At 43.3% G+C, this 72,089-nt stretch overlaps 1 protein-coding gene across 12 annotated transcripts; it reads right to left on the bottom strand.

Annotated features, from left to right (window-relative positions):
• Positions 1 to 13,412: 13,412 nt before the first annotated feature.
• Positions 13,413 to 64,412, bottom strand: FCGR2B (Fc fragment of IgG receptor IIb). Of its 12 annotated transcripts, XR_004351231.1 has the most exons (11): positions 64,206 to 64,397; positions 34,838 to 34,940; positions 30,200 to 30,410; positions 25,702 to 25,722; positions 23,656 to 23,910; positions 19,128 to 19,382; positions 18,398 to 18,520; positions 16,134 to 16,190; positions 14,730 to 14,867; positions 14,140 to 14,177; positions 13,925 to 14,024 (listed from the first exon to the last, which is right to left on the bottom strand). XR_004351231.1 is itself a non-coding variant. In XM_032641953.1 (10 exons), exons 1-10 carry the CDS (start codon positions 64,271 to 64,273, stop codon positions 13,935 to 13,937), a joined length of 1,221 nt encoding a protein of 406 aa, XP_032497844.1. In that variant the 5' UTR covers positions 64,274 to 64,396; the 3' UTR covers positions 13,413 to 13,934. The 12 variants fall into 12 exon arrangements, 3 of the variants coding, with proteins under 3 accessions (XP_032497844.1, XP_032497865.1, XP_032497886.1); XR_004351230.1 differs by having other exon boundaries at positions 13,413 to 14,024; positions 14,140 to 14,867; positions 64,206 to 64,398; XR_004351232.1 differs by having other exon boundaries at positions 13,413 to 14,024; positions 14,140 to 14,864.
• Positions 64,413 to 72,089: the final 7,677 nt, after the last annotated feature.

The raw sequence follows: 72,089 nt of genomic DNA, 5'->3' as shown, positions 1-72,089 counted from the left end.
ATCTCCAGACACGCCAGATATGAATTGACATACCCCTCTTTGGATGCGTGTATCACCTACAATTAGAGGGTTTTTAAAAAAAATCATTTATTTATTTATTTTTGGCTGCTTTGGGTCTTCATTTCTGCACACAGGCTTTCTGTAGTTGCGGTGAGCAGGGGCTACTCTTCGTTGCAGCAGGCAGGCTTCTCATTGCAGTGGCTTCTCTTGCTGTGGAGCACGGGCTCTAGGCGTGCGAGCTTCAGTAGTTGTGGCACGTGAGCTCAGTAGTTGTGGCTCGTGGGCTCTAGAGCACAGGCTCAGTAGTTGTGGTACATGGGTTTAGTTGCTCCATGGCACGTGGGATCTTCCTGGACAAGGAATCGAACCCGTGTCTCCTGCATTGGGAGGTGGATTCTTAACCACTGCACAACCAGGGAAGTCCACAATTAGAGTTTTAGAACACACATTCAGAAAGCATGTACAAAAGTCCTCTGAGCTCCCTGATGCACGAGACCTCTCACGCTATTGTTTGTCTTCCAGGAAGCAGTTCCCTGTTCCCAAATAAAGCCAATTCCTTACCTCTAGGAGACGAGAAGTATGAGGAAACTCACCCTGCTGCCAGATGGACCTCATTTTCATAAAGAAAACTCACATATTCCTGGAAGATAGTGCTCAGAACTATTCCTTTAACCTGATTGCTGGCAGCAAATAAATGAATTAAGAGTATTTCAGAGGATAGTGCCCTGGGCTCTTTCTCCTTGAGAAAGTGAAACTGCTTGAGGTTCTTGGACCACAGAGGATTAAACAATATATTTGTGTGCATTTTTTCTTACTATCTTTGTTATTTATTTATTTTTGGCTGTGTTGTGTCCTTGTTGCTGCGCGTGGGCTTTCTCTAGTTGTGGCGAGCGGGGGCTACTCTTTGTTGCGGTGCACAGGCTTCTCATTGAAGTGGCTTCTCTTGTTGCAGAACATGGGTTCTAGGCACACAGGCTTCAGTAGTTGTGGCTCACCGGCTCTAGAGCGCAGGCTCAGTAGTTGTGGCGCACGGGCTTAGTTGCTCTACCCCATGTGGGGTCTTCCCGGACCAGGGCTTGAACCCGGGTCCTCTGAACTGGCAGGCGGATTCTTAACAACTGCACCACCAGGGAAGTCCCTTACTCTCTTTGTGACAGCTCTGCAGATTGATTCAGCAAAACAGAGTTATTCTGAGCCAGCAAGAGGTACATCACTGAAGCAAGCAGGCTCTTGCTGGTGCCCAAAATGATGGTCTATCTGCCTTCTCTTTGCTGCTTTATTGGGGCCTGTCAGCACAGAGCACAGCCTTCAGCTTTCAGCCCCACATGGACTTATTAATGTAATTTGTTAATTAATTGAAATAAGTCTCTCAATGTCTTCGTTGAAGGAGACTATCTAGCAGAACCATAGGCTTCTTTCTCCCGACGCATGACTGAGAAAGTGCAAGTGTCAATATCTGTCTCTTCTTTGACAGAGCAATTTTATAAGTATTGATTCTGTGCAGCAATACAGAGATGTCAATTACATTATTGCCCAAGTAACAAATTATGAAATAAGATAACCAAATAGAATTATGCATTTCAGATCTTCTGATATTCTTATCAAAGTCTTCAGTTTAACAATATATCAAATTGGATTCTTTGAGCCAGCTTTATTAGGCAGAAGGATAATGCTCCCTCTTTTGATCCAGGAGAGAGGGGACATCTCTTTCTGAGACTTCTTTGATTAGTTACGAAGATGCATTTTTCAGATTAGAACCTGCAGTTGTAATTGTTTAGCACTATAAGCAAATATAAGGTCTATAAAATTCTATTTTGCAGTAGAAGTGATGTAGAGATGGACAGGGTTTTACTTCACAATAATAACATAAGGCACATAGAACATCGAGCTTCCAAATATAATTTATAATGATACATGCCAATTGTAGAAAGTGCAGAAAACACAGAAAAAGGAAATAAAGGGAAAATCACACATAATTCCTCCACCTAGAGACTTTTCCTATGGAGAGTTTGGTTGGGAGTTTTTCTCCACAACAAGTTCAGGAGGAAAATATAGCCTATGATTAACTCTATATATTGATAGAAAATATAAGTTTAAGTATGCATATAAAAAATATAACGCTTCAGACATCTTCTGGGAATGTGGGTAAAAGGCACTTTTCCCTATTCTTCCTACTAAGCACAAATAAAAGTCCTGGACATTACATATTCTTAAAAATTACAGATTCTTAAAAATTGGGGAGAAGAAAGTAGAACAGCTAGAGACTTTAGGACCTGAAGAATGACACAGTGGTATGTTCCCTGGGTTTTCTCTTTGCTTTATATCTCAAATTTGGAGTTGAAAACCAGAGACGCAGAAATACCAATGGCACAGCCAAAAAGAGAAGCCCCAGCAGAAGTATGTTCTCTATAGCCAAATGACTAGAAAAGGACCAGCTCAGCATTATCAAAAACATTCAGACAATGAATGCTCCACTCCAGCAATATCACAGGGGAAAATGTGGCCCCACCTTACCCACAAAAGCATCAGATAAAGTAAACTTCAGAGCAAAGGATATTACCAGAGACAGAGAGGGACAATAAACAATGATAAAAGGATCAATCCACCAAAAAGACCCTACATTAATATGTAACAAATAGTACAGCTGTAAAATATGTGAAGCAAAAGTGATAGAATGGGAGGAGGACTTGACAAATCTACAATTACAGTTGGAGGTTTCAACGTCTCTCTTTCAACAATCGATAAACCAACTAGACAGAAAATCAACAAGGATATGGAAGAACTTAACAACACCATCAACCCACAGGATCTAATATTTGTAGAACACTTCACCCGGTAACAGTGGAACACTCATTTCTTTTCAAGTGTCCATGGAATATACACCAAGCTGGATCACATCCTGGGCAAAAACAAACAAAAAAACAACTCAACAAATTTGAAGAATTGAAATCATAAAGAGCATGGTTTCCAGACACAATGAAGTCAAACAGAAAAAGAACAGAAAAACCTCTAAACACTTGGAAAGTAAACAACATACTTCCAAATAATACATGGGTCAAAGAGGAAGTCTCAAAGGAAATTAAAAAATACACTGAACTGAATGAAAATGAAAATACAACATATCAAAATTTGTAAGACACAGTTAAAGTACTGCTGAGAGGGAAATTTAGAGCATGAACCACTACATCAAAAAAATAGAAAAATCTAAAAAAAAAAAAGAAAAATCTCAAATCAATCATCTAAACTCCCACCTCAAAACCTAGAGAGAGAAGAGCAAAATAAGTCCAAAGTAAACAGAAGAAATGAAATAATGAGAAGAGCAGAAAACAATGAACATAGAGAAAAGATAGAGAAAATCAGTGAAACAAAAAAATACAGAAAGTTGATGTTTATTGAAAAGATTAAAAAGAAATGGACAAACGTCTAGCAAGACTGACCAAATAAAAGGAAAGAAGACACAAATTACAATATCTGGGTGAAACAGGGGCTATCACTACAGAACTTGCATATATCAGAAGGAAAATTTTTAAATACTACAAATAATTTTATAAACATAAATTTGACAACTTAGATAAAATGGAACAATTCCTTGCAATGTACAAGCTACCACAATTCACCCAAAATGAAATAGATAATTGAATAGCTCTATAATTATAAAGGAAGTTGAATTCATAACTTTAAAATTCCCCCAAAAGAAATCTCCAGGCCCAGATGGTTTCACTGGAGAATTCTGCCAAACATTTAAAGAAGAATTAACACCAATTTTTTACAGTCCCTTCCAGAATATAGAAGATGAGGGAACACATCCCAATTCAGTTTAAGAAGTTACCTGATACCAAAGCCAGACAAAGAATACACACTATTTCTAAGTGCCCATGGAACATGTACCAAGATAGACCATATCCTTGGCCCAAAACAAATACAGGTTTAACACACATATAAAAAGAAAATTACAGACTAATAACTCTCATGAATATAAATACAAAAATTCTTAACAAAATATTAGCAAATAGATTTAGCAACATATAAAAAAGAATTACACACCATGACAAAGTGGGATTTATTCCTGGGGTGTAAGGATGCTTAAATATTTAAAAAAATTTTCAGTGTAATTCACTATATTAACAGGCCAAAGAAGAAAAATCAGATGATTATCAATTTTTAAAATTCTATTTATTTATTTTCTTTATTCTTTTGGCTGCATCGGGTCTTAGTTGCTGCACGTGGGGTCTTCGTTGAGGCGTGCCAGATCTTTTGTTGTGGTGCAGGCTTCTCTCTAGTTGTGGCATGCAGGCTCCAGGGCACATGGGCTCTGTAGTTTGCAGCACACAGGCTCTCTCACTGAAGCGTGCAAGCTCAGTAGTTGTGGTGCACGGGCTTAGTTGCCCCTTGGCATGTGGGATCTTAGTTCCCCGAACAGGGATTGAACCCATGTCCCCTTCATTGGAAGGTGATTCTTTACCACTGGACCACCAGGAAGTCCCAGATCATCAATTAATGCAAAAAAAAGCACTTGACGAAATCAACACCCATTGAGATAAAAGGTCTCAGGAAAAGAAAAAGAGGAATAGAAAAGAACTTACTCATCTTGACAAAGAGCATCTATAAAAGGCTTACAGCTAACATCATACTTAACAGTGAAACACTGCTTGATTTCCCGCTAAGATAGGAAACAAGTCAAAGATGTCTGCTCTCACCACTCTTACTCAGCATAATGCTAAAAGTTCTAGCCAGTTTAATAAAGTAAGAAAATAAAATAAAAAGGCTTTCAGATTGGGAAGAGAGAAATAAAAATATCCCTACTTGTACATGATGATTGTCTATGTAGAAAATCTGAAGAATTCATAAAAAACTCCTAGAACTAATAAGTGAATATATAGCAAGTTTGCAAAACATAGGTAAAGAGTAAAAATTTAATTGTATTTCTATATATTTAGCAATGAACATGTGGACTCTGGAATTTTAAATGCAATACCATTTATAATCACTGAAAAGAAATAACAGGTGTAAATCTAACAAAACATGTACAGGATTTGTATGATGAAAACTACATACTACTGATGAAAAAAATTTTAATATAAATAAATGGAGAGACATACCATCTTTTATGGATAAGAAAATTTAACATAGTAAAGAGGCCATTCCTCCCCAAACCAATATATTGGTTTAACACAATTCCTGTCAAAATCCTAACAAGATAATTTTGTAGTTATAGACAATATTATTCTAAAATGTACATGGAAAGACAAAGGGACAAAAATAGTTCAAAATAATGTTGAAAAAGAATAAAGTGAGAGAAATAAATCTACAGTAATCAAGACTTGATTGGCAGAGGAACAGACATATAAACTAATGGAACAGAACATAGACCCACACAAATATGCCCAACAGACTTTTGACAAAGGTGCAAAAGTAATTCAATGGGGAAAGCCTTTTTAAATAGACGGTTGCTTGAGTAGTTGGTAATTCATAGCAAAAAAAAAAAGAGCCTCAATTTAAGTCTCACACCTCATAAAAAAATGAACTCAAAATGGATGATGGACTTAAATATAAAATGTAAAACAATAAAATTTTACCAAATACAGGACAAATGTCTTTGGGATCTAATACTAAGCAAAGAGTTCTTAGACTTGATACCAAAAGCACGCACAATTAAAAGACAGAGATTTTCATTGGATATGTGGAAATAATAAATTGAAGAGTTTATTTGACTAATAGTTAAGTCTTAAGTAATCTCGTTGATATAAATACTTGTATAATTTAAATACTCTGATGAAATTGTGCTTTTCAACAAAAATAAAAAAGAAATTAAGGAATATTTAATTCCAGTGGACACAGGAATACAATAAACAAGAGACTAGTGGAACAAATATCATAGATGGCTTTATACATATTCTTTGGTATTAAAAAATGTAAAATTAGAAATAAGAAAGGAGATATTATTCAAGAGTAAAAATCATTACAAATATGGAAGAGATTTCAATGTACAAAATAAAAAGCAAACAAAAGACTTGATCAAACAATCAAAAGTTAATTCTGTGAAAAGACCAATGAAATAGACCTTTGACAAGTCTGATTAAGATAAACAGAGGTATAAAGCTGTCTCTTTAGTATTCAACCATTTAACAATAATATTTTATTTAATATCTATGAAGCAATGTTGGGGTGACCACAAATCTTGGTCATGCTGTTATAGAAAATTGAGTCATAGGGAACTGACTTTATTTCCCTAATGAGGGGAATGGTATTGAGAAGCAAAATAATTTTCCTGGAATTTCCCAGAAAAGTTCAGGAATTGGAGGAATTAGGTACAACACAAGATGTGGATCAGGAATGATTTTGAAAATAGGGGATAGCTGGAAAATCTATAAAAGGAGAAGCTAGACACTTAGGGCCTCTCTCCTATCCAGGGGGAGTAGGTGTTTCCAGGTGACTAACTTTCCTTTACCTTAGTTTAATTCTCAGGAGAAATTGAACCAGCCAGCAAGTGCAGGTGAACTTAGGTGAGTTGAGTAAATATGAGGTTGGGCATCAACGGCATCTGTTATATCACCCACACACCCTTTCTCAGGACACATGGCAAACTTGCTCCAACCAAGTAAATCAAGAAATGGGAATACATAAAATTCAGGAAAAAGGGGTTTAATACAAAAAACAGAGGAAGGGAAGTCCCAGGACAACAGCTGTGCAGGGGGTTTAGAGATCAAACAATCCAAATTAGTGTCAAAGAAAGAGATTTCCAGGAGAAACTTCTTGCTGATGGAAGAAGAAAAAGAAGAAGAAAGAAAAAGAAGATGAAAAACTATTTGGTGCATTTGCCCACATGAGAAATAGCATTAATCTGCTTCAAAAACTTTTTGAAAAATTTGGAAAAAGCTAACAATAGGCACATAGAAAACTAAGCACGTGACAAAAATGAAGCAGTAATTACCTCTAGATGGAAAAAAAAGATTATTCAGGAGAAGAAACGTAATCAGAAAATACTATTTGTCTCGGGAATGAACAGCAGCCATAAAATGGGGATAAAACTATATTGGAGCACTGGGTAAGGAAAGTGGGAACTGAGTAACCATGGTATAATAAGAGCAGTATTCATATTCTATAGTAGGAAATCAAATGAATAATATCTAACATTTAAAATCAAGAAATCGTAGCATATTGTATCATTTGGAAATACGGAGATAAATTAACAGACTACATATCTGAACTTGTTGAAAATGATTGCCTCTGGGGAACAGGACTGAGGAGATGTGAGGGAAGGGACAAGAATCAGTTATTTCTTGTTATATGCCTTGTATTCTGTTATATAATTCAAATTATGCGTGTAGTACTTTAACAGAAAAATTTTAATTTATTTAAAAATGAAAGAAAGCATTGTCTCCACATACACATTTAAAACATTCACATGCAGAAAAATCATACAGACCACATCACTGTGCAATAAAAGTGGAAAATAACAACAAAAAAGATAGTGCTCATTCCCCTTGGAAAGAAAACAAACAAACAGAATGAAACACTCATTTAATAAACCTTGAGTTAAGAAGGAAACAAAACAAAAGTTATAGATTATTTGGAGACAAATAGCAATGACAGAAATACATATCAAAATCTAACAGATGTGGCCCAGCAATCAGAGAAAAAAAGAAATAAAAGGAATCCAAATCGGAAAAGAAGTAAAGCTGTCACTGTTTGCAGATAACATGATACTCTACATAGAGAATCCTAAAGATGCTACCAGAAAATTACTAGAGCTTATCAATGAATTTGGTAAAGTAGCAGGATACAAAATTAATACACAGAAATCTCTGGCATTCCTATACACTAATGATGAAAAATCTGAAAGTGAAATTAAGAAAACACTCCCATTTACCATTGCAACAAAAAAGAATAAAATATCTAGGAATAAACCTACCTAAGGAGACAAAAGACCTGTGTGCAGAAAATTATAAGACACTGATGAAAGAAATTAAAGATGATACCAATAGATGGAGAGATATACCATGTTCCTGAATTGGAAGAATCAACATTGTGAAAATGACTGTACTACCCAAAGCAATCTACAGATTCAATGCAATCCCTATCAAACTACCACTGGCATTTTTCACAGAACTAGAACAAAAAATTTCACAATTTGTATGGAAACACAAAAGACCTCGAATAGCCAAATCAATCTTGAGAACGAAAAATGGAGCTGGAGGAATCAGGCTCCCTGACTTCAGACTGTACTACAAAGCTACAGTAATCAAGAAACTATGGTACTGGCACAAAAACAGAAATATAGATCAGTGGAACAGGATAGAAAGCCCAGAAATAAACCCACGCACATATGGTCACCTTATCTTTGATAAAGGAGGCAGGAATGTACAGTGGAGAAAAGACAGCCTCTTCAATAAGTGGTGCTGGGAAAACTGGGCAGGTGCATGTAAAAATATGAGATTAGATCATTCCCTAACACCATACACAAAAATAAGCTCAAAATGGATTAAAGACCTAAATGTAAGGCCAGAAACTATCAAACTCTTAGAGGAAAACATAGGCAGAACACTCTATGACATAAATCACAGCAAGATCCTTTTTGACCCACCTCCTAGAAAAATGGAAATAAAAACAAAAATAAACCAGTGGGACCTAATGAAACTTCAAAGCTTTTGCACAGCAAAGGAAACCATAAACAAGATAAAAAGGCAACCCTCAGAATGGGAGAAAATATTTGCAAATGAAGCAACTGACAAAGGATTAATCTCCAAAATTTACAAGCAGCTCATGCAGCTCAATAACAAAAAAACAAACAACCCAGTCCAAAAATGGGCAGAAGACCTAAACAGACATTTCTCCAAAGAAGATATACAGGCTGCCAACAAACACATGAAAGAATGCTCAACATCATTAATCATTAGAGAAATGCAAATCAAAACTACAATGAGATATCATCTCACACCGGTCAGAATAGCCATCATCAAAAAATCTAGAAACAATAAATGTTGGAAAGGGTGTGGAGAAAAGGGAACACTCTTGCACTGCTGGTGGGAATGTAAATTGATAAGCCACTATGGAGAACAGTATGGAGGTTCCTTAAAAAACTACAAATAGAACTACCATATCACCCAGCCATCCCACTACTGGGCATATACCCTGAGAAAACCATAATTCAAAAAGAGTCATGTACGAAAATGTTCATTGCAGCTCTATTTACAATAGCCAGAAGATGGAAGCAACCTAAGTGTCCGTCATCGGATGAATGGATAAAGAAGATGTGGCACATATATACAATGGAATATTACTCAGCCATAAAAAGAAATGAAATTGAGTTATTTGTAGTGAGGTGGATGGACCTAGAGTCTGTCATACAGAGTAAGGTAAGTCAAAAAGAGAAAAACAAATACTGTATGCTAACACATATATGTGGAATCTAAGGGAAAAAAAAAAAGTCATGAAGAACCTAGGGGTAAGACAGGAATAAAGACACAGACCTACTAGAGAATGGACTTGAGGATATGGGGAGGGGGAAGGTTAAGCTGTGACAAAGTGAGAGTGGCATGGGCATATATACAGTACCAAACGTAAAATAGCTAGTGGGAAGTAGCCACATAGCACAGGGAGTTCAGCTTGGTGCTTTGTGACCACCTAGAGGTGTGGGATAGGGAGGGTGGGAGGGAGGGAGACGCAAGAGGGAAGAGATATGGGAACATATGTATGTGTATAAATGATTTACTTTGTTATGAAGCAGAAACTAACACACCATTGTAAAGCAATTATACTGCAGTAAAGATGTTAAAAAAAAAAATCTAACAGATGTGGCCAAAATAGGATTATTGGGAAAAGTTATAGCCTTTTGTGAATTTGTTTAAAAATAGAAGTCTAGAAATAAATGAATAATACAGTAAATCCAAATAAAGTAGAAGAGGGACTTCCCTGGTGGCCCAGTGGTAAAGAATCCTCCTTCCAATTCAGGGGATGCCGGTTCAATCCCTGGTCGAGGAACTAAGATCCCACATACTGTGGGGCAACTAAGCCCGTGCGCCACAACTACTGAGCTCACACACCTCAGCAAAAGAGCCTGCATGGCACAAAGTACAGAGCCCACACGCCCTGGAACCTGCACACCACAACTAGAGAGAGAAAACCTGCACACCACAACTAGAGAGAAGCCCGCACACTGCAACGAAGAGCCCACACACCACAAGGAAAGATCTTGCATGCCATGTATATCTAAGACTGGATGCAGCCAAAAAAATTAAAATAAAATAGATAAAGAAAATAAATAAATATTTTAAAAATAAAGAAAGAAAGTAGAAGAAAGAAATACTACATTAGAAAACAAACAAAAAGGGGACTTCCCTGGTGGTCCAGTGGTTAAGAATCCACCTTCCACTGCAGGGGGCGCCTTCCACTGCAGGGGACTCCACCTTCCCCTGGTTGGGAAAGTAAGATCCTGCATGCCACACAGTGTGGCCAAAAAAAAAAAAAAAAGAAAACAAACAAAAGGTAAAGACTTGATCATTAAGTCCAAAGCTGTGACAAGACCAAAAAAAGACAAACATTTGGCAAGCCTGATTAAGGTAAACAGATATAATGGTCAAGGTGGTTGACTCTTCAAAAAAGTATTCCACCTCAAAATGATTAAGCTAAAGTCGGTTATTCCCCCTCTAGTGATTGATTTAGAAATGGACATGTGACCCATTCCTGACCAATATGATGTGATGGGAAGATTGCTGGAGAAAGGTTTTCTCACCCTTAAGAAAGAGACACATAGAAGAGAGAGTTAGTCCCTTCTTCCTATAGATCTTTGGGAGTGATGCCTGGAACTGCTATAATCATCATGCTGCTGGTCCAAGGGCAATGCCCGAAGGATTGTAGAAAAGCGGATCCAGAGTCCTGATGCACTGGAGACAGCCTGTCTCTGAACTTTTTGTTGTGTGAGATAATACATTTCCTTATTGTTTAAGCCAAGTTGAATCAGATTTCCTGTTATTTCCAGCGGAAATCATCTGACAAAAAAGCAAGCAAGCCCAAAAGTTAGGTACGAGAGGGGGGATGTAGGTACAGACACAAATTATTACCAAAAAATAGAAGAAAATACAGTGTACAGCTGCATACCAATAAAATGGATGATTTTCTAGGAAAGTAACATTTTTCAAAATTGACTCCAAAAGAGATAGAAAAGTTTGATCAGACAAATAATGACAGGGAAAAAAGTTTGTCAAAGGTCTATCCTAAAAAAGGTATCAAGCCCGTAGGATATTATAGGAGAATTCTATCAAATCTAAATTAACTGGTATAAAAGGAAGTTGAAGGATCTTAGAAACTGTAAGAAACAGGGCCAGTTCAGGGCTGTAGGAAGTTAGTCCCATCTGGGCAGTGCTATTGGGATGAATGAACTTCACTTGTTTTCAGTCATAGTGTCACTCTGCTCAAGATTTAAATTCCAGGGAAACAGCTCCTGATTGACCCAGTTTGGGGCGCATGTTCTCCTCTAAAATCAGGCATGAAGTCAGCCCACCTACCCACTTGGACTGAGGGGAGGTAGAGCTATTTAGTCAAAGGGAAATCAGGCTCTGTTACTGGAATCAGGGGAAATCCATGCTGGATAGGAACACTGTCCGTTATAATTGGATTGGCAAAAATTAAAAACACTCAACATTGACAAGGGGGTCAGGAAATGGGTACCCTAATATGTCCTCCTTTGGGAGGACATGTGAACTGCTTTCTTAAAGATAATGAGAGTATCCTTTGAGCCAATGATTCTACTGCTAGGAATTTATCCTGCAGAAATACACGTGTAGTCAAAATAATCATCCAAGAATGTTGGTCATTGAAATATTGTGTATAACAATGAAAAAGTGCTAATATTTAAAATGTTGGTTAAATAAAATATGGCATAGAAATTGTTCTATAGAATACTATATAAACCTTAAAAAATACTTTCATGGAAGAGCTCCATAATAAACTATTAACCAAAATAACCCAAATGCATAAGCATATGTAAAGTGTGATCCCATTTATGGTCTTAAAAAAACTATAAATATGTATTAGATGCGTACCAAAAAAAAAAACAAATATACTCCAAATGTTCGACAGTGGTTAGCCACTGAAGGGAGAACAGAATGGGGATGGGGGGGCAAGGACAAAATGGAACTCTCAATTTTCCTCTTTATATTTCTGTATTATTTGAGTTTCCATGCTCACAATGAGTATGAATTTTTGTCTATGTGTAAAAATCTAATGTGATCCATATGCTTATACATATTGCTATAGACAGGAATGTGGATTGACATCTTTTAAACCTTAGCATTAGATGCAAGCTTTTATATACAGAATGGATAAACAACAAGGTCCTACTGTATAGCACGGAGACCGATATTCAATATCCTATGATAAACCATAATGGAAAAAAATATTTAAAAAGGAATGTATGTATATGTATAACGGAATCACTTTGCTGTACAGCAGAAATTAACACAATATTGTAAATCAACTATACTTCAATAAAAAAGTATTAAAACCAAAAAAAACACTTAGCATTGATTCTTTCTGATTTGTGAATTTATAGGTAATCTTAGTTATCTCTTTTGCTTATCTCTATTTTAATTTTATTTTAAAAATTAGCAGAGTAAAATAATTTACTTATAAATAAGTTGCTACCATGTAATGTATAAATAAAGGGACATACATGGTTACTATAAAAATGGGCATGAGTATGTGAACAAGAAAATCGCAAAAGAAGAACTATGAATGGCTAATACTCTTAAACGCTCTAATTCTAAAGCATGTATCCTCTCTCAGCCTAGAGAATGCAGAAAGGAGCAATGGGGATCCACAGAGAGGTCACAAGAATGAAGGCATAAAGTAAGCCCCTCAATAACCCAGTAATTGCAATTACTATTCCTTATTATTATAACGATGTGTGAGTATGAAATACAATATGTGAGTATTATAGAAAGCTATGGAAACTACCCAACAAAGGAAGCTGCTAAATCCTGATTGCAAGAATGTTGCACAGTGAAGCTCTTAGAGTCCCAGGAAAAGGAGCCCTCTCCAAGGGCACCAACCAAACTCCCAACGAAGCTGTCAGTCACGTTTCTAACCTACTGGGAACTTCTCTGAGAAGTTCACATCCTTCTGTTAACTATAATAGGAGAACAGCAGGGCAGAGTCAGCAGTCTCCACTGAGGACTCATCTGAAATTTGGCTTCCTGAGAACTGGTGTTTATTTGCCATGGGAGGAAGGGGAAGGAGACATGAAAACAAGAACACAAATTCATTGGAAGACGGATATTCAGTTTTTAGAAGAGGGGTACTCGTCCTACACTCCAAATCTTTTCTCTCCCTCACTTCCTACCCATTACTACCTTCCCAAGATTCTTACCATTGAAAAGAAACAGACCCTGAATCAGTCTACACTCCAACCGGTACAGTGTTTAAAAGGTAATGTTGTTAGTGTAGTATTTTATTATAAAAGTAATATATGATCTGTAGAGAAAAATTAACAGAGAAAATGAAAAGCACCAATAATTCCACCACCCTGAAACAATCACTTTTAATATATTGGCATATGTTAGTCTATCTCAACATTTTTGAAATCATACACACTTATCTAATTTTTCTCATGTAACCTGTAACATAAGCATTTCCCATGTTTCTACAATCTCTTAATAAAGGTAATTTTCACTGGCTTTGTGGATGTATAACAGAAGAGTCCTGATGGCGAGAAGTGCTGAAGCACAGAAGAAATCAGCATTCAGTTATCTGAGACCATATCGTCTGTGGCTTTCAAAACAGGGAGCTTTAGGATTCACATAGATAACTCTGGAAGAGTCATTCTCCTTTAGAACTGCAGCATCCTCTTCTCCTCCTTCAGAGGAATTCAGGACAGAAGACACCAGATCTTGGCCTCTCTGATTCTCTTCCCCAAGTCCCAGGCAAGACAATGAAAACTAAATGTGGTTCTGGTAACCCGACGACTCTGTTTCTTCCTCTGCAACTTCCGGATACGAGAGAAGTGAATAGGTGACTGTATTCTCAGCCTAGAGAAAGCAGAAAGGAGCAATGGGGATCCACAGAGAGGTCACAAGAATGAAGGCAACAGAAGAAGCGGCAGGGGAGAAGGAGAAGGAGAAGCACATGGCTGGGATGGCTCACCTCCATTCTGGCAGCCTCTTCAGCATCAGTGAGATTGGCTGTGGGCAAAAAGAACAGAGATCAGCGGGGGCACTGCCTACCCACGCTGCTGCTTGAGGCCCAGACCAGGCTTGAGGCGAGGACCACTGATCCCCAACTCAGGCCTGCAGGCCAAAAGCTTCATCCCCCACCCACCCTTGGTATCCCAGACATGGCCTCCCGCACGGGCCACACTAGCAGAGGGAGGCGCTCATTTGTGCTGCACTCATTTCAGAGGATCACTGAGTTTTCCTCAAAGCAACCAGGCAGCTTCGGGGATCTGAGATATACTGGGGAGGAGATGGGGGTGTTGGTATTAGAGTGAAGTAATCCAGATGTTTGCCAGCCACAGATGGCGGCCTTTCCACATTGGCCAGATGTAGTATATCTTTGTTGGAACTTTGAAGAATCTGACACTCCCTGATCTCATAAAGAAAGAAAGCATGAGAGTGAGAGTGAGCAAGGGAGGCTGGAGGAAAAGAAAGAAGGAAGCAAGCAACCCAGCCAGTACTCTCCCTGGTAAAGATCTAAAACACATCCAAATGTCCTCATGTTTTTGCCAATAAACTCACTTTGCCAGTGCGAAAAGCAGCCTCAGTAACTGCAAAGCAGCATTCCTCAGGAAGTGGGGAAGGAGTCTGAGACAATGCATCTAGTGTCTTCATTCATCTCCAGGACACAATGAGTCCCTGTGTGCCATGCTCCAGCTTCTGGAACAAACCACGTCCTGAATTCTCCTTCTAATGCATCCCTCAACCATCCCGGCAACTTAGCCGTGCCTTTTGGGAAACCATCAGCCCCAATGCCTTCCTGTGAAATAAATGCCTTGTGAAATATATTTATGCCAGTGTAGGTAGAAGCAAACATCAAAATGGCTAATCCACTTGTGTTTGCACTTTTTTCTACAGCACTTTGGCCCTGGTGAAGACTCTGGTCCATATCCCCACTTGGCCTGGCCACAGGACATAGGGGCCTTGCTCAAAGCGCAGCCGGACAGCTGTGCCATTTTGCTCAAGCTCTCAAACCTGTTGGCTCTGCTCTGAGTCATACTCCGGCCATCTGAGGTGGAGTCCTCGAGGGCTTCTTTTTCCTGTCCGTTTCTGCTGTCTGGGAGTCCCCAGAGAAAGCTTCAGTTTCCTTCGTGCTCTGGCTTTAACTGCAGTCAGGAAGTCGCCTGGAATATTACTGCTCCTTTAACACATTCCCACTTGGGCCAGGGCTTGGATGGTCACTGACTCTCAGAATGTCAGGCCTGGAAGGGCTTAGAGATCACCCAGGCCAACCCACTCATCTCCTCGATGAGGTGACTAAACCCCAGGAGGGGGAATGACACTCAAGATTCCTTTATGATAGTGACAGAGCTAGGGCCAGGCCTGCGTTTTAATAAGCCTACACGAGTGGGCATTAGAACCAAGATTTGCCCACAGAGTGAAGCCCACTAATGCACGTGGTACCCCAGAACTTTCTCAGGCCGAAATCTCCTCTTAATGTTCCACTAAGAGCTGAGCCCTGTTACCCTTACCCAATCATTCCACAGAGACAGACTCTGCAGCAAATCTAGGTTTTATTCCTTAGGGCTCTTTCTCCTTTCCTCTAGAATTTTATCCCCTTAATTCTATTTGCCTTAGTCTTACAGCGTCTAACCCCAGTCCTCTGCCAGCTCTTCCAAAGCTCCACAGAAAGACCTAAGTATCTCTGATGTCCTGCTCTGGAAAAGTCCCCAGCAGTTCTGACCCCAGAAACTCGGACAAGGCCCTCGCCTCTCTATCTAGGACAGGTGTTCATCTTCTCCTTGTCTCCAGTGAGGTCCTCTTTAGGCCCAGGAGTTAGTCTCAGAACTGACCAAGAGATTTGAGCCCCTGCCCTCTGCCCACTGCCCCCTCCCTCTCCTGTGCTCCCAGCAGAACTCACACAAGCAGCTTCTTGATGCACAAGGCAGGGTGTCATTGAGCCCCCAGAGGGGGAGCTGCACTCACCTGGTTCCTCAGGGAGGGTCTCTCCCATTTCCCTGTGCTCAAGTGTTCCTGGGAGAGCTAGGAGGGGCACATAGGAGGTTAGTAGGATTATGGGGTAGGACCTGAATCTTCAGGACCAAGGATGACCAGAGGCAAGATTGGGTTAGAAGCAACACACACCCTTCTTCCACACAGACACCTCCTCTCCTCCCCACTCCCCAGGGATTGCTCTAGCCTGTACAAGGGCTGGTCTAGAGAGATGTAAGTTGGCTAGGTTAACAGTAGGGACTCCTGGGACTGTCAGAAAGGCTATTCTATTGCATCTTTCTTAAGCTTGCTCTGCCTTTTAAAGAACACCTCTTTCTCCCTCTCGGTGTCTCTCCCTGAGTCTCTACATTTACTTATCATCAGTAACTGAGGTCTTGGCTATGAACCAACTGCAAAGTGCTTTGTGAGGTATCAGTATTATTTTCTCTTTGTCAATGGCTCTGAGTCTTTTCTCCCTTTTACTTTCTCTGTATCTGGATATCTTTAGCGCTTTCTCTCACCAGCAAGCTAGCTTTTCAGTGTTATGAATCGTGACCATTTGCTTATTAGATTTGTAGGACACCTTCCCTTCTCTCTCGGCTCTTTTACGTTAGTACTAAGGGGGAAGGAGGCTGCTTTCCGAGAGTTGAAGTTCTTCAGCTGATCAGTCAGTGAACAAATGTTTATTGACCAGCTTGCTGCGTGGCAAGCATGTGCTAGGTGCTGGCGGGGGGTGGACGGGGGAGAGCGCAGAACAAGGAGACGTGGTTACTGCCCTCCTGTGCTCTTGCCAACCCCTTTGGAATACAGCTTAGTTCTTCAAAGGTAGCCTACGTGGATTCCATGACCTGGAATCCATCCTTCTGCCCTGCTTTTCATCTCTCCTTTTTTTCTGCCTCGTAATTTATGGCTTCAATGGCATCAAACTGCCTACAGCAACCTCCTTACTCTTCCACGATCCCCATCCTAGCCACAATGCTTCTCATTTCCGTGTCTTGGCCCCCACACCTGGAATGCTCTTCTAATCCTCTTTGCCTGGTTAACTGCTACCCTCAAACATCACCTCCTCCATAACGATAACAACTCATACTATGTGATGTTTGCTGTCTGCTAGCTGCCGACTCATTCACCCTCATAACCCTGTGAGGTGGGTTCTATTCGTGGCCTCATTTTTCAGATGAAGAAACTGAGGCACAGAGAAGTTGAATGTGATGAGAAAAACAACTTTTATTTTCCTGAAAAAACAACTTTGTTTTCCTGAGCTGCTGCCTGGGCGTTTTACAGTATGATAACCCGCTTACAACCGGAATCGGAACATTTGAGATAAGGACTTGAGTTTAGGACTCCCGCCATAAGTTTTCGCTTTGCTTTTCCTGGGGCACCTTTTAAAATAACCACTTAGAGTTAAGCCCGCAAAATAGTGTCCTCTGCCCCAATCACTTTATAAGTAGTAGCTGCTTGCTACACTGCTCTCTCTCTCCTGCTCACCCATGACCAGGGACAGAGGACTGCCACCCCCTTTCCCATTTCTGGGATCTGTAAGTAGCAAGTCTTGTGACTCTACTTCCTTTGCGTGAGTGCACCGAAACTGTACTTTCAATCAAAATGACCCCGGGGTTTTCACTTCCCCAATCTGGGAAGTGAAATCAGTTGCTGAGGGACCTGCCAAGCCCATGTGGGTGGCTTGTGCCTCCTCTTTCAGCAGGTCATGATCTGCATATTCTTAAATTAATACACCAACTCCATCTTTTCTACATATTGCATAACTCACCCAACGTTATCCAGCTGGTGAGCCGAGGAGCTGGGATTTAAACTCAGGTAGTCTGGCCCCACCAGGTGTGTTTCAGTCACGACACAACACTGCATTCCTGTGAAGCCTTCTCTAACTGCCCCGGCCCATGCTGGGTTGCGCCAGCTCTTCTGTCCCCCGTCACAGCCTTTGCATTCTCTAATACTGGTCTTATCCCCTCTAATTATACTGATCTATTTGCATTTCAGTCTTCCCCACAATATTATGAACGCCCTGAGGGCAGAGACTGAACATCTTTATCCTGGCAACATCCACAGAGTCTATCACAGTGCTTGACACATAAGCAAGTTTGTTCAGGCCTGTTAAATGAATGAATGACTAAAATATGGGACTATATTTGAATGCTAAGGATTCTCTAGCCCAAAGATAAGGGTTCTAGCAATGTTTGGGGTTAGGGCCTTGACTAAGTAGGAACTGATAACAAGAGGGACCGAGGGGAGGCACAAACCTGAAATCTTCTTTCGCCTGAGGCAGAACCAGGCTACTATGGCACCAGCAACAGCCATTGCAGCAATGCAAGCGACTACAGCCACCGTTATCGTCACCAACAAGGAGTTGCTCAAGCTGGACCCTGGGAAACACAGGCGTCCTGTCCCTCCTCCAACACAACACTCACTTCTCCCCTCCACCTCACCTGCACAGGATTTCTGGAACTGGGCTTGTGCCTCTCCCATACCCACGTTTCTCTGCTAATCTAATGAAGGCACGCTGTTGAGTGTGTAAGGCAGAGGGAAGGGTTCCTCTTAGCCCTCGGGGATGGCAGGGAGGGTGAACCTGACGCCTCCACCACTGTACCCAGCAGAGCCTTGAACTCTCAAGGACATGCCATGCCTTTGAGAGTGAATGGACATATCATGAGACATGAGAAGAAATTAGGAAAACCTCAGCTCTCAGGAATGTCCAGGCACTTAGAGAACTTCTGCACCAGTGACAGAGCTCTGTTCCACTGCTGGGCTTGGTGTGATGGGGCCTATATTTCAAAGAGGAACAACAGCCTTGTCACCTATCACCTGGAAGCTGAGGACTCCGAACTCTGGCCAGCAATTAGCAAGGTGCCATGCCCCTGCCCTTTGCCGCAGAGCCCAGGTTTGCTCAGATCTCCCTGTAGGTCCATGTGACCTTACCCCTAAATGTCTAACCCCTCTTCTCCCCTCCTTTCACCTGCACAGAGTTCCCACCTTGGACAGTGATGGTCACAGGCTCTGATGTGTACATTGTCTGCCCGATAAATCCCGTGCAGTGGTACTCGCCACTGTGACTGAGGTTTGCTTGTGGGATAGAGAAGTTGGAACGCAGATGGGAAAACGTCTTGGATCTTCCATTCTGGAAGAATATGACCTTATTCAGAGAACTGTTTCTCCAGCTGTGGCACCTCAGCACGATGGGCTCCCCTTCCTGGAACACGAGGCTAGGGGTCTGGAGCAGCAGCCAGTCTGAAAGACACAAAGGGACCCCAGGACCCAGGAGGTCTTGACTCAAATCCGAGACCCAGACCATCCTTACTGGTGGGCCACTGTGTGTGGAGGGAAGAGCTTAAGTTTGGAATCAGACACCTCTGCTCTGTAATTCTAGCTCCATCATGTATGAGCTCTGTGATCTTGGGCAAATAGTTTAACTCTTCTGGGCCTCCGTTTCCTCGTATGTGAAAAGAGTCACAATAATACCATTAGCTATCTACAGTAGTTCCTGGCACATAGTAGGTGCTCAGGATATGCTTGTCTTCCTGTTCCTGTCCTGCCCAACAAGCTTCTTTCTGCAGGAAGGATACAGGAGACTCAGGAGTACAGTCCCTTCCCTGAGGGAGGGAGGGAAGGAAGGACCCAGTCTGACATAGGAGACAACATGTGGGGGGAACACAGCAGAGTCAAGTGTCTTTGGGGAAAGTCACGGACATCTAACAAATATTAGCTTATTTGGTGCATGTTAGTAAATATGGAATTTCACTTCAGCAGGAACTTTGGCAGCAGTGACACGGGTGGGCCATTAGCCTGCTGTGTACTTTTTTCCCCCGATTTTCATCCTTTTACTGAGGAAAAAGATATTTACTTTCTTTGTCGTATAGGGAATAGAGGCTAAGGTGGGTACTTATAATCTGACCTCAGCCCACACACTTCTTTTTCCTAAAGCTATAGGACAGAGCAGAGTTGGAATTGAAACGAAAGGGTAGAAAACAACAGATACGTTGGAAGGGAGCCGGGACATGAGAAAGAAATGACAACAGCCATACGTGTGCTAGTCAACCACGCTTAGCCCCTTCAGCAGATCGGAATGATGCCCAAAAAATCTCTACACTGGCTGCTGAGCCTGCCAAGTGCAGGTGAAAATGCTCAACACTGAGGGAGGGAGTGACAACGAAGAGAAAACTCTGGGCCACGGCTACAGTGGGACAATCCACAGGGAAGGTGGGGAGCACCAGATCTTGCTACTTGGGTCACACAAGCTGGAAAACCCCACCTCTCCCACTGTGGAGGCACCCCTGCGTTCCACCCATTTCCTCCCATACCATCCTGTGTATCCCTCCTCTTGAGGAACTCAGGCCCTGGCTAGACATTCCACTCCAGGATTAGGTGAGCAGTCCTGGTTCCCTAGACTGCCTCTTTTATAAAGGTTGGGTTGGGGTAGGTGGGAATGCGGAGAATTGGGAAGTTTTTTGGGTTTTTTTGCGGTACGCGGGCCCCTCACTGTTGTGGCCTCTCCCGTTGCGGAGCACAGGCTCCGGATGCACAGGCTCAGCGGCCATGGCTCACGGGCCCAGCCACTCCGCAGCATGTGGGATCCTCCCGGACCGGGGCACGAACCTGTGTCCCCTGCATCCGCAGGCGGACTCTCAACCACTGCGCCACCAGGGAAGCCCGTGAAGATATTTTTAAATGAAGTAGAACCCGGAGAAAATATCAAAGCTGCTTCCATGTAGCGCCAGCAACCAATTCTTGCACTTCTCCTTCCTGTCTGGGTAATCCCCTCTACTGAAGGTGCACATCATTGGAACAGCACTTTCGTCTCAGCAAAGTCTCTACTGGTACCAGGTTGTAACCTGGACAGTGGAAGTGTCAGCCTTAGGCTGGTTTGTGCACGAGGGCCACCTTAGTTCTCCTTGAGGACAATCTCTTGGTGCAGATCTTGAGGGCAGGGCCCAGCTTCATGTTCACGGCACTCACGAGGTGTTCCTTAAGTCAAAAGAGGGCCTTTCCATCCATCTCCTGGGAACAAAACTCCCCTGCAATCTCCTGGAAGCCTTGTAGAGAAGCAATAAACTCATACACCTCCTCTGCACTCCAGTGGCTAAGATTACTGGACAGGAACACAGGGTTGATGCCGTGAATGCTGGTGTAGGCACAGCCGTATGGAGGTTCCTGGGTCACATTCCCCATGTCCAGCTCTCACCGATAAAGGCCCAGGGACATTGGAGAGAGTTCTTTACCATGACTGGAATTCTCTGAACCGCAGCTAGAGTCCTCTTGACCCCTGTGGCACTTGCCCTGGATCTCAGCATGGGTGATGGCAGAGGAGCTGCAGCAGGGTCCGTGTTTGGGATGCAGGCAAGGGCTCCACCACTCCTGTGCCTTTCCTGGGACGGCTCCAAGCACCACCTGTTCCTGAGGAGGGCCACTGACCCAAAGGCCCAGGTGGGTGGTCACTTCTGCCTGGACCCATGTACCTTCGAATGCTCTTCCCACTGCCCCCACCAGCTGGACTAAGGCTAAAGAACTGGCCTGAGGCCCTACAGGGAGCCTGAGCCACAGCTAGGGCCTGGCTAGAGGCCTGGGGGAGGCTAAACAGGGGAATAGCTTTCTGGGTGGAGCTTTGGGCTAAGCCTGTTGTTCCTCAGTGCCAAGTTCTCTACCTAAACTGCATCTACATGGCCTCCAGCAGCCTGGGCAGACAGCCCCTCCTGCTGGACTACTGCCACTGCCCTAATAGGCATCAGGATGAGGTGAGAAGCTAGAGGCACATGCTGGGCCAAGGTCTGGTTTACCTGGAACAGGTTTCCCAGCTGTGGTCTTAGATACATCTGGGCCTGGGGGAGGAGGCTGAGGGGGAGGAGGTGGTGTTCCCCAGTAGCACAGATTGGGTCACAGTGGTAACACTGGGAGAGTTCACTCCGGGATTGGCTGGTGAGTTGGGAGGCTGATGCTGTGGCCAGATTGACGGAGGCTGGGTGGTGCTCGGCTGCTGCGCTGTGCTGGTGTTTGGGGGAGCTGGCCTGCTGTGTGGCCGCTAGATAGCAGCCAGGCTATGCAGCCGGGCCTGCTGAGCTGCTGCTGGACACAAACTGCTGGAGATACTGAGGCCCACGGAGCTGCCCCTGCGGGGCCTGCTCTGCCTGCTGTTCATACCATGGCACTGAGCTGTCTGGGAACGAGCGCTACCACCTGAGTCGGGACTCCCACTGGTGCAGTCGGCATTCTGTTGACTCTAGTCTCCATGACAGTGGTTCAGGGTCCCCATGGCTGGTGCTCTGGCTCCAGGCCTTCTAGCTCTTCACCTGGGTCCTTCAGGGTGGTGTCCACCTCATGTGCCAGGGTTCCTTGTCAACACACCTGCCGGTTGGGTGGGAACTTGCGCAGTCTCAGGGGAGGGATCCCTCACCTCCACCCCCTCCTAGAGAGGAGGAGCACTGAAGGTTGAGGCCCTGCCAGGTCTCTGGGGCTTCCCTCCAGGACTGTCTTTTCCTGCTGAGCACTGAGGGTAGAGATTGCAGGCCTGGAGCTGCAGGCCCACCGGGCCTAGATACCTTTGGGGAGAATTTGAGAACTGGGTGAGGGAAGGGGACTAAGTGAAGAATAGCACTGACAATATTCATCAGAATCACACTGCAGCTTTTCTCTATGGAGAACGTATTTCTTGCCAGGACCTTTGGAGGATCATTGATCTGCTCAGCAAACGTTTATTAAGCCCGGTCCCATGCCTGGGGCTGGGTATAGAAAGTGGTTAAGAAACAACTTTCGGGCTTCCCTGGTGGCGCAGTGGTTGAGAGTCCGCCTGCCGAGGCAGGGGACATGGGTTCGTGCCCCGGTCCGGGAAGATCCCACATGCCACGGAGCGGCTGGGCCCGTGAGCCATGGCCGCTGAGCCTGCGCGTCCGGAGCCTGTGCTCTGCAACAGGAGAGGCTGCAACAGTGAGAGGCCCACGTACCGAAAAAAAAAAAAGAAAGAAAGAAAGAAACAACTTTCACCTCAAGTTGCACAGAGGGCACGGGGGCAGGGAAATGCTGATTCTCACCAGGACCTGATGGGGGAGGCAGAGTATCTCCACTGAGCAGATAAGGAAATTGAAGCTCAAAGGTAAATGAAATCATCATGTTTACATGGCTATAATTTCCAGGGCTAGGATTCAGTTGTGGTCTGTCTGTGCATTTGACTCTGCCATAAAAATGGAAGGATTTCTATGAACTAGGGATTTCCTTCTGCTTCTCTCATACCCAGCTGCCTGTCAGTGGCCTTGTCACCTTCTTGCCCAGTCAGCACCGAGACAACAGTGCCCAGCATATTCTGAGAAATCTCTTAGGAACTTCCACCTCACCACACATACTAAGCAATGGGGCGCGTGAAAAGGGAAATCAGTGGACAAAAACCCCTTCAAACAACTCACAGCCATGCTTCCCAGTAAGCAGGCAATTCCCCTTTCCAGAAAAACCTCTGCCATGTAAGCAGGTTTCTTCTATCCTTGTTCTCCCAGACTCTCCCAGGCCTTCCTCCACTGACCGGAAGTCACATACAGATGCACAGGGTCGCTGAGGCTGGTCTGCTCTCTCTGACACCTGTAGTCTCCGCTGTCATTGCTGCTGGCCTTAAAGCTATAGCTGGACTGGTTCTGGCTGTGGATGAAGCTCCCATTATGGAACCACAGGGTGAGGTTGCCTTCACACAGGTTGGTCGCCTGACACATCAGCGTCACGTAATCCTCCTTGAGCACATTGATCCACGCAGGCTGAATGTTCACCACAGCCTTCGGGAGACCTGCTGAGGGGCAGAGAGAGAAGGCAGCATGAGGAAAGGGACCCCAAGGGCCTAAGCAGACCCCAAATCTCAGATGATGGAAAACTGTGGCCATGCTGGAGACATCAAGAGAGGAACCCAACCCAGAACTCTTGTGCAACCAAAGGCAGTTCCTCCAACTCATGCAGCCCAAACAGGGACCCCCAGGAACCCAGGTTCTCTCAAGGAGCTTGCCTCCTCCCCAGGGGAGAGGACAAGAGGTAGGGGAATGGGAGAGGGGGCAAGCAAACACACACGCACACGCGCACACACACACACACACACACACACACACACACACTCTACACATACATCCTTTGGGGAATCACTTTCCTCCGCTGTAAGCTGAGGCATTTGGACACTAGTGGATAAACTCTCTCCACAGCTGGAAGAAGACAAATGGGGACATCTGGTGGAGGTGCCAGGCTGAGAGTCAGACACCACGTTTCTGTTCTGACTTCTTCCATTCTTTCTTTTTTTCTTTGGAATAAAACTTTCTATTCATATAGTTGCTGTGCGATATTATATAAGTTAGAGGCATACAATAAAGTGATTCACAATTTTTAAAGGTTATACTCCATTTATAGTTTTTATAAAATATTGGCTATATCCTGTTGTACAATGTATCCTTACAGTGTATTATTTTTTTAATTTTAGAATTTTATTTATTTTTTATATAGCAGCTTCTTATTAGTTTCTTTTTTCCTTAAGATGTATTTATTTCTAAATAAAAAGAAATAAATACATCTTTTAAAAAAGAATGGAAGAAGTCAGAACAAAAAAAAAAGATATATTTATTATTTTTTTGGCTGTGTCGGGTCTTCGTTGCAGCATGAGGGATATTTGTTGCAGCGTGGGATCTTTCGTTGTGGTTCGCCAGCTTCTTTCTAGTTATGGAGTGTGGGTTCTCTCTTCTCTAGTTGTGGCACGCAGGCTCCAGGGCAGGTGGGCTCTGTAGTTTGTGGCCTGTGGGCTCTAGTTGTGTGGGCTTAGTCGCCCTACAGCATGTGGGAATCTTAGTTCCCTGACCAGGGATCAAACCTGTATCCCCTAGCATTGTAAGGCAGATTCTTTACCACTGGACCACCAGGGAAGTCCCCATTCTTTCTCCTTTAGAATAGACCTGTCCTGACACCCAAGCACAGAGGAGTCTCTGTGGCCTCAGAAGAATAAGAAAGAGGAGAAAGGCTGGCAGGCCAGTCTAGGGAGCCCTGCATTCAGTGGCCCATGTAGAGCCCCATCCCACTACCAGTCCTGGGAGGTGGAGAGGTTAGTGGTGCAGAGAAAGCAGTGCCCAGCCGTGTTCATCCCACCAAGCTGCAACCAGTGGTATCTCCTATTTGTGTCCAAGGCAACAGGCCCTGAAGCCTTTAGATACATGCAAAGTAGAGGATTTATCAACCCATGGGGTTAACCTAAGCAAATAATGTGATTTTGCATGTGGCTGAAACTAAAATGGCCTGCGTTCGTGATTTAGTTTGGAGACAGGAAGGCAACTGAGACAGAAGACAGTTATTTTCTGTGACAGAATCTGTGAGGTCTCCCTGGAACAGAAACAGAAAGGCTGTGCCCTGTGGCTGCCCATCCCTGGCTTCCCTGGGAGGAAGGGAAGGAGGAAGGAGAAGGGGGCAGGGCATCTTGTGGGAGCAATTACTCTTTCCCGGTTCTACCTCAGTCCTGGGTTGCTGGTGCACCCAGAGCACCTCCAGAGACGGTACAGGGAGCAGAGAGAGAGGGTAGCTGGGGGAGGGAGAGGATGTGGTGAGCACTTACCATGTTTCCCAGCAACAGGAGCTGTAAGGGAGAAAGCAAAGATCAGCCTACTTGCTCATTAGATATGATGATTCATCATTATAAATAATCACCTCCTTGCAAATCCCCTTAACTCTCTTGCCAGTCTCTGTCTGCATTACGTTCCACCTGGGTTGTCCATGCCTTTACTTCTGCAGCTGTGTGTTAATGAAATTCCCACATCAGCAGGCAGGTTGGCATCTCTGTAAATCTACTGTCTCCATATTCAAAAGGACACTAAACTGCTGTTCTGACACTTTTCTCTAGTACGTTTGCTCTGCGGCTCTTGGTAGGGACAATCATTTTTTCCTCACTCCTCAAACTTTCCAGTCCTCTGCCTCCAGTCCCGTCTCACTCAAAGATGATACCTTCCTTTATCCTTCACAGAGAAAACAAATGCAGTTAGACAGGAGGTCTCACGTCTTCCCCCAACTAAATCATCTAACCTATTGCATCTCTATCCATCTTCCTTTCTTGGTTTTCACTGGGGACATCTCTCCTCCTATCTGTGGTCAGTCTCTGTCCTAGGTCACATTCCCTTTCACCCGCTCAAGGATTTTCCTCTCTCTGTTATTCCCTTTCTCCTCTGCCTCACCCATTTCTCGATCTCAGCTGGACCTTTCCTATCAACATAAATATATTCCAGGATCTTTCACTGAAAGGAAAAAATCTCACTTGACACCACACATAATTCCAAAATTATTTTTCTGCTCCCTTTCCCAGCCTGATTTCTCAATTCTTTTTCTACAAAGGCTGTCGTCATTTCTTCTCTTTCCAATCACTGTTTCATTCTCTGCAATTTGAACTCTGCCCTCACCAGTCCACTAAAACTTTTCTTGTTAAAATCACCAATGATCTCAATGTCAAATCAAGTGGACACAGATCTATTTCTCTCCCAGGTTCCCCCATATAAGTGTATACCTTCACCATCTGCCCAGGTACTCGTGCCTGAAAACTGCAAGTCCTCTTTTATTCCTCTCTCTCTCCCAAACCCCATCAGCCTTTGCACCAGTAAAGTCGTAATCATCCTGCTTCCAGTTCTTGAATGTGTCAGCTTCAGTCCATGTCCACACTATTTTAGGTCACCAGCAGCTTTCTCCCATCTCCTAACTTATCTCTTCCCTTATTTTGCTCCCCCGACAATTCATTCCCCACAGAGAAGCTAGAGTTATTTTTAAAATAACAAATCAGATAATATCACTCTCCTGCTTACATGCCTTCAGTGCTCTTCCTTTGCTCTGAAAATTAAATGTAAATATTTACAAGGCCACACCTGACACAAGCCCTGCTCACCTGTCCAGCCTCATCTCGAGCCACACTTTCCCTACTCATTGAGCTCCAATAACACCAGACCTCTTCAAACTTGGGGCTTTTCTGTATGCCCATCCCTCTACTTTAAACCTGCTTCCTTTGTATCTTCAAATGGCTTAATTCTTATCACGCTTCAGGTCCTTGCTTAAAAGACACTTCCTCGGAAAATTCTTGCCATATCATCCTGTTAATGTAGGCTGTTCTCTCATGTCCCCCGCAACAAGTGTTCTTATCAGAGTATCCTGTTTACAGTTTCATTGCCATTTTCCAATTCATATTTATGCATTTGTGTTCCTTTATTTACTGTTTCTATCCCTCAGTAGAATGTAAGCTCAAAGAGGGCAGTGGCCATATTAATTTTATTTGCCAATGCTCTGGAAATCATTCATTGAGTCCATCTAGGTGGGAGATAAGAGAGCCCAAAATTGCGTTGACAATAGGACGTAAAGATGAGGACACGGGCATGAGAGAAATTTAAGAGGGAGAGAGAACTTGGCACTTGAAGAGATATGGGGGTCTTGTAAATGGGTGACTAGGAAAAACATTAGCTGTGCTCACACAAATATAAATGTTAGGAGGAGAAGAACATTTGTGAGGGGAAGATGAGAGCTGGATTTTGAACGTGTTTTGTTTCTGAGCTAACAAATCAATTTGGAGGTCTACAACCAGCAGGTGGAAATACGAAATTGTACTTGACACAAACAAGAAAGATAGTTTTGGAAATTATTGACACAGAAGTGATAGCTGAAAAGTAGAGTGTGCAGGGGTGACAATGTGGCAGTGCAGGCAATGGGCAAAGAAGCAGGACTAAGAGGAGGAGGAAGAGAAGAAACAAGTAAGAGACGAGAAAAGTAGAGAGAAGGCACCTTCCATTTATTCATCCAACAAATATTATGAATACTAAAGATGTTCATACTCAGTATAATCCTGTCACTGTGAGGGAGGCAAAGACCTTGTGCTTTAGGTCAGGAAGGCTGTCTCTCTTGTTCAGTGATAAATCTCCAAGTCCTAGAACAGAGCCTGCGCAGAGCATTTATTTAATGTTTAAACAAGGCAGTTTGTGGAATCCTGGAAAGCAGAGAATGTGTGTACACACTCCCTGGCTCTAGATGAAAATCTACTTTTAAGAGTAGAATTGGAGCTTTATAAAGTAGGCAATGGAGCTGCACTGAAGGCACTTATGAAGTACAGTGACTCAGCCATAGCTGTAGTTGAAGAAATCATGGCCTCAGTGTGCAGCATGGATTCGGAGAACAGGAAACAGGACAGTCAAGACTGGATCAGAACGTGGTGTAAAAATTGAGTTACTGGGCTTCCCTGGTGGCGCAGTGGTTGAGGGTCCGCCTGCCGATGCAGGGGACACGGGTTCGTGCCCCGGTCCGGGAGGATCCCACATGCCGCGGAGTGGCTGCGCCCGTGAGCCATGGCCGCTGAGCCTGCGCGTCCGGAGCCTGTGCTCCGCAATGGGAGAGGCCACAACAGTGAGAGGCCCGCGTACCCCAAACAAAAAAAAGAAAAAAGAAAAAGAAAAAATTGAGTTACTGAGCAATGAAGACCTAAATATGGCGGCCCGGATGAGAATGGAAAAGATGGAGTCAATCTTTGTGACTTAGCAAAAGGGCAAATGGATAAAAATTCCAAAAGTCTCTCCCAGGAGTCTTGTCTAGGCATCACATTGGTATCACTATAGCAGAGGTAGGGAAGCATGCCACTACTCCAGGCCTGAGCTTCTCCATACGAAAAGTGAGGTAGTTCAGTGCCCCTTTTTCATGCTATTCTGCTTCAATCCATTTCATCCTGCTCGTGGGAGGATACTCTCTCTTCCTCACCTCCGCCTCCTGTCCCAGTATCATCCAGCATTGAGGGCCAAGGCTCCCAGAGCTGAACAGATTTTACTATCGATCATAGTACATAACTTGGAAAGTGGCTGCATGTCCTCTGGGACCATACTGAAGCACATTTGAGGGTAGATACTCTAGAAATTGAGCTTGGGGAGACATTCCTGGCAATAAGGCTCCCCTACTTGGTCTTCCCGAGACTCTTCAACCCACCAGAACTATCGGTCCCTGGTCCCTAGCTCACAGCTGAGAACATGGTCAGAAAGGAGCGCTCAATTGCAGCCAAGATCCTGTATTTCTATTTGATCGGTGACAGGACGTATCCCCATGTTTGTGCAGTGCAAGGAGGCATGCACGATTCCTCTGGTCCCACAACTGATTCTAGAATTGCCTGGCTTATGTACTCTCTGATCCCCATCCCCTGGATAACCCACACCCTCCTGTGCTTTTGCCCAGGGGAATCTCCTTTCACATAAAGAGAATAGGCTTCTGCTGCCTGAAGTGGTTTCAGGGGCAAAGAGAACAGCCACTGCCCCCAACCACAATGTGTTCCCCCCACCTCCGATTTGCCTAAGACAGCATTAGCCCTCCCACCTATGATATGGTCCCAGTGAAACACAATTTCTAAGGAAGGTAAACACCTTGGTCACTCATTAGTCCTTCAAGTCTAGGTCACTAGACTTTGCTCGCAGCTGGCTCTGCTCTGGGGGGTGGCAGAGCACCAGGGACCTTGGTGCTGAGTGAAATTGGGCAAAAGACTTTAAAAAAAAATGAACTCTGCTGGGCTTCCCTGGAGGCGCAGTGGTTAAGGATCCACCCGCTAATGTAGGGGACATGGGTTTGAGCCCTGGTCCAGGAAGATCCCACATGCCACAGAGCAACTAAACCCCTGCGCCACAACTACTGAGCCTGTGCTCGGGAGTCCGCGAGTTACAACTACTGAGCCCTCACGCCTAGAGCCCATGCTCTGCAACAAGAAAAGCCACTGCAATGAGAAGCCCACGCACCACAACAAAGAGTAGCCCCTGCTCTCCACAGCTAGAGAAAGCCCGTGTGCAGCAAGAAAGATCCAACTCTGCCAAAAATAAATAAATAAAATTTTTAAAAAAGAACTCTGCCAATTTCATAATTTGCCAAGGCCAGCAAGGTTATCAGAATCTGATTTTCATCAGCCTGCCTTCATTCACCCTCCTGACTTTCCTGACGTGCTTCCCGCCCCAGCCCTCATCCTTGCCCAGGCTCAGCCCCAACCAAGGTGACAGCAGCTGAGTTAGAAAAGCATGCCTGCCTCTGTCCCTGCTCCACTGCCCCTCCTGGGGACCCTGCCTCACCGAGGAATAGCAGAGCCGTCCACAGTAGCATGTGGTCCAAAGGATGGCAGGATGTGCAGGCAGCTCGGTCACTCCTGGCAGCAGGGAGGGCTAGGAATGAGGGGATCCCCATCACCTCCTGGAGCGAGCAGGTTGCCTCTGACAGCCCAGCACAGCAGGCACAGACTTCTCTGGAGGCTTGACAGGTTCCACCCCAGAGAACAGACAAATTCTGGAGTCCAAAAGAGGAAGTGAAAAGAAGTGTTGTTTTTGTCATTGGCGCCTCCCCTTCCACCCTCTTTCGTCTCAACGTTTCCCTCCCAGAACTTTCAGGGTTTCCTAGAATCAATCTGGCTCAGTCCCACTCCAAATTCAGAGAAAATGTGGAAACTGGGAAATAGATTCTCCTCTTCATCTGGGGCCACAGCTGGGCTCAGCCTCTGGGAGGAAGAGGGGAATAAATGGTCACCCAAACTCAGCTCAGAACCTCCTGTCTGTCTCTCTGCTTAGAAAAGGTGTTGGAGGAGAGTGTGTCAGCGGACTCCCCGTACTTCTACATCTATTTAGAGGCGCAGACACTGGCATCAGACTCCTCCTGAGATCGAGCATAGCGACCTGAGGCCAGCCCCCACCATTTGATTTTCTTTATTATCGTAACCCTGACTCTGTTTGTGGAACAGAGGATTGTGGAACAAGGACAAAGACGTGTGTCAGAGTGGCAATAGGATGATCACACCCATCCTCTTATCCCCGTTGTCGTTCACTCTTGTACTCATTCCTCCAACAAATACCTTTGAGCAGCAATTAGTGCCCTGGTTCTTTATCTTTCTTACCCATCACTGTTCCTATCACTATGGCATGGTCAAAGAGCAGGGCTTTAGAGCTGTGTACGTCTCATTTTGAATGACAGGTAGCTTCTCAGAACTACAGATTCCTCATCTGTATAAATGAAGATTAGCCTGCCTGTCCTTCAAGCAGGGTTTCTCAGCCTCAGTACTATTGACATTTGGGGCCAAATAATTCTCATTGTGAGGACCTGTCCTATACACTGTAGGATGTTTAGCAGCATCCCTGACCTCTACCCGCTAGATGCCAGGGGCACCCGCTAGTTGTGAAAATAAAAATGTCTCTAGACATTGGCAAATGTTCTCTTGGGGGCAACATTGCCCCTGGTTGAGAACCACTGCACTCAAGGTTTTTGAAAATTAAAAGAGAATTTGCGTGTTAGCAAAGTCCCTAGTGCATTGTGGGTATCAAGTCAATGCTAGTTTCCCTTTTTTGCTTTCTGTTGTCATCCTCATCGACATTTGTTCACCCTCAACATCCCCAGAACATGAGTTGCTCTGGGATCTCTCTTGGGGCCCTTTGCTGGGGCCTCTCTCCCAAAAGCTCTCTGAGGAAACAAGCTGTAATATTAAAGGAAATGACATTGTGAAACCTGTTCTTACACTCTGTGGTCTTCAGAGACCTCAACAGCCCCACTGCTCTGGCCAAGGCTTTTCTACTGGCTCCGTTCTACCCCACCTCCCACCCCCAATCTACCTCCAGCCCTTATCTGATTTTTAGGTGAAAAAATTTCTTTAACCACTGAAAAGACTCCAGTGAGCTGACATCAACACTTTAAAGGTTAATTTATATAATTGGACCCACACATTGGAGCCACCCCAGTGGACCAGACCATATCATAAATCTAAACCTAAGTCAGCCTGCACTTAACAGGAAAAACCTGTCCAGGGACATAACATACACCAACCACAATCCTCCAACTCAGCTTTCGCTAGCTCACCTTACTCTAGAAATCAGGACCTGTTAGCCTTATAAGGAAATTCCCAACCTCCTAGCCAGTCATGCCCTGTCTGCACGTTGCCTCTTCTAAAGCTCTATAAAACCTGGTTTTGCCGGAATCCCTTGGAAGAGCTCTCCACTGCTTATGAGGAACTGTACTACCTCAATCCATGGCATATTTTCCCTTGAATAATCTTGTAACTAAATTGTTTGAGTTTTGTCATCGGACAGGTCAGGCATATCTCATTTTATTGTGCTAACTTAACTGCGCTTTACAGCTATTGCAGTTTTTACAGATTGAAGGTTCGTGGCAACCCTCGTTGAGTAAGTCTATCAGTGCCATTTTTCCCAACTGCATTTGGCTCACCTTGTGTCTCTGTGTCATATTTTAGTAATTCTCACAATATTTCGAACTTTTTCATTATTATTATGTGTTATAATGATCTGTGATCAGTGATCTTTGATGTTATTATTGAAATTGTTTTGGTATTTTTAGCAATAAGGTCATCTTAAATTAAGGTATGTATGTTGTTTTATAGACATGAAACTATTGCACACTTCATAGACTAAGGTGTAAACGTAACTTTTATGTGCACTGGGAAACCAAAACATTTGTGTCTCATTTTATTGCAGTATTGGCTTTATTACAGTGGTCTGGAAACAAACCCGCAATCTTTGCAAGGTATAGCCTGTATTGTCAATGAGGTGTGATGTGAAAACAGCCACTGAAGGTTCCCGGGTTGGCTCCTAGATGAAGGTGAAGGTTCCTACAGAGCCACTTTAGTTTGCTACCTCTCCAGCTGCTCTCCGGTATCTCTGGTAATTTCTCTTAGATCGAGCTCCACCTAGTTCCCATTTGGAGCTCAAGTTTGTTTGTTCTAATCCTTTTAGGTGGAAATTTGGGGTGTGAGAGACTTCAGATATTTCATGGTGAGACCTAGTAGGCCACAACATTTGAGTTTATGCCCAATCTCAGCTACAGTGTAAGCACCTTCAGGAGGTACTGACAGATCTCAGGAACAGTGCTCAGGCAGTCAGAAACAGTAAGTCTGGTTGAACCAGGGAGAATTACTTAAATGAGGGAAAATAATGGGTGCCCCTGAAGCAAAAGAAAGCATGATGGCAGCCATTAGGAAACTCACAAAGCTTGAGGTAAGTCCACAGCATGAACTGCTGAGGGACTTGGGGAATTGAATTAAGACAATACATGTGGACTATTTTGACCAAAAGCACATCAAAATCTAAGTAGGCAAGTCAAACTGTTGGAAGACATTACAGCATCTGCTACTATAAAGAGATATTCTCGTTAAAGGAATAAAGATATACTACTATGGGAATCTTTGAAACCAAAGCAGCAAAACTGGTGGCCACAGATCAAACACTTAAATGCTGTCAGAGGGCTCACCACCTCACTCTCAGACTCCTGGGCTAGGATAAGTTGGTCAAGGAATGGTTTAGATCAACAGTAGGTTACATGCCAACCTCATGAAAATTTCCATGTAACAAGGTACACTTTTTGTTTTTAATTAATTAATTAATTAATTTGTAGGCTGTATTGTGTCTTAGTTGTGACAGATAGGATCTTTTGTTGCGGTGACCGGGCTCTTCATTGCGGCACGCATACTTCTTTGTAGCTATGGTGAGTGCGGGGGCTCAGTAGTTGGAACACGTGGGCTTAGTTGCCCCAGGGCACGTGGGATCTTAGTTCCTCGACCAGGGATTGAACCCAAGTCCCCGGCATTGGAAAGCGGATTCTTAATCACTGGACCAACAGGGAGGTCCCCAAGGTACACTGTTAAACACCACATTCTCCGGGACTTCCCTGGTGGTGCAGTGGTTAAGAATCTGCCTGCCAATGCAGGGGACATGGGTTCGAGCCCTGGTCGGGAAAGATCCCACATGCTGTGGAGCAACTAAGCCCTCAAGCCACAACTACTGAAGGCCATGCGCCTAGAGCCTGTGCTCTGCAACAAGAGAAGCCACCACAATGAGAAGCCCATGCACCACAACAAAGAGCAGCCCCCGCTCACTGCATCTAGAGAAAGCCCACGTGCAGCAACGAAGACCCAACACAGCCAAAATAATAAACAAAAAAAACCCAAAAGAAAACACCACATAATCCCCAACCTGGTGGCACATCCCTATTAAGCATTAATTTGGCTCTAAGTGATCCAAGGCTTAGCTACAGAAGTGGGACCCTCAAATATCAAAGAATTAAGCTTGCCACCTTCTGGCACACCTGCCTATTTTATGTCTGATAAATGCGGTCCAAGAAGCTATAGATATCTACAAAAATGGCAACATCTTACTAAGACAACCTAGAATGACAACGACCATTATAGGGAATCTTCCAGTTAGACAAGATGGCTCATTTAACAGTACACTTGAAAGTAAGAGTCCTCAAATCAAACAAACAGAATGGGATACCTATTTTAATTGGTATGCCTCCAAAAGGCTTCAAGAGTCCCAGAGAGCTTCATTGAAAGATTCATCGCAAAAGGGTAATGAAAAAGTAAAGACACGAGAGGTACCTAAAACAAAAGACTACAAGACTGATGTGACTCCTACTACTCCCCTGTCCTCCTTTACCTGAGCACCCACAGTCTGCTAATGCTGTCTGAATTGCCTTTCCACTCTGAAGAGACTATAGAACTGTAAACAAAAGCCTGCCAAGTTAGTGGCCTTACAGATAACCCGTATCTACTCTCAAAGGAGGGTCACCAAATGGCCCCTCTCAGGGTTGGTGAGACTCTGAGGAAGTCTCTGGTAAACTGCTACCAATTATTCCCTTAAACAGCCAAGGGGACACTAAAACTACGATTAGTGGAAACCCTTGTTAAATTCTGATAGATACCAGAGCTACACTCTAAATACCTCATGCTCCAGAGCCTCCAGAAGGGATCCTGGAAAAACTGGCAGAAGCTGGTGAAGGATGAGAATTCTTACCACAGTCAGGTCTCCCAGATCTCTGTAGTGCCTGGTCGAGAGAGGAAAATAAAATTTCATGTTGTCCTTTCTTTTCCAAATTCAGGCTTTTTGGATTTTGTTTTGGGGTACCTTTTTTTTCGATACGCAGGCCTCTCACTGTTGTGGCCTCTCCCATTGCGGAGCACAGGCTCCGGATGCACAAGCTCAGCAGCCATGGTTCACGGGCCCAGTCGCTTCGTGGCACATGGGATCCTCCTGGACCGGGGCACGAACCCGTGTCCCCTGCATCGGCAGGCGGACTCTCAACCACTGCGCCACCAGGGAAGCCGTGGGGTACCTATTGGTTGTCAATTCTTCTCTCCCAGGGACAGCTATTTTCTTCTGTTTGTCTCATTTTGTGTTGAGAACTTGACTTGGCAACCATCAGGTTGGGGCCCCCAAAATATGGCCAGGCAGAAATATGGGTTTGTAGTGTAAGCCCTGACAGTTTTCTTCTTTTTTGCAATACAAGTGGCTGACTTAAGCTTTGATTGTCAAGGCATCCATTTCAAAGGGCAGCCGTTTCAAAGAAGGCTATGTCAGCTGAACACAGTACCAACCACACAAGTAGATAAAGAGCCAGGCCACCTCCACTCACTGAGGCTCCTTTGTTTTAGAGATTTTGGTAGATTTAGTTAACTGACCAATTGGTCTACATGGTTTTTGTTTTTTTCCATCCTGTCCTTTAAATTCCTGCTCTTATGTTTTAAATTCACCAATAAAGAGTGAGCCCTCAAAACCCTAAGACCCACCCTCAGCCCCAATAAAAGCAGAACCCCAGGCCCACGTGCAGTCTCTGTCTCCCCATGACCTTGCTGTGTGGCCCCAGGTGTGCTGTAATTTCCAGGTGTTATAAGTAATGAGCCTCTGTTTTTTTCAAAGTTTCCTGATGGTTATTGCTGAAGGGCATCTGGCAATCACTATAAGAACCACAAGAGCTGGTCCAACCACAACACTGGTTGTTGATAGGCTGAGATCAGCACAAAACAGGGTTGCACCCCATTGGCTTCTGGGGTTCTGCTGACTTTTGCCAGCTCTCAGGGGAATTGTCTAAGTCTTCTTACTGCGAGTCACTCTGGACCTTGGGAGGGTTCGTATCTTTTGTACCGTCTTTCAGGACACCCTTGGGTTCATGGGGTTGTTCAATACTGCCAGAAATATTTACTGTTTTTCCCAGCTGAAACCTGACAAGATATTTGAAAGGATTTTTTTAAAGTAGCTCTATGGTCAGAAGTCGGTCAAATTGGAAACTGATATTCAGAGCCTGATAGGACCTTTTTTTTAAGGCCTTCTCCCCTAAGCTGAATGAAGGAAAATACTCCAAAAAAAAAAAAAAATCTACAAATGTAGAACATAGAGTTCTTTTGATTTGTATCTTAGTTAAAGATCTCCCTGATATAAAGAAGAAAAATGAATATAATGTATAGTTGGATGGGTGGGTCAGTGCTTTGAGATCATTCAGGCTGCAACCCAATTCTTTGAGGAATTAAAAACAACTGTCCTGGGACTTCCCTGGTGGTGCAGTGGTTAAGAATCTGCCTGCCAATGCAGGGAACACAAGTTCGAGCCCTCGTCTGGGAAGCTCCCACATGCTGCAGAGCAACTAAGCCCATGAGCCACCACTACTGAGCCCTCATGCCACAACTACTGAAGCCTGCGTGCCTAGAGCCCGTGCTCCACAACAAGAAAAGCCACCACAATGAGAAGCCCGCGCACCGCAACAAAGAGTAGACCCCGCTCACCGCAACTAGAGAGAGTCCGCACACAGCAAGGAAGACACAACACAGCCAAAAATTAATTAATTAGGAAAAAACTGTCCTTGTCTTGTAAGATCAGAAGTGCAGCTCTAGAAAAAATGCAAAGCCAACCTATCCTTTTTACCAATTCCCAAACCTCCCCATTCATCTCAAAAAGCTTGTAGGTATCATAAAATTCTAGATATAGAAAATAAAAGTCCTTCTTGGAGGAACTTGCACTCTTTCCGTGTGCCATTTCTTTGAAATTCAAACTTCAAAGAAGTAATCCTTACTAGGAAAAAAAAAAAAAAAAAAGGAAAGGCTATTTGGAAACTACATACATGAAAAATTTTCAGTCTTCACAAATATTAGTAAAAAATTTAAGCCATCTGAGCAGGTAGTTTTAACTTATTCCACCTGTCAGAAACACAATTTTGACCCAACTGTTCTTTTATAAACCACTGAGTTTTGTATTATCATAGCTGTCTCATGGCTAAAATTTTAAAATGAAAGTTGTAAGACTTCTGTTTGCATCTGTCTGTATGTTTATGTATGTCTATGTATATATGTTATAATACATACATATGTAGGTGTTTTTCTACCGTCAGGTGGTACTGCCAAAATTAATTTGTGACGAGCTCTACTTAATTGGCCTAAAGAAATTTAAGCATTTATATAAGTCAACTATACTCTCAGTAATACAGAAATTAACCCAAATGTTTGCCAAGGTAACATGATGTAAGATAAGCTTCTGTAAAATAAAGCTAGTTTAAATTTGTTGGTTTAATTCAAACAGGCATGTCTTCAGAGTTATCAGCATTAAATACAATATTTTTATTTTACCTAGGTTTACTAAAAGTCAAGTAAGCTCACTTTATCTCTGTTAGAGAATTTGTCAGCAAGAAAGCTAACTTATGATGATGGTTAGCTGTTTAATGTCTCTTAATTTGTCATGAGGAATCTAAACGTAAATGTTCAGAACAAGTAAATTAAATATATGTAAATACGATACAAGTTTGTAAGTGAACTTTTCAACAATTTTTATGTGTTATGGTACATCTACTTAAAAATAGTTTCCAAAATTATTTTGGTTATTTGAATCCTAAAGTTACACTAAGGTAACTTAAATGATGGATATTTGTTGGATATCTAGGTCATTTCCAAGTAAGATAAAATACTGAAACATTAAGTACTGAACATAAGTTTATCCACTTTTGACTTCCTTTTACAGAGGAACTAAAGATATTTTGATCTCTTAGTAAACATGGTTTGTGTCACATTGAAAAAATGTACTATGAGGAAGAATATGTTTCTCAAAATTAGGAAATGTGTTTGCAAATTTGCCAGTCCACAGAATTGGCAAGTGACAGTCCACAATTGGCAAGTGACAGTCCACAATTGCTTACTTTTTAGTTTTCACTAGGAATCAAGGGATTCTTAAGGATAAGAATTATAATTAATATAAAACTACTAGAAATAATAAGGGAAATATTTCTATGCAAGACATGGAGATGTGTTTTTGTTAGGGAAAAAAGAGTAATTTTGTCCTAAAGTAAAATGTTTATTTCAGAATGAGAAAGAGGAAAAAAAAAGAAAAAACAGGACAAAACTAGAATGTATATAAAAAGTTGGAGAATATTTGTGGAAAAGGATTCTTGGAAAAGAAATTTTGGGTGTAGTCAAGCAGGAAGGTGTGGCTAAGATCGGAATGGATCTATTTAACTTTTTTTAAAATGAATTTTAATATCAAAAAGTAACCTGGGGCAAAATTAGACTTGGTCTTCTGTCTGTTAAAAAAAACAAAGTTTTATTGTACTGTTGGTCTGCTCTTAATATAAAAGGCTGTGAAAGTTTATTATTATTATTATTATTATTATTTTTTTTTTTTTTTTTTTTTTTTTTTTTGCGGTGCGCGGGCCTCTCACTGCTGCGGCCTCTCCCGCCGCGGAGCACAGGCTCCGGACGCGCAGGCCCAGCGGCCATGGCCCACGGACCCAGCCGCTCCGCGGCAAGCGGGATCCTCCCAGACCGGGGCACGAACCCGCGTCCCCTGCATCGGCAGGCGGACTCCCAACCACTGCGCTACCAGGGAAGCCCTATTATTATTTTTTAATCTTTCTGATAATCTACCTGGAAAGCAAATATTTTGCGTCTTACCAAAATAATTTCCTGTGCTTCATGTTGCCTTTATCAGGTCATTGACTACTTCAGAAAACACAGTCTTCTCAATATTAAAAGAGCTAAGTTTTGTTCATAACTATGCAACCTTCTGCATTTGCCTTTAAAATCTTTTATTGTCACTTTAGTTAAATAGATAATTAATTATTATTTCATAATGATCTGTGATCCTATTTAGGCAAATGTTCAAACCTTTTGTCACTTTCACACGTTCCCAAAATCAAATTCTAAATGCAGCATTTTTTACCTCAGAGTTAACACCGAGATTTCCCAGAGACCCCCCTTGGAATTCTCAAGGGATTTGTCTCTCAGCTTGTAAAGGAGAGATGTTGAACTAATTAGATTTATTTGGTATGCTAAATTACATGGGAAGCATTGTCAAATAAGTGATGATAAACCTTCTTAGGTTATATGTGTATGGATATATGTTACTGATACAGGTAATCCAGAAATTGTTTAAAGATTCTAGAATTGTGTCAATACACTCAGTGTCCAATTATCATCCTAACTTATTGTATAACACAGAATTAACTACATTTCCTTATCAAATGAATTATCAGATTTTTATCCATGGGCATTTTAAGTCTTTTGTCATTAACAGACAGTTATTATTTTACTCTAATGCTTTTGCAAAAGTGAGACTCATGGAAAGGACTCTACCAAGAATCCTTGACCACTGACACTGCTACCAAATTACAAGGTATCAAATCTTGCATGCATATTTCACAACTGAAAAAGGCTCCACCTGACATGTGGTCCTGTACAAATGCTCAAAATCAAGTTTACTTGAATAAGAAGCTGCTGATTTCATGAAGTAGAATGCTTCCACCGGAGACTTTGGAACAAGAATCCTGGTCCTTTCACTCCCATCATGAAATACCTTCTCCCCTTTGTACCTGCTTCACCACTCTTCTTTTTCTTTCTGTCACTTGTAAAGATAATGCTAGCATCTGTATTTCTGGGGCTTTTGCAAAGGGGAAGACCTATTTGATTATTGGGTTTGCCTCCAAAGACCCCAGTTGGTCTATGATGCTGGTGATTTTGTAGTCTGCCTGTTACAAATGTCTCCCTGATTTCCAATGCCTCAGTTTCTCTGGACCAAATGAAGTACCCTCTATATCCTGTTAGACTCCTAACCTTGACCCTGTAAGTCAATTTCTCTGCATCCGGTTAACAACTAATACAAAGAGAAATCAGAACAACTAACAGAAAGAGAAATCAGAACACTAGTCTCTGTGCAGTCTACAGACCCTTAACTCTTAAATAATAAATCATCTGACCTCCAGGACTTGGCTGAGCACTCTGCACTCCTATTCCAATATTCTCCACCATGGAATACCTCTTTTGGTGGTGCCACCTGTGCTCCTCCCAGGTTTATCTTTATCTGTGGATGATAGTGCCCCTTCATGCATGGGAAGCTCAATGTTTAAGTAACTGGGAAGTGGTGGGACACTATGGTCTGAGCTAACTCTTTATGTCTCTGACTGTCCACAATCAAAACAAGGACTCACGTTGGGCTGCTCCTCTCAACTAAAATTACAGATCAATTGAGAATTACCGGGAGGCATTCCTGTTTCAAAATTTGCTTCCTGTGGCAGATACCTACTTCCCTGATTAGCAGGAAGTATAAATGAGGCTGTGATCAGGAACCTCTCCCTAACTCTTAAGTTATCACAGAAGCTACTGGCAAAGCAATAGCTGCCTGACAATAATCTGTAGACTCTCTGGCCAAAGTTGTTCTTGTAATAGAATAGGCCTTGATTATCTTTTAGACCGAAAGAAAATGTCTGTGCTCTAGCCAACACCACTTGCTGTACTTGGAGTCACACTTCTGGGGAAGCTGAAACTCAGCTACCTAAGATTACTGAAAAAGCCACTTGGCTTAAGAAAGTGTCTCCTACGACAAAAACTTGCCAGAAAGTGAGCATAGACGGAAACTACCTCAACATAATAAAGGCCATATATGACAAACCCACAGCAAACATCATTCTCAGTGGTGAAAAACTGAAAGCATTTCCTGTAAGATCACAAGACAAGGATGTCCACTCTTGCCACTTTTATTCAACATAGTTTTGGAAATTCTAGCTTCAGCTAGGACTTTTTCAGAGAAGAAAAAGAAATAAAAGGAATCAAAATTGGAAAAGAAGAAGTAAAACTGTCACTGTTTGCAAATGACATGATACTATACTTAGAAAATCTTGAAGATGCTACCAGAAAGCTACTAGAGCTCAGCAGTTAATTTGGTAAAGATGCAGGATACAAAATTAATACACAGAAATCTCTTGCATTCCTAAACACTAACAATGAAAGATCAGAAAGAGAAACTAAGTAAACAACCTCACTTACCATCATATCAAAAAGAATAAAATACCTAGGAATAAACTTTCTTAAGGTGGCAAAATATCTGTATTCAGAAAATTATAAGATACTGATGAAAGATCAAAGATGACACAAACGGAGAGATATGCCATGTTCTTGGATTGGAAGAATCAATATTGTCAAAATGACTATACTACCCAAAGCAATCTACAGATTCAATGCAATCCCTATCAAATTACCAATGGCATTTTTCACAGAATTAGAGCAAAAAAATTTACAATTTGTATGGAAACACAAAAGACCCTGAATAGCCAAAGCAATCCTGAGAAAGAAAACTGGAGCTGGAGGAATCAGGTTCCTGACTTTGGACTATACTACAAAGCTATAGTCATCAAAACAGTATGGTAGGGCTTCCCTGGTGGCGCAGTGGTTGAGAGTCCACCTGCCAATGCAGGGGACACAGGTTCGTGCCCCGGTCCAGGAAGATCCCACATACCGCAGAGCAGCTGCGCCCGTGAGCCATGGCCACTGAGCCTGCACGTCCGGAGCCTGTTGCTCCACAACGGGAGAGGCCACAACAGTGAGAGGTCTGTGTACCGCAAAAAAAAAAAAAAAAAAAAAAAGTATTGTACTGGCACAAAACCAGAAATATAGATCAATGAAACATGCTGGGGAAACTGGACAGCTACATGTAAAAGAATGAAATTAGAACACTTCCTAACACCATACACAAAAATAAACTCAAAATGGATTAAAGGCCTAAATGTAAGGCTGGATACTATAAAACTTTAGAGGAAAACCTAGGCAGAACATTCTCTGACATATTTCGCAGCCAGATCTTTTTTGATCCACCTCCTATAGTAATGAAAATAAAAACAAAAATAAACAAATGGGACCTAATGAAACGGAAAACCTGTTGCACAGCAAAGGAAACTATAAACAAAATGAAAATACAACCCACAGAATGGGAGAAAATATTTGCAAACAAAGCAATCTAAAGGGATTAATCTCCAAAATATACAAACAGCTCATGCTGCTCAATATCAAAAAACTAAACAACCCAATCAAAAAATGCATGGAAGATCTAAATAGACACTTCTCCAAAGAAGACATAAAGATGGCCAACAAGCACATGAAAAGATGCCCAGCATCACTAATTATTAGAGAAATGCAAATCAAAACTACAATGAGGTATCACCTCACACAAGTCAGAATGGCCATGATCAAAAATCTACAAACAATAAGTGCTGGAGAGAGTGTGGAGAAAGGGGAACCCTCCTACACTGTTGGTGGGAATGTAAATTGGTACAGCCATTGTGGAGTACGAAGGTTCATACACAGTATGAAGATTCCTTAGAAAATTAAAAATACAGCTACCATATCCCACAATCCCACTCCTGGGCATATATCCTGAGAAAACCATAATTTGAAATGATATGCGCACCCCCAAATATTCATTGCAGCACTATTTACAATAGCCAGGACATGGAAGCAACCTAAATGTCCATCAACAGAGGAATGGATAAAGAAAATGTGGTACATATATACAATGGAATATTACTCAGCCATAAAAAAGGAACAAAATAATGCCATTTGCAGCAACATGGATGGAACTAGAGATTGTCATATTTCATGAAGTAAGTCAAACAGACAAAGATAAATATATGATATCACTTATATGTGGAATCTAAAAAAACGGTACAAAAGAACTTATTTTCAAGACAGAAATATAGTCACAGATGTAGAAAACAAACTTATGGTTACCAGGGGAAAAGTGGTGGGGGGTGCTGAGGGATAAACTGGGACATTGGGATTGACATCTACACACTACTATATATAAAATAGATAACTAATAAGGACCTACTGTATAGCACAGGGAACTCTTCTCGATATACTGTAATAACCTATATGGGAAAAGAAGCTAAAAAAGAGTGGATATATGTATAACTGATTCACTTTGCTGTAGAGCAGAAACTAACACAACATTGTAAATCAACTATACTCCAATAAAATTTTTTTTTTAATTGTCTTCTTCAATGCAGTCTTTCTTTGATCTATTTGATCTAAGTTGTTTTGGGCCATGGGGACTGTGGCTTTGGAGTGGGAATTCTTCTGCTTATATTCATTTTAATAGTCTCCCTGGTGTGCTGTGTTGTCTCAAAATCTTTTAAGCGCAAATATGTAGCCACTGGCAATGAGACAAATGATCTCCCTTTGCCTAGAATGTCAAATGTGAGATGAAGAAAACAGCCAACTAAGGGACCGAGACCTCCATATGCTAACCTATGGAGAGAGTCAACCTGACTCCAACATCGACAAGAAGTGATAGCTCAGAGTGGGGCTAATACCTTACATTTTGATCAATACTCTCAGTGCAACTGAAAGTTTGATAAAAATGGGGGGAATTGATACAGTTAATTAGTATACTGATATCCACAAAAATGTCAGCTGCCCCAGTGGCCTGCCACATCACAGATTTAAACCTAAGTTAGCCTGCACTTACAGAAAACACCTATCAAGGAAAACTAAAATACATCAACTAGAATTTTCAAACTCAAATCTAACTAGCTTACCTTTTCTTAGAAAATAGGACTTTCCAGCCTTACAGGAAAATACATGCCCTCCTAGCCAATCATGCCTTGTTTCCACATTGCCTCTTATAATTCCCTATAAAACTCACTCTTGGGGGCTGCCCTGGTGGCGCAGTCATTAAGAATCCACCTGCCAATGCAGGGGGCACGGGTTCGAGCCCTGGTCCGCGAAGATCCCACATGCCACAGAGCAACTAAGCCCATGCACCACAACTACTGAGCCTGTGCTTTAGAGCCTGCGAGCCACAACTACTGAGCCCACGTGCCACAACTACTGAAGCCCGTGAGCCTAGAGACTGTGCTCCTCAACAAGAGAAGACACTGCAATGAGAAACCCATGCACCACAACAAAGAGTAGCCCCCGCTCACCGCAGCTAGAGAAAGCCCGCACGCAGCAACGAAAGCTAACGCAGCCAAAATAAATAAATAAATAATAAATTTATTAAAAAAGAAAACAACTCACTCTTGTCCAAAATCCCTCAGGAAATGTGCTCCACTTCTTGTGAGGCACTATACACCCCCAATCCAAAGACTGCTTTTCCTTGAATAAAAATCATCAAACTTGTTCTTTTTTTTTTTTTTTTTTTTTTTTTTTTTTTTATGCGTTACGCGGGCCTCTCACTGTTGTGGCCTCTCCCGTTGCGGAGAACAGGCTCCGGACGCGCAGGCTCAGCGGCCATGGCTCACGGGCCCAGCCGCTCCGCGGCATGTGGGATCCTCCCGGACCGGGGCACGAACCCGTGTCCCCTGCATCGGCAGGCGGACTCTCAACCACTGCGCCACCAGGGAAGCCCAAACTTGTTCTTTAATTGTTTTAGTTTTGTCATTTGAAAAGACAAAAGCAAAGAGCAATATATAGTTTACACACTAAGAGACCAAAATTAATAGTTAGTATGTAAGCATATGAATGCTTACAATGGAGGAGGCACTTTACATATATTACCTCTAATACTTACAATTTTAGAAGGTAAATTACATCATCCTCATTTGCACACAAACTATTGAGAGATAAACTGATGCGTATTAAAATTTTTTTAAGAGTTTATTTGAGCAAAAATCAATTCCAATTGGGCAGTGATGAACTGAAAGTGGTTAGGAGTGCTCCACAAATAGGAACTTGGAGAAAGACTTTTTAGAGAAAAGGTGACAGCAACGCAAGGGAATTATTTGATTCGCTATAGCTTAAGCATTTGCATTATTTGGAAAAGAGTAGTTGGCTGTTTGTAATTCATTGTGAAGGGGAGCAGAATATGCCTCTCCAAAATATGCTTCTTTGGCATAAGAATTATCTTGGTCTGGTTATTTTTAAGAAATAGCAGACACTGGAAAAGTTCTGAAAACTGAGAAGTTACCTGTTGTAAGGAAAATTTACATTTATAAGGGAAATCTCCACTATAAGGGTGTCTATATACACCAGGAAGAGAAGGATGACTCTAAATCACAAGAAACTCTTATTAGTGGAGAAGTCACAGACTAAAATCTGCATAACAACCTTATTCTTTACTGCGCTTTTCTTGATAACCTCCCAAAACTGGCTCCCGCAACTCCAAAATCTTTCTTTTGCCTTTAGCAGACGATAGTATTTAAGGTGATGGCTTTGGCCATTTCAGGTAGTCACTCAGTTTTCCTGGGTATCTCCCATGTATACAGGAGTTATGCCTATTATTAAAATTCTGTCTGTTTTTCTCCTATTAATCTGTTTTTTTTTTATTAGGGTGGGGGGATGTCTCAGCCAAGACCTTAGAAGGGTAGAGGGAAAACTATTTTTCCTCCCTGGCAGAACCAAAACAGAAAGAGGAGTCTTTCTTTCCCATCAGAGCTGGGAGAAAAAACAAACAAACAAACAACAACAAAACTAAAGAAAGAACAAAGTACAAGATGTTTCTAAAAGAAAGTGATTATAAATATAGGGGCACACAATTTATTCAAAACTGAAATATGTCAATGAGAAAGGAGAATTCTTTAAAAGGAACGGCTCGATTTAAAATGTATATGTCTGGGGCTTCCCTGGTGGCGCAGTGGTTGGGAGTCCGCCTGCCGGTGCAGGGGACACGGGTTCGTGCCCCGGTCCAGGGGGGTCCCATGTGCCGCGGGGCAGCTGGGCCCATGGGCCGTGGCCGCTGGGCCTGCGCGTCCGGAGCCTGTGCTCCGCGACGCGAGAGGCCACAGCAGTGAGAGGCCCGCGTACCACACACACACACACACAAAAAAAATGTATATGTCTGTATGTATATGTATAACTGATTAACTTTGTTATAAAGCAGAAACTAACACACCATTGTAAAGCAATTATACTCCAATAAAGATGTAAAAAAATAATAATAATAAAATAAAATGTATACGTCTGAAGTAAAAGCCTATCTAGGCACAAAATAAAAAACTGCTTTAAATTCAAATACAAACAGAAAAATTGTAAAGCAGCCAGAGGAGAAAACACATTCCTTCAAAGGAGCAACAAGATTTACCCCAGACTTCTCAACAGGCAGTATGGAAGTCAAAAGACAATATAATGATATTTTTTCAGTGTTGAAAGAAAACAAAAGTGTCAACCTAGAAATTCTGTATCCGGTGAAAATATCCTTAAAAAGTGAAAGAAAAATAGAAACACTTTCATCCCCCAAAAATAAAATAAAATAAAATGTATATGTCTGGAGATAGGAAATGTATGAATAACTCAAAAGTCAGAAAAGTCCAGTGATTAAGAGTATGGATTTTGTAGACAGGCAGACATAGATCAAAAGCTTCATTCTTTACCAGCCGTGTAATCTTAGGCATATTAATCTTCCCTTCTAAGCTCCATTGCCTCATCTGTAAAATGGAGATTACTACTTACCATATAATGCTGTGAAGATTAAATGAGAAAATCCATAAATTGTGCTGTTAATAAATAAAATTCAACACAGTAAATTTTAAATATCTTATTGGCTTTATTCAATAATTCATGAATCAGGCAGCTTGCAATCTAGCAGATAGAAAGGAGTTCTGAGGAGCTGTACAAAATGAAAGACTTTTATAGGCAGATAGGAACAGGAACAAGGAAGTTGTACTAGGCTAAAAAAAACAGATTGGTTATGGCAGGGTTATTTTCCTTTAAGGGATGGCAAGGGTCTATCAGGCAGATTACCTAACTGGTGCGCTTATTAGGCAATTCCTGATTGACGGGTTTAAGATTCCATTTCTGGGAGAGCCAAAACTGCAGTAAGTCTCAGTTTCATGATGTGGTATTTAGCATAAGTGATTCCATTTTGGGCCCGTTGTTTTTAACAATGTTTCATACAGAATCTGGCAAACAAATTTAGTCTTTATCATTACTGTTAAAAGACTAGGAGATGATGAAAGAAATTGCAGATGACACAAACCAATGGAAAGATATGCCATTCTCAGGGATTGGAAGAATCAATATTGTTAAATAGCTCATACTACCCAAGGCAATCTGTGGATTCTATGCAATCCCTACTAATATATCAATGGCATTTTCACAGAACTAGAGCAAATAATTCTAAAATTTGAATGGAAACACAAGAGACCCTGAACAGCCAAAACAATCTTAAGAAAGAAGAACAAAGCAGGAAGCATCACACGCCCTGATTTCAAACTATACTACAAAGCAAGAGTCATCAAAATAATATGGTGCTGGCACAAAAACAAACATATAAATCATTGAAACAGAATAGAGAGCCCAGAAGTGAACCTATACTTACATGGTCAATTAATCTATGACACAGGAGGCAAGAATATACTATAGGGAAAAGACAGCCTCTTCAGTAAATAGTGTTGGGAAAACTGGATCTCTATATGCAAAATAATCAAACTGGAATTTTTCACACCATATACAAAAACAAAAATACAAGATGGGTTAAAGAATTAACTGTAAGACACAAACCATAAAAATTCTAGAATAAAACATAGGTGGTACACTCTTTGACATCGGTCTTAGCAATATTTTTTTTGATATGTCTCCTCATGCAAGGGAAACAAAGCAAAAATTAACAAATGGGACTACATCAAACTAAAATCTTTTGCACAGCAAAGGAAACTATCACCAAAATGAAGAGGCTACCTACCAAATGGGAGAAGATATTTGCAAACAATGTATCTGACAAGGGTTAACATCCAAAGTATACAAATAACTCATACAACCGCACAACAAAAACAAAAAAAAAAACCAATTAAAAAATGGCAGAGATGGGACTTCTCTGGTGCTGCAGTGGTTAAGACTCTGCACTCTCAATGCAGGGGGCCCAGGTTTGATCCCTGGTAAGGGAACTGGATCCCACATGCATGCTGCAACTAAGAGTTCACATGCCACAACTAAGGAGCCAGTACAACCAAATAAAAATAACTAACTAACTAAATAAATAAAAATTTAAAGCAGCAGAGGACTTGAATAGACATTTTTCCCAAGAAGACTTAGAGATGGCCAACAGGCACATAAAAAGATGCTCAACATCACTAATCATCAGGGAAACGCAAATCAAAACCACAATGAAATATCACCACACACCTATCAGAATGACTATTATCAAAAGACAACAAATAACAAGTGTTGCTAAGGATGTGGAGAAAAGAAAACCCTCATACACTGTTGGTGGTAATGCAAATTGTGCAGCCACTATGGAAAACAATATTTGAGGAGATTCCTCAAAAAATTAAAAACAGAACTACCATATGATCCAGCAATTCCACTCCTGGGTATTTGAAGAAAATGAAAACACTAATTGAAAAGTTATATGCACCCCTACATTCATTGCAGCATTATTTACAAAGCCAAGATATGGAAGCAACATTAGTGTCCATCTATAAATGAATGGATTAAAGAAGGTATGATGTATATACACAATAGAAGATTACTCAGTCATTAAAAGAAAAAGAAACCTTACATTTGTGACACCATGGATGGACCTAGAGAGTATTATTCTGAGTGAAATTAGTCAGAGGAAGATAAATACTATATAATTTCACTTATATGTGGAATCTACAAAGCAGGACAAAAGAACAAACTTAATAGAGTCAGAGACACAGAGAACAGACAAGTGGTTGCCAGAGGGGAGTGGGGGTGCCAAAGAGAGAAATAGATGAGGGAGACTAAGAGGTACAAACTTTCACTTGCAAAATAAATGAGTCATGGATATGAAAGGTACAGTGTGGGCCATATAGTCAGTTAAAAAAAAAAAAAGACTGGGAGAATCTAGTCCACTGCTTCCAGTGGGGGATGGTGTTTACGGACCCACTTTGGGAAGGACAGATAAATGTTAGAAACTCAACTGACCCCACTCTAGATACTCTCGGATTCCAGCCACTTGAATTAGAAGCTGCTTTTTTCTTTGTTTCTCTGCTTGGTTGGGTTCTGTTTCTCTTCTTCTTAATATACTGATCACCCTTTCAGCAGATCTCTGTAATTGGTTTATCAGTCCTTTCTAGGGTTTCCTTGTTACAGCCACTTCCTCAAGAGCTGAGACACCCAGGCAACAGAAGCCTAGACACCCAGGCAACACTACAATCAACCGCTGACCCCCAAAGGAGGAGGATGTCTGGAAGGAAAGGCAACCACAGAAGGGAAGAGGGGGAAAAAAATGATGGAGTTATAGAAGCTCTGGTTTGAAGGGGCTCAGCCAGGTCCACACACTAGCATCAACACAGTCCAGCCTGAAAACTTCCTTTAGGAATTCAGGTCTTTGCGTTAAAGCATTGTCGCTTTTAACAGCCTTTTAGAAATGCAAATACCCTAAGCTATGTTGATCATTAACTTCAGAGTGAGGATCTGCTCACCAGTCACTCTTTTTCAGAACAGCAGAGTGCTGAAGAATTTTGATGAGAGGAGAGAGAAATAATATGAGAGAGGAAGGGCTATTTCTCAGGAAGCAAAGACCCATGACAAAGTGAGGGGCTTAGACAACAGAGGGCTATTTATCTCTGAGGACCTAGGTTAGGAAGGGAGAGATGAGACCAGATTTCAGAGCCATCTTTGCCACAGTGTGGTATTGGGCAAGGCACTTTGCTTCTCTGGACCTCAGTGAAATGAGGGGAATGGACAGGATGCTCTTTATCAGAAATGACTTTTGCAAATATTTTCTCCCAGTGTGTGGCTTGTCTTATTCTCTTGACAGTCTTTTGCAGAGCATAAGTTTTAAATTTTAATAGTCAAGTATCAATTATTTGTTTCATGAATCATACTTTTGATGTTGTACCTAAAAAGTCATTGTCATACCCAAGGTCATCTAGATTTTTCTCCTTTGTTATCTTTTCTTAATATAAATTTATTTATTTATGGCTGCGTTGGGTCTTTGTTGCTTCGTGCGGGCTTTCCCTAATTGCATTGAGCGTGGCCTACTCTTCGCTGTGGAGCACGGGCTCTAGGCATGCAGGCTTTAGTAGTTGTGGCTCGCGGGCTCTAGAGCGCAGGCTCAGTAGTTGTGGAGCACAGGCTTAGTTGCTTCGCAGCATGTGGGATCTTCCCAGACCAGGGCTCAAACCTGTGTCCCCTGTCCTTTGTTATCTTCTAGGAGTTTTATAGCTTTGCATTTTACATTTAAGTCTATGATCTATTTCAAGTTAATTTTTGGGAAGTGTGTAAGGTTGGTGTCTAGATTTTTCTTTTTTTTTTTGCTTGTGGATGTCCAGCTGTTCCAGCACCATTTGTTAAAAAGACTTGGGCTTCCCTGGTGGCTCAGTGGTTGAGAGTCCGCCTGCCGATGCAGGGGACACGGGTTCATGCCCCGGTCCGGGAAGATCCCACATGCCGCGGAGCGTCTAGGCCCGTGAGCCATGGCCGCTGAGCCTGCGCGTCCGGAGCCTGTGCTCCACAGCAGTGAGAGGCCCGCGTACCACAAAAAAAAAGAAAATTCAAGCAAGAGAAACTGTATTAGAGATGATCTAGATGTTGGCACTAATTATAAGTATATGTTAAAGGCTTTGGTAGAAAACATGGACAACATGCATGAACAGATGGGGAATCTCAATAGAGAGAAACTATAAGAAGTGTCATATGAAAATATTAGAAAATGTTAAAACATGGTAAGAGAGAGGCAGAATATGTTCAATAGTCTCATCAGTTGACTCCATATAGCTGAGAAATAATCAGTACATTGAAGATGGATTCACAGAAATTACCCAAACTGAAATTCAAAGGAAAAAATGTGAAAAAAGAAAGAAAATAGAACATCTAAGAAGTGTGAAATAATTATAAATTGGTATAATTATGTGTAATAGAAATCCCAAAGAAGAGAGAAAAAACAGGGCAGAATAAACATTTTAAGAGATAATGGCCAAGAGTTTTTCAAACATAATAGAAGTTATCAAACCATAGATCCAAGAAGCTGAAAGAACTATAAGCAGACTAACTACATGTGCACACACACCACCTAAACACATAATATCCAAACTCCTGAAACCAGAGATAAAGAGAAAAATAATCAAAACACCAATAGATCTTAATTTTTAAAAATCTTAGAGAGCTATTTTATCAGTGCCACCACCACAGCCAGCCACCAAAGGCATAACTGCTGCAGAGGCTGTATTAGCATAAATGTGAAGACATTTAAATCTTTCTCTTGACCAACTCACAATTGTCTAGAAGGTTTAAAAAGAACATTTTTTTAAGAAATGGAAATGAGAAAAAGAAGAATGTCAGAGCCCAGTTTCTAAAGCATGCCATACAACAATGTCCTTCCAAAATAGGTGGGAACCTCAGTGGTGTCTAGACCTTGTTTTCTAGTCTTCCCTTCAAGATGAGAATTTTAGGTCATCTCCTCAGGCTCCAGGGGGCTGCTCTGCAATCTTCCTTATCTCTTGCCTTGAAGACGAAGTATGTTTCCTTTCTGAATCTCCAAGCTTCCTCCCATGAGTTGTCCTAGATGTTGCCTTGGGTCCTGCCACATAAGACTCTCCCTTCATTCCAAGCCCAGGGAGTACTCAAAATCCTCTCGCTTCTCTAAGAAATAACTTATGAACCCCAGTGGCAGAATGTATCGTTGCAGTTTGCAGAGCCAAAATACTTTGATGTTGTACAGCATCTCTTTCATCAAGACAGGGTTCTTCTGCTGCCCCTCTGATGCCTCATTACTTTCTCTGAATGCTCCTCTATCTTCACCCACCCATTAAATATTGGTGCTTGTTCATCTCTCTGTCTTCAGTGTACTTTTCTCTCCTCCAATGATTTTCTAAATGGGGAGAGACTGCCCCAGGGGGTATATCAGAATAGGAAGGGGAAAGAGAGGTAGAGGTGTAGTTTGAAAAGATTATTCAGCATTGAGATACAATTTTATACTTGCAATTTGACAAATCAATTTTGAAACTTAAGAAAAAATTAAAGGAAGATGAAAAATTTTATGTTTAAAAGGGTTGAGAATAAACTTTTTAAAATTGGGAAACATGATCTTGTATATTTCTCAACTCTTCTAAATGATTTTACCCACACACATAGCTTCTACTCGACCAGTGGTTCTCAACTAAGAGAGGGATGTTGTATGACCCAACTCAGCCAAAAATAAATAAATAAATTGATTAAAAACAAAAGAAAACCTTATTTATTCTTCACCATTTACTACCCATAGCCCAACAACGTCCCCCTTGTCAATTCTTCACAAAATTGTTGTTTCATTGTCTGAAAGGTATAAAAGCTTCCTGCTCTGATTACTTCTTTGAGTCTCATATCTTAGTGGAGCTCCCATACACACATATGAATGTACAAAATTAAATTTATTTTTCCCCTGTTAATGTGTCTTATGTCAATTTAATAATTAGGTTAGCCAAAGACCCTAGAGGGGAAGAAGGGGAAGATCCCTCAACCCGCACCAAAAGATACCGCCTGCTGCAACTAAGACCTGGCACAGCCAAATAAATAAATGAATATTAAAAAAACAAAAACCAAAAACTGAAAACCAAAATTGCCTAACAAATCAGGTCACTGCTCTGCTCAAAATCCTTCAGTGACTTCCCATCGCCTTCAGAATGATGTTCAGCCCTTTAAGGTGACATCTAACCCCTTCAGGATGGCACATAACATCTGTGCACCGTTCACTGCCATCCCCACCCCAATCCTATGTTCCACCAATACCAAATTCCTTGCCGTTCCCCCAATTTGCCATGTGTTGCCATATGTTCTCCCATGCTGTTTTCTGTGAACAGAGCTATTTTGCCAATTGGTGCTCCTTCCTCAAGACCAGACTCCTTCTCCATAAAACCATAAGTTGCACATAGCTAAACTCTTGTTTGCAAGAGGAGTCACCTAAGTTCTGCTGGCTCTCCAGCAGTGGCCCTGCCTCCACGAAGATCTCTCCCATTCATGAATACATGAAGCATGTTGTGCCGTATTTTGGGTACCTTGACGTTGGGATAATGTTGTAGACTGACTTGTTTTATTTTTGTCTCGGCTTACAAAAGCAAGCTCTTTGCTGCCCTCTACTGCCCTCTTTTGAGACAAAGTGGATAATGTGAGTCTCCTCTGCAGGACGAAATACCCAGTTTTCAAAAAAAAGCTAAAGAAAGATTTGAGTGGTTTAACATAAGAAGCAGCCAGCTAATGGGCTAGGGTAGTGGGAGTCAGGTTCAGGAGCAAGGAGAACCTGGGGATGCTCTTTTTTAAGCCACCTGCTCTGCTCTTGTTGCTTGAGTGACGCTTGACCTCAGACAATGGCATCAACGTCTTGCTTTCATTCACTTGCACTCTGGCTTTAGGCCCTTAGTGGTAAGGGCACAATTTGAAGCGGGAGTAGAAAACTAGGAATTAGATCTCAACATCTAGGGTCTGCTACTCAAATGGCTTAGAAGCTCCCCATCAGGGCTGCCTTGCTGTCTAACCGTATCAAATGCATGGTCTCCAGCAAGGGTAAAGATTCAGGAGGGTAGAAACACTGTCTTAAGCCAAACATGCTGAGAGTTGCTGGAAACTGTTCCTTGGGAGGGCTGAAACTGCCCTGCTCAGCAGCAAGGAAATATTTGATACGAATATTTGAAGAACTATAAATGAGGTTCTAAGTGATTCAAAATGATCATCTTGTCACTGGAAATAGACCTACCTCAAGGCTTTAGCAAATAAAGGAATCACTTCTATGGCTTCCAGTTAATTTCCTAAAGCACAGTTCAGCTCGAGGCCCTGTCTCTAGTTCTAGCCCATACTTCTCCTTCCAGATATCCAACTGATCCTGACCACTCCACTGGCATGTCCCATAGGCACCTCAAACTCAGAATAGCCAAACCTGAACTTATATCTCCCCACTCCATCACACCTAAACTTCTCATCATATTTCCCACTTCAAGGAATGGCACCTCCTAAGCCAGAAATCTAGGTATCATTGTGATTTCCTTACTCTCTTTCGTAACCCACATCCAAGTTTGCCAGTTCTCCTTGCTAAATATCCAAACCCGACTACCATTACCTTGGTCCCAAGCCATCTTCATCTGCCACCAGGACTATTGCAAGAGCCTAACTCATCTTTCTACTTGCAGTCTTACTCCCTCCAACCTCTTTATAAGCTGCAACCAGACTAATGTTCAGACACACTAGAAATCAAAGAAATGCAAGCTAAAATGACGAGACCCCATTTTTCATCTATTAATTGCTTAAGATTAAGAAAAAGAACGTGATTAAGTGGATTCTCATTGATTTATTTTTTGGCTGCGTTGGGTTTTCTTTGCTGCATGTGGGCTTTCTCTAGTTGCGGTGAACAGGAGCTACTCGTCATAGTGGTGCGTGGCCTTCTCTTTGCAGTGGCTTCTCTTGTTGTGGAACATGGGCTCTAGGTGCGTGGACTTCAGTAGTTGTGGCTCGTGGGCTCTAGAGCGCAGGCTCAGTAGTTGTGGCGCACAGGCTTAGTTGCTCCGCGGCATGTGGGATCTTCCTGAACCAGGGCTTGAACCCGTGTCCCCTGCGTTGGCAGGCAGATTCTTAACCACTGCACCACCAGGCAAGTCCCTCTCACAGATTTCTGAATGCGGTGTAAACTAAAACAATTGTTTTGGAAAGAAATGTGGAAATACTATCAAAAGCTAAGAAATATGCATGCCTATGACATCGTAATTTCACTTCTGGGAAAATGGCCTTTGGGAAAATGCCAAAATATTTTTTTAAAAAAGAAAAAGAAAAACTGTTGTTCTTTGCAGCACTATTGAAAATTAGAAAAAACCTAAAAATATCCAAAATCTAACTTTAGGTAAATCACTCTGCAACTAAATCACCTGGAGTCTCCCTGGGCACTGAGAGAGGTATATGTATCAGTTAGGTGACTTTCTGCAGCAAGTACCAGGAAATTGCTCTCAGATGACTTAAACAAGAAATATTTTTCTATGTCACATATCAAGTTGTCTGAAGATAGGGCAGTTCGAGGGTTGGTTAATCTATAACTCAATAATGTTACCAGTCACCCAAATTTTTCTCTTTGTCTTGCTATCATTAGCATGTTAGCCACTTCCCTCATGTAAGCAACATGGCTGCAGCAGCTCCCAGCATCACATCCTTAAACATCACCATCTTCAAAGACTGACAGAGAATTTATTACTTCTTATGCCCCAGAATCCCCCCCAAGCAGATTGCCTCTGAGGGTTCATTGTCTAGAGCTGTATTACATGTTCAGTCCTAAGTCAATCACTGGCAAGGGAATTGATTCTCAAAGTGTGACCAGCAGTATTAACATCATAATCTGTTAGAAATGTTAATTCTGGGGCCCCACCAGAATCAGAAAATCTGACGGGGGGCCCACTTATTTGTGTTTTAACAAGTCCTCCAGATGACTCTAATGCAGCTCAAATATGAGAACCACTGACTTAGACTAACCAAAAACCACCTCCTGGGGTTAGGAAAAGGTCTAGCCTCCTCTAAAGCTCATGGCCACCATATATCTGAACAAAATCAGGTTCTGTCAGCCCGGAAGAAAGGGAGAAGTAGGCAAGGTCTGTACAGGAGAAAGCCCTGTTCTAGTGTTGATAATGAGTCTCTTAAGGATACAAGAAAGTCCATGGAGTAATACTGTCTCTTCCTTTCCACACACTCCTCAAAAATACATATTTTTTAGTACGTTTTCTTCAATTAAAAAGTGTGAGGGAGGGACTTCCGCGGTGGTCCAGGGGTAAAGAATCCTCCTTCCAATGCAGGGGACGTGGGTTCGATCCCTGGTCAGGGAACTAAGATCCCACATGCTGTGGGGCGACTAAGCCCACGCACCACAACTACTGAGCTCGCGTGCCTCAATGAGAGAGCCCATGTGCCGCAAACTACAGAGCCCAGGTGCCCTGGAGCCCACGTGCCACAACTAGAGAGAGAAAACCCGCATGCCACAACTAGAGAGAAGCCCACGTGCTGCAACTAAGACCGGACGCAGCCAAAAAAAAAAAAAAAAGTGAGGGAATTTCCTGGCCGTCCATTTGTTACCAACCAGGGTTCTTGCCTTCCCCAATCAATAGAAATTAGAGGCCAGACAAGAAATTCAGGCAAGGCTTAATTGGGGCCCCTGTTGCAGCAGGAGGGAGCAAGGACAAAGCCCAAGTGGGGGCGAGCTTGTTCCTTACATGGGGGGAGGGTAGGGGTGCATCCAGGGGTCAGGCCAAGGGGGTGGCTTAGGTGTTTCGCCCACCTTCTAGGTGGTGTTGTGTGCAAGGAGCGTGCTCAGTACCCTGTTTTTGTTCCAGGCTCTTCAAAAGTGGCAGTTGGACTTTCTGGTCTCTTTGTACATTTTGGGTCCAGAATTTGCCCCAATTGTGCATGCACATAGTTATTTTTAATCCCATGTTACAGTTTCTTTGTATTTTGTTGCTTGACGAGAGGTGTGTCCAGGTGCAAGCATTGCAGCACTGCAGCAAAGGTCCCAGGTCCCAGCCTGTCTCATTCCCCCCTGAGAGATTCTACACCCTTATTCTTTTTTTTTTTTTTTTTTTTTTTCAGTATGCGGACCTCTCACTGCTGTGGCCTCTCTCGTTGCGGAGCACAGGCCATGGCTCACGGGCCCAGCTGCTCCGCGGCACGTGGGATCCTCCCGAACCGGGGCACGAACCCGTGTCCCCTGCATCGGCAGGCGGACTCTCAACCACTGCGCCACCAGGGAAGCCCTACACCCTTATTCTTAAGGAGTAAGGGGCCAGAGTTGTCTTCTTCTGAAACTTCTTCCTGCTGGACAGGGGCCACAGCCCTTAGCCTACCCTAGAGGTGTAGAAGTCCCTCACTGACTGTTCCAAGGACCTGTAGGGACCTGGGCCACTTTCCGCTGGAATGGGCTGAATTCCTTGAGCTATCATGAGCCTTACTTCAAACTGTTGGAGGCTAAATGACACAAACTTAACCAAAAGGTTAAACAAACAAGGGCTAAAAAGAAGAAGAACATTGACAGCCATTAAAGCGCCTAGTAAGGGAGGGAACCAGGGTTAACTTTGGGCTTCCTTAACTGCTGGCCAGACAAGGGAGGCAAAATCATGAAGCCATTCTGCCTTGTTCGGCCAGAAGGTAATCAAGGTCCAGACGGTCGTCAAGAACCACATAAGCCAAGGAAGCAAGACAGGTCCCAAGTCTCATTAAGGCTTCACATAGGAGCCAACCCACTACATCATTTTACTTACCTGTTGATGGTGCTTGTCTTTTGAATATGTATCTCAGATCTTCCACGGGCTCACAGGTGTATTGTTCTGTTGTGACCTGAGGGGTTTCTGCAGGTAAAAGCTTTAGTCTGGACAAATGTACCCAACTAGATATCTCTTGCAGTCTGACAGCAGTGGGGGTGGTTAAAGTTACTTTATAGGGGCCCTTCCATTTTGGCAATAGTTGGTCTTCAAGGGGACCCCTCTTTCCAGGTGTTAAGAAGAACTTGGTCCCCAGGGTTTATTTGTGAAGGAACTGTTCCTTCCTCTGTAGTTTTAGTGGGAGCTGACAGTGCCTTGTGGGCATAATCCTGGATTGCCTTCTGAACTTGTCCTAGATTAAGAATATATCTCAGGGCCTGGTTCACTTCCTCATCTAGTAGAATGTCAGTAGTAAGAAAAGGCCTCCCATCGGTCATTTTAAATGGGCTAAGCCTCAGACCACTCCTCGGGGTTGGTCCAGGGTTCATGAGTTTTTTGGCAGAGCTTTGCTAAGGTTTTCTTTAAAGTATGATTCATTTTCTCTACCTTCCCTGAAGACTGGGGGTGCCGAGAGGTGTGTAGCTCATAGATCCTATCCCTAGGGCCTTTGTGAGTCCCTGGGTGATTTTGGCTATAAAAGAGGGCCCGTTATCGCTCTGGAAGGACTTTGGAAGTCCAAACCAAGGAATTATTTCCTTTAAAAGGGATTTACAGACTTCCATAGCCTTTTCAGATCGGGTGGGGAAGGCTTCAACCCATCCTGTGAAAGTATCAACAAACACAAGAAGATATTTATATCCTGATCGTGGGGGCATTTGGGTGAAATCTAACTGCCAGTCTTCCCCTGGATATGTCCCTCGGTGTGGATTGGCTTGAGTAACGGAAGGGGAATTGGATGGGTCTGTGGGTTATTACGGGCACATAAATCACAGGCAAGCATTACTTGTTTTTCTGTTCTTTTAAGCCCCGTCCCTGAAAAAGCCTTTTGCATCAAGTCCCATAGCGCATCCTCCCATAGTGGGTGGCATCATGTAAGCTCTTAGTGAGTTTCCATTGTTGGGCCTCAGGGATTAGAATCTTAGCCTCCTTTTTATACAAGCCTGTGCTTCCCTTCTCATAGCCCCATTTCTCAGCATTTTCTTGTTCCTGAGGGGAATACTGGAGAAGGCTAGGGAGTTCAGGAGGGCCAGTCAGTAGAGCCATAACTTGTTCGGGTTCCTGCAGTCGAGCTGCCTGTTTTGCTATTTGATCAGCTTTGCTGTTCCCTTGGTTCACAAAAGATCCATCCCTCTGATGGCCCCTACAGCGGACTACTGCTACCTAGGTCAGAAGCTGCACTGCTTCTAAAAGAGCCAGAATCAAATCTTTAAGTTTTACGGGGAACTTTTAGCAGTTAACATTCTTCTTTCTTTCCAAATGGCAGCGTGAGCCTGTAGCATGTGGAACCCATACTTAGAGTCAGTAAAGATATTTAATTTCTTATCCTTCCCTAATTGCAAAGCTCTCATTAATGCAATTAGTTCAGCCTTCTGGGCTGATGGCTGGGGTGACAGGGCCTTGGCTTCTATGACTTCATCTAGACTAGCTATGGCATACCTTGCCTATCGGGTTCCCATTTCTACAAAACTGCTCCCATCAGTAAACCATCTGACCTCAGGGCTGTCAAGAGGCTCATCTAGAAGATCAGGCCTGCTGGAGTAAGTCTGTTCTACGGTCTCCATGCACTGAGGCTGCAAGTCTCCACTCTCGACTGCTGGAAGCAGAGCTGCTGGATTCAGGGTTTGGCACCCCTTTAAGGTAATGTCGGGGGCATCTGTTACAAGGGCCTGATATCTTGTTAACCTTCCTCCAGTCAACCAATGATGTCCTTTGACTTCCAGCACAGATTGTACCTGATGAGGGCTTAACACATCTAAGTGTTGTCCCAGAGTGAGCTTGGAAGCGTCATTAACCAACAGGGCTGTGGCTGCTACTGCCCTAAGGCAGCTTGGCCATCCCAGCCCCACTGAGTCCAGTTGTTTTGAAAAGTAAGCCACTGGTCTCTGATCCGGTCCCAGCTTTTCGGTCAGGACTCCTAGTGCTATCCCTGACTTCTCACGAACATATAGGGTGGAGGGCTTGTCCAAATTTGGAAGCCCCAGTGCAGGTGCTCTACTCACCTCAGTCTTTAGAATCTCAAAGGCCTGCTGGTGGTCCCTATTCCATGGAAGGGGTTCCCTTTCTCCTCCCTTTAGAGCCTCATATAGGGGTTTTGCTCTAAGGCCATAATTTGGAACCCAGATATGACAGAAACCAGCCATCCCAAGAAGCCTCGGAGTTGCCTCTTTGTGGTTGGAGATGGTAAAGCACTAACTGTTGTTTTTTGATCTATGGCCAGGGCTCGTGCCCCTAGGGTCAAAACATCCTAAACATTGAACCTGTTGCTGTGAGATCTGAGCCTTGTTTGGAGACACTTCATATCCCCTTTTTGCCAGAAAATTTAGGACCCTAACAGTATTTTGATCTGAATCTTGTTTGGTCTCACTACTTATGAATAAATCATCAACATATTGTAGGAGAGTCCCGTTCTCAAGGCTCAGTTCCCTCAGTTCCCTTGCTAACGCATTTCCAAAAAGATGGGGGCTGTCCCGAAAACCCTGCAGAAGCACTGTCCGGGTATACTGGGTAGCCTCCGGGGTGTCAGGGTCCCTCCATTCAAAGGCAAGAAGGTATTGAGAGTCTGGATGTAGGAGAATACAGAAAAATGCATCTTTGAGGTCCAAAACAGAGAAATACTGAGCACTCCCTGGCACTTGGGTGAGGGGGGTATATGGATTTGGCACCAGTGGGTGAATAGAGGTGACTGCCTCATTCACTGCTCATAATTCTTGCACAAACCAATACTCCCCGTTAGGCTTCTGAACAGGGAGGATCAGGGTGCTGCAAGGGGATTGGCAGGGCCTAATGAGTCCGTGTTTTAGGACCTGCTGAGCAGCGGTTGGATTCCCCTCAGGGCCTCAGGCTTTAAAGGACAAGGATATCGTCTCTTCCAGGGGTATTTTCCCCAGGTTTAACCTTATTTTTATAGGGGGAACACATTTTGCCCTTCCTGGCACCGAGATATACCAAACTGTAGGATCTACCCATTCTCTAATTCCTTGGGGGATGTCTTGGGGAATATTTTGATGACCAACAGGTGGGTCATCTGGGGCTACTAATAGACACATTCTCTGTTTGAATTATTTATGTCCTTGGGCTTCACCCTGTCCTAAGAATATAGTAGCTCCTAACTTATATAACAAATCTCTCCCCAGGAGAGGGACAGGGCATTCTGGCATATACAAAAGGGAGTGAGTAATAATAATGGACCTGATTCTGCAGGCAAGGGGAGACGTAAATCACCTCACCTTTGGCTGTCCATCAACTCCTGTCACAGCACAGTCCCGGTTGGAGAGGGGGCAGGCTGGCCAAGTCAGAACAGAGCAGGTGCCTCCAGTGCCTACAAGAAATTCATTTCTCCTACCTGCCACATCAAGGGTGACCCGAGGCTCCGCTGGAGTAATGAGGATGGATCGAGTGGGATCTGGAGGCTGGCAGGCACTCAGGCCTTATCAGTCAGCGTGCCGGCATCTCTTATCCGAGAGATTCGCAAGGAACTGGGACCTGCTGGGGTTGCCGCTCGGGCATCCCACAGGAGGGTGCTCAGGACGTTCCCCCTTTCCAGTGCCCCCCTTCTGATAAAAGTCACACTGGTTCGGGCCAGGCAGCTTCTTGGTGGTCTGTCCAGCCTTCTCAGCCCTCCAGGTCCCCTCGAGGTGGTGGGTGAATCAGAGCAGCCAAAGGCTGCGTTTTATTAGCCTCTTATCCTTATTGGCCACCTCCATTAAGCCTCAGTTGTTATAGACCATGAAGGCCTGCTCTACCAAGGTTGACAACGGGGCTTGGGGCCCAGCCTCAAGTTTTTGCATTTTCTCCAGATATCAGGAGTAGCCTGGGTGATAATATGCATGGCCAATAATGTCCTCCCTTCTGCGGTCTTAGGGTCTGTATTGGTGTACTTCCTGAATGCCTCTGTCACCCAGCTCAGGAAGACTGCCGGGTCTTCATCTTTTTCCTCTCGGACCTTATCATCATTTACAGGCTTCACCATACACCTTTTCATTCCTTCTGACAGACAAGTAATATAATGTCTCATCCTAGCCTGGCCTACACGATCTTCATAGTCCCAGCGTGGGTCATGTTCTGGGATTGCATCCCCACCCGATAAATTTGGTGGCGTGGATTGGTGGCCAGCAGGCCATCTGCGTGTTCCCTGGCCTTTCTCAGTATACGCTCCTTTTCATCCAGGGTGCAACAGTGGGCCAGAACATCTGTGATGTCCTGCCAGGTGAGAGAGAATGTCAACCCCAGCGTGATAAATTCATCCCTAAACTTGTCAGGGTTCTCTGAGAACCTGCCAAACCTCTCCTTACAGATTAACCCAATTCGTTTAGGATCTCTCTTTGGGATGTTCCAGGGATCCCCTGAAGCGCCCCAAAGTTAACTGGAAGTCAAGAGAATTTCAATTAGAATTTGATATTTGGGAAGTCTGTCAAAAACTTGAAAAACTTTTAGAACACCTGGTCAGAAAGAATCACAGGTCGCTGTGAAACCATTATTCCTTGAGCTTATGTGGGGAAAACAATATCAAAAGTAAACACAGATCACTTAAAGGCAGAGAAACTCATATAATCTGCTATCAAAAGTATTCCAGGAAAACTTTGTTCTCTTATGAGAGAGAAAAACCAAATCCAGTCCTGTATCAGCCTACTCTCAGTAAAATCCATTTACCTAATTAAATTTAATGCAACCTTAGAAGACTCTGACTACATACAAAATTCTTTTCTCAATGTTCCCCTTCCGCAAACCTTCTATAACTTTCTGTACCCATATTTTGTCCCTTATTCTTTCCATTCAGAAATAACCAGCTCAGACTTCCCTGCTGGTGCAGTGGTTAAGAATCCACCTGCCAATGCAGGGGACCCGGGTTCGAGCCCTGGTCCGGAAGATCCCACATGCCACAGAGCAAATAAGCCCATGCACCACAACTACTGAGCCTGCGCTCTGGAGCCCGCGAGCCACAACTACTGAGCCTGCATGCCACAACTACTGAAGCCCGTGCGCCTAGAGCCTGCCCTCCGCAACAAGAGAAGCCACCGCAGTGAGAAGCCCACGCACCACAACGAAGAGTAGCCCCTGCTCGCCGCAACTAGAGGAAGCCCGCGTGCAGCAACGAAGACCCAACGCAGCCAGTAAATAAATGAATAAATAAAAAATTTTTTAAAAAGAAAAAACTTAAAAGACACAAACAAGAAGTTTTCAAGATAAAGGGGACGGGGGTGCAGGTGTGAAGACCAAGGGAGAGGTAAAGGGAGGAGGGACAGAAAAGACTGAAAAAGAGAAAGAGACAGAAAGAGAGATTGCCTTTTCAACCTGCCCCCTGCTGGTGTCTCTTCAGGCACCAACCTGTGTGCTTCCAGAAAGGGCCAGTGAAGGAGGCAGCACCCTGTACACTGCCTACCGCCCACTGGGGTGATCAAGCCCAGAAACCAGCCAGTTGTACGTCGTCTGCAGGACTGCAACCCACAGGTGGGACTCTCACCCATGCATACAATTTGTACGTTGTCTTGTACGAGATGGATGGGCACCTGGGCCGGACAGCTGGTGTTTGTCACATGGAGTAAAACTGAAGCTTTGTTCTCACCCAGACACTCCAAGGACAAAGCCAGTGGCAGAGCTGAGCTCTGCTGAAGTAAAGAGATAAGGTGCCCACTCCTGAGGTCAAGAAAAACCTCCCTGTCTGCACATGTGCAGGAAGGCTCCTTGGGGGTCAAAAATGGAGGGGGCACCACCCCATAAGTGTGGACATGCACCCACACGCCTCTGGGGTGGGATCCATCTTAGCAAAAAGTTGGGCATGCATGTTGGGGAGGGTCCTGGGACCAGTCAGTTGTGAAAAAAGAAACGAGATAATTGGCCAAAGGTAAACGGAGACCCAGAAGAACTGTCCTATACAAGGGATTTAAATCACCTCTTTACTGTGCTCCTCCTTACAGAGGACGCCCATACCCTTTCTCTCTGGGCGTGTATTTCTGCCTTGCTTCTGTCTTAGATAAACAAACTGCTTCTCTGTGTGCTCTCCCATTCCTTGTGCTGTGTCTTTAATAATAAACTTTGTACCTGTTTTAACAGTTTTTGCCTCCTTGAAACATTCTTGCTTTCAAATTGGGGAAAGAGCCAGGGCCACTTCACTTTTAACCTCTAGCCCCTGGTGGCCTAGCAGTTAGGATTCCTGGTTTTCATCCAGGCTACTCAGATTCAATTCCTGGGCAGGGAACTAAGATGTCTCTTCAGGACCGCTCACCGATGTCCCTCCGAGATCAGTCTGTGGGTCCCCGACCCACAGGTGGGACTCTCACCCACACGTACCCCAGTATATAGAAATCTGCCACTTCGGCCCGTTCCCAATGGGACTTCTCTTGGCGGCAGGAAAATAGAAGGGAGAATACTGGGACAATCGGACTTCCAACCACTACATGAGATGAGGTTTCAACCTCTATCACGCTCATAGATCTCTGGTCAGGGAGAGGCCGCTGGACCAAGGTCTGCATGGTATGAGGCGAGCCTCTCCCATCTCTGCTTGTCCTCCGTTGCTGGTCAGAGGGAGCATGGTCTCACAAGCTGAGAGGAGTGACACTGTAGCTGTCCTATGTCCACTCTCTCAGAAGGAGAGGACAGAAGTAAGAGAGGACAGAGAGAGGAGAGGACAGAGAGAAGTAGAGAGAGATCAGGAGAGGGAAAATGGGAGGGGGAAAAAGAACAAAGAGGAGGGGGAAAGCGTTGCTTGAATGAGGGTACTGAGGCCACCAGGGGCCAGGAAGGTAGACTTACCAAATGCAGTGATGCTGAAACAAGAGGTTCAGGTGGCCGCTTGTCACCCACAGGGAAGCTGTGTTCATGGTCCTGGAGGGGCCCAGATCCTCTCCCCCCTCTCATTGCATGCCACAAAATATGTTACCAACCAGGGTTCTTGACCTTTCCCAATCAATAGAAATTGACTAGAGACCAGACAAGAAATTCAGGCCAGGCTTTATTGGGGCCCCTGCTGCAGCAGTGGGTAGCAGGAACAAACAACAAGCTCCCTTGTTTGGTCACTCACTGAGGGAGGCAAGCTTGTTCCTTATGTGGGGTAAGGGTAGGGGTGTGTCCAGGGGGTCGGAACAGAGGGGTGGCTTAGGTGTTTTGCCCACCTCTTAGGTGGGGTTGTGTGCAGGGAGCATGCTCAGTACCCTGCTTTCGCTCAGGACACCCTGTTTTTGCTCCAAGCTCTTCAAAAGTTGCAGTTGGGTTTTTTGGCCTCTTTGTATCTTTTGGGTCCAGAATTTGTGCCAACTGTGCCTGCACAGTTATTTTTAGTCCCATACAGTTTCTTTGTATTTTGTTGCTTGAGGAGAGGTGTGTCCAGGTGCAAGCCTTGCAGCACTGCAGCAAAATGTCCCAAGTCCCAGCCTGTCTCACAGTGGTTAGGACTCCAAGCTTTCACTGCCGGGGCCCGGGTTCAATCCCTGGTCTAGGAACTAAGATCCCACAAGCTGCACGGCCAAAAAAAAAAAAAAAAGGGAAAATATTGAGTGGTGTGTGCATTTGTGTGCCTGTGTGTATGTGGAATTGTAAGAAAGCAAGTTACAGAATAATTATGTCATGTGATATGTAAACAATAACAACAAAAATGAACAAAATATAAATATGTAAGGGTAGATGTGTGTTTACATGAATATGAATGTACAGGGAAAGTTCTGGAAGGACAACAAATTTCTCAGTGGTTATCCTTGAAGAGGGGAGTGAAATTGGGGGAGAGAGGTATCACTGTCATTTTTACTTTATTTACTTCTGAATTAGAAGAATATATTATAGATAATGTGTGTATTTTCCAAAAAAATTGTTTAAAGCACCAACACAAAATATAGGTGAGAGGAACAAGGACTGAATCTCTAGGAATGGTTCTGAGCTCTGCTCACATTCCCACTGATGAAGGGATAGCACTAATGAAAAACCAAAACAAAATTTCCATTTCCCTTTCAAAATTAAGGTTTCTTTTCAGTGTCACTTTTATTTTTCTAGTAGGTTTATCTGGTTTGCATGGAAGAGAAAGCATGAGTTCAATTTTTATAATTAACTTTTAAATCTTAGAGCTATTAATTTGCTAGCTCTGTTAGAAAATTCCTTGGACTCTCAAAAATAGCCCAGTGGCCTTCATTAGGATTTTCAAAAGACAAAGTTTACGACTTTTGATACCGAAAAAGCTTTATCAAAAAGTCCAGGATCTTGTTCAGCTCATCCAAAAGAATGTGGGCAAGGAACACGTAACACAAAGAAAAACACACAGAGACTGAGTAGCAAGGAGAACAAAGAAGCAGTTTATTTAGGGCAGAAGCGAAAGTTTTACACACTCAGAAAAGAAGAGTGTGGGCGTCCTCCCAAGTGAGGCCAGCCCCGCAGAATTTTTGATCTCCTTTTTAATCTTATTTTTAGGTTTTTGAATGGGTGGGGGTCTTTTTGATTAACGGTGGAATAATCATTGAGGGGAGGGTTGAAGTGTGGCCTGGATGCACCAGGTTGCATCAGCTCCTGGTCCTGTGCACTTGTCTCCTGAAGCCACCGTACATGCACTCTAAGAGTTGTTTTCCCTTAAATTTTTCCATACTCGTCGAGGGAGCCCCACAGGTGGAAGCTCCTACAGGGTCATGAGGCAACCTGTGCATTTTTTTTGTGCATGCTCCTCGGTTTTCATGGTGAGAGTTTCCCATTCAGATGCTACAATGTTCCTGTTTTAGAAGTCATTCCTCCATGCATCATGGCCTCATTAAGTGCAAAACAAGGAAGTGTCTTTGCCTTCTCCCTAATGCGTATACATGAGGAGGCTGTCCTTGGGCTCGGCCCTGACTTTCCTGCCTCACTTTCTGCAATGCCTAGAAATTACAAGTGGAGGCCAGCATTCAAAATGATAGAATATTAAAATGGAAAGAACTAGACATACTCTAGCTCAATTACCTCACTTACAGATGAGGAAATAGAACTTTAGGAAAGAGAAGTGGCTTGACAGCTGGACTCTGTCAGACTGAAACCAAAACCTGGATTTCCTTCCACCTCAACCAGTATCTTTACCATAACACATCACCAACTTAAAATTCTGCAAGTTTGCGAGGAGTCTAAGTGTGTTCTGATGTGAGATAACAAGGTAGGGCATTTGCATATAACATCAAATTTCTGTAAAGCTCTTCCATGTCAATAGGCTATATTATTTCAGTGACCACTGCTAAAATACAGGCAGTGGTTTAAGGTTACACCACAAAATCGATTTCATTTCCTTGTAGTTTTCTTCCCTTGTGTCTGTCTCTTCCTATTTTTGGAGTTGTTCTCTCATCTTGACTGCTTTTATGTGTTTCTATATTCACATCTGTTTCCAGACCTCTGTGTGTGTGTCTTATTCTGTGTGCATTTTCCATCAATGTTTGAGATTCAGTGTCTGTGAACCTGGGTATCTTTCTTAGTATTTTTTACTTTCCGAGCGCCTTTGTCTTTCTCAGTTTTCCCCCATTTTTTTATGAAAAAGCCTACAGATGATACTAGCCCCTAGCTGTTTGATTCTTCCCAGGGGAGGCCCCAGATATAGTGGAGCAGCTATAAGCCATCCCTACCATGCCCTGTCTGAATTCCTGACCCATATAATCCATGAGAACAATAAAATAGTTAATTTACACCATAATGATTATTATTTTAAATTTTGGGATGGTTTGTTACACAGCAGTTGATAGCTGGAATTCTCGTCCTGGGCTACGCCAAAGACGACCAGGCCAGCCTGCCTCATACACTCCCTCTCCTGACTCTGTGTCTTGGATGACTTCACTGAACTTCTACCTGCCTTCATTCTAGTATTTCCGCAATCCAATTGCACCGCTTTGGAGGTTCTACAGGTGGCATAATCTACCTGCATTCCTGCTCAGGACTGCTCTCGGCAAGCTAGTCAGACAGTCGTTGGCCTGAAAACTACTGAAGAAAAGTTACCAACACTGAGGATTGGCCTAGCTACAAATCCATAAACTTCAACCTCTGCTGGGCCCGTGGCATTGCTTGGCAATCCTTTTACATGTAAACTGTCAGCTCCTTCTCCTATTCACTGTAATGGTCATTCTAAACCTTCTCTGGTATCCTTAAGCCCCCTACTATCATCACCTTCACCCCCTCTTTCTCAACAGATGACCGACTCCTTACCCAAGAAAATCAAGGCTAGCAGATACAAACTACTTTAACGTTGTTATTCAATATCTGAAAATAAATTTGCACGTGCATCTTTCTCACCTTCTGCTTTTAGCTCAGAGAGAGAGGTGTTCCATACCCAGTTCAGAGCCAACTCTCCACCCATGTTCTATTCTCATGTCTTTAGGATCTGCACTTGTTTCATCAGGTATTCCTTCCTTATCACGCATCCAACTTCTCCCACTCTGCTGACTTCTTCCCAAAGACCCGTAAACAAGTTCAAATCTTTACTTAAAACAAAACAAAATCTCCCCTTTTTTCCTTGACCCCCCTCTAGTTACCATCTTCTTCTTTTTTTTCAATTTATTTATTTTTGGCTGTGTTGGGTTTTCATTGCTGCACGCAGGCTTTCTCTAGTTGCGGCGAGCAGGGCTACTCTTCATTGCGGTGTGCAGGCTTCTCATTGCGGTGGCTTCTCTTGTAGCTGAGCACAGGCTGTAGGCACGCAGGCTTCAGTAGTTGTGGCGCATGGGCTTAATTGCTCCGCGGAATGTGAGATCTTCGTGGACCAGTGCTCGAACCTGGGTCCCCTGCATTGGCAGGTGGATTCTTAGCCACTGTGCCAACAGGGAAGTTCATAAGTACCATCTTCTAATTCTCCTTTCTTACTGTATCACTCAGGGCTCTTGATAATAAGCAACTGTATCAGATTCTGGATATATTCAGTTTAAAGAAAGGAATTTATCGTGGTGGGGGAAGCTGGAGGTAGACCAGCTTATCCCACTGTTGTGGTGAATGGGACCCAACCATCTCCCTCTCTTCTAAGTGAATCTTGCTTATGAGTGAATAAGTCTCAACTATTCAGAATTCAACATCCCAGAAAAGACAAACTGGCCAAGCCTAGATCACATGCCTGCTCTTTGGCTTTCTGTATTAGTCAACTCAGGCTGCCATAACAAAGTACCACAGACTGGGGAGCTTAAACCACAGAAATTTATTTTCCCACAGTTCTGGGTGCTAGAAATCAGAGATCAAGGTGTTGTCAGGGTTTTATTTTCCTGTGGCCTCTCTCCTTGGCTTATAGATAACCATCTTTTTAAAAAATATTTATTTATTTATTTTTTGGCTTCATTGGGTCTTAGTTGCGGCACACAAGATCTTTCGCTGCAGCGCATGGGCTCCAGAGCACATGGGCTCTGTAGTTGCGGCACTCAGGCTCTCTAGTTGTGGCACGCTGGCTTAGTTGCCCTGCAGCATGTGGGATCTTAGTTCCCTGACCAAGGATTGAACCGGTGTCCCTTGCATTGCAAGATGGATTCTTAACCAGTGGACAACCAGGGAATTCCTGATAGCCATCTTTTTTTTTTTTTTTTGGCTGCATTGGGTCTTCGTTGCTGCACATGGGCTTTCTCTAGTTGCAGCGAGCAGGGGCTACTCTTTGTTGCAGTACGCGGGCTTCTTATTGTGGTGGTTTCTCTTGTTGCAGAGCACAGGCTCTAAGCACATGGGTTTCAGTAGTTGTGGCACATGGGTTCAGTAGTTGTGGTGCACGGGCTCAGTTGCTCCGAGGCATGTGGGATCTTCCCCGACCAGGGCCCGAACCCGTGTCCCCTGCATTGACAGGCGGATTTTTAACCACTGCACCACCAGGGAAGTCCACAATAGCCATCTTCTTGTGTCTTCACATGGTCTTCCTTCTGTGCATGTCTGTGTCCTAATCTCCTCTTGTTATAACTGTACCAGTCATACTGGGTTAGGGTCCACCATAATGACCTCATTTTAACTTTAAAGTCCCTATCTCAAAATATGGCTTCATTCTGAGGTACTGGGGATTAGGACTTCAACATATAAATTTAGGGGAGACACAATTTAGCCCATAACACGGGCCCAAGGTGACAGAAGGGGAGATCTGACTCCTTTGGCTTCTGTAGTAAGAAGCAATTACCACTTTCTATGGACGACTCACAGTGGGGGTTTCCCCCAGGGATACTGAGGTGCTGATAAGAAGGGGGAAAGGAGTGGATCCCCTCTGTTATGCTTTCTCTGTTATGAAAGCATAACAGAGATTCTTAAAAGGAGTAGTAACTCATTAAAACGCTATTTCATTTCTACTCAGTCTTCAACCAAAAGTTATCAAGTTCCTGGCCCCCAACCCCAGCCCCTGACATTGCTCAGGCAAAAGTCATGAATTGTTCCCAGATCGCCACATCGAAAGAACTCTTTCTTGAACTTTTCTACAGCATTTTATACCGTTAACTTCTCCCTCCTTGAAGATCCATCCTCCCTGGGCTGTCCTGTTCTCCTCACTTCTTTAGCCCCTCTTACCCAATCTCCTTTGTCAGCTATTCTTCCTTTACACACCCTGTTAAAGTTGCTGAGTGTCAAGTTTCTGTCATTGGTCCTCTCCTCTCCCCCTCCCCATCTCTCCCCTCATTTCCCCATCCTTTCCCTCACTGTTCCCCTTTTTTCTCACTCAATACTCTTATAATCAGAGAGATGATATTTATACTTCATCTTAACCTAGGATCTTTGGATGGGCTTCACAGGCAGCTTCTTAGATTATAGGGAAAATGATGTGTATGTGTGCGTTTTTTTCTTGGGAGAGGGCCTAAAACTTTTATCAAAAGTTTAAAACAGGGCTCCCCTGGTGGCGCTGTGGTGGAGAGTCCGCCTGCCGATGCGGGGGACACGGGTTCGTGCCCCAGTCCGGGAAGATCCCACATGCCGCGGAGCGGCTGGGCCCGTGAGCCATGGCCGCTGGGCCTGTACATCCGGAGCCTGTGCTCCGCAACGGGAGAGGCCACAACAGTGAGAGGCCCACGTACCACAAAAAAGTTTAAAACATCAACCATGTCGGTGCCTCCTAAATCTTCTTCTGTCCAGACCCTTCTGAGTTCCAGAGCCATAAGTCCAACTGCCTACTTGGCATCTCCGTCTAAAATCACCACCAACCTCCAACTCAGTGTCAAAAGCTGAGATCATTACCTCCCTCTCCCAAAGGCTGCTCCTCTTCCTCTATTTCTTACGTCCAGGAAATGTGTCACCATCCTCCTGATCACCCAAATCAGAAAATTGAGCATCACTTAGTCCCTCCTTCTCCATCATTCCTCATTGCCAATCACTCAGCCAAATCCCGTCCGTTCTACTTTCTTAACATCTCTCCTGGATGCTTCCATTGCATTTTCACTTTTTTATCAGAGAATCTCCTATCTTTCAGCTAAACTGTTAAAATAACTTCCCAAATTTTCCCTCCACCTTCAATCTTTCTCCCCTCCAACCTGTTTCTTGGACTGTGTCATTCCCCAGCTTAAAACCTTGATGATCAGTTTTACATTTTGTAAGAACTACTGTGATAGCAGTTCCAGAACGTACAAGTTGTTCACCATGACATACAAAGTCCTTTATGATCACCCAATAAATATTAATTGAGTGACTAGTCTATTCCAGGCAGATTCCCTACCCTCAAAGAACTTATAGTCCACAAATGTGATGAGGACTACAAAGGAGAAGCACAAGCTCCTGAAGGAGTACAGGGGATGGGAGTGTCACAACGTAAGTCAGAAAAAGAGAGAAGGCCTCAACCTCCTGTGTTGCACTTCTAATAGTCATCAACCGGTATGGTTCCAGATGTGGAACCAACAACTCTATATGCATCATTTCATTGAAACCTCACAACAACTCCTTGGGGTTAGTACCATTTTTGTTAGCCCAAGTTTAGAGATATGGAAACTGAGACCTCAACAGGTTAAATAAACAGTGGAGTTGGAATTCCATCCCACACTCACCTGAAACACAGTCCTCATAACCCTTTAAGAGCCTGTGCTTCTCCTCTGTCGTACTCTCGGATCCTGTGGAGCTATACCCAGCTCTGTAAACATGCCAGCCTATTTCACTCCAAGTCTCTGCTGATGTGGTTCCTTTTGCCTGAAACGACTATTTCCCTCAAAAGCCTTCCTGCTGAACACATAATTATCTTCTGTGATCCAATTAAAGTGTTCTGTCTTCCACGTGGACTCCTCCCCCAGACAGAATTAGCCACTGGCTTCTTCGTGCATACACAGAATGTCAGAAGTACTCGCATAATCCCTAAAGCACTTCAGATGCTCGTCTGGTAGTCTCCCCTTAAGAAGCTATAAATCCCGGGGAATGATAACTGATGAACTCTGTAATCTCAGAACCTTATGCCGTGGCTGTCATTTCAACATTAGGGAAGAGAAGAAGGGAGGGAGTAAAGAAAAGGATGAGGGAGAAAAGAAAAAGCAAGCGTGGAGACAAACACTCCAGCCTAAAATAGGCCAAGACCATCTGTCCTTCTTTTAAAAATTTGCATTTTACTTATCACTGTAAAATTAACGCATACCACCCCAACACACTCAGCTGGAGGATTGTTCAGGAAAACCTGCAGAACGTTTCCCATTCTTCTGCTGTCCTCCTGTGCTCTCCCTCCTCTCCTTCCTGTCTAGCCCACCCTCTCGGCAGCTGACAATTCCTCCCTCCATTTGAAGGCCACAGACAGGA

The sequence above is a fragment of the Phocoena sinus genome, chromosome 1 (assembly GCF_008692025.1).
Source record: "Phocoena sinus isolate mPhoSin1 chromosome 1, mPhoSin1.pri, whole genome shotgun sequence".
NCBI classification, from domain to species: Eukaryota; Metazoa; Chordata; class Mammalia; order Artiodactyla; family Phocoenidae; genus Phocoena; species Phocoena sinus.
The sequence above is the reverse complement of the archived record's forward strand: the minus strand, read 5'-3'. Positions and strand labels throughout refer to the sequence as shown.

What these genes read in the sequence shown, in the direction of transcription:
- FCGR2B (XM_032641953.1), bottom strand. Translation starts at nt 64,273, where the DNA reads ATGAACACAGCTTCCCTGTGGGTGACAAGCGGCCACCTGAACCTCTTG. An exon ending in TCCTGTTGCTGGGAAACATG is followed by an intron (nt 23,911 to 25,701) that starts GTAAGTGCTCAC and finishes GCCCCTCAGCAG; the next exon opens with GTCTCCCGAAGGCTGTGGTG. An exon ending in GCATCTGTATGTGACTTCCG is followed by an intron (nt 19,383 to 23,655) that starts GTCAGTGGAGGA and finishes TGTGTCTTTCAG; the next exon opens with ACTGGCTGCTGCTCCAGACC.